We start from the raw sequence: 72,089 nt of genomic DNA, 5'->3' as shown, positions 1-72,089 counted from the left end.
GCGTGACGGTAGTCAGAACGATTTACAGGCTGCTTATGAACAAGTAACTCATTCTGAGGTGATGCACAGCATTCACAGTGAGGTTGCATTGTTTCTGATGTAGGGCAATATGCAACAATAAACATCTTTCAAATAAGTGTGGCGATTTCCTTTTATTTTTGAATTTGTTATGGTACAGAGATTGCAAGTTCCCTTCAAGAGCAGAGGGGGTTAACAACTAAGATAGTGATTTCTCTTATAACTGGGAAAAACTTGGTTAAAATATGCTGTTTCCTTGTAGATACCTGGAACTTCACGTCTAGAACTTGTTTCTGAGCTTATGCTCAGTAATAAACTGAAGTAACAAACTCGAAAATAGCTTCCATTTACAATATACGCTAACATTGTATGATACACTGCCATTCAAAATGTAACACTATGTGATAGTTCTAATACGTGCAGAACGTGCCATTACGCCAAAGCATTCGGTTTCATAAGAGCGATATTTACGTCGAAATTGTACACTTTAAAAGCTTGCTTAGGCTAAACTAGTGAATGACCATAAAAAATGGCAATATTGTTCTAACTGTGTGAATACTAACACTGCGATTAAGAGAAAACAATTTTCCAACCAGGTACTGTTGTTGTAACTCTAGAATACGCAAAAATAAATCACAACAATCAATCATTGCAAAATACTTTGTGCTTGATACTACCAAACTTCTGAAAGTTCTCAAAATTATACACTCAGACACGCAGATTTACACTGACATTACAGGGAATGAGTGTCTGAACGGCGATACCACTATAGCCAAAATTGTATGAAACAAGAATATACAATATTGGATGATAAATCAGATTACTCAGTCGTCAAAAGTACACAATATATCACGACACGCGTATTAGTTTTAAAACAAATATTAATCAATTATGGGAAAAAACATGAGAAGCACTTTTAAATCCTACGTAAATTGATAGAATCTAATTTTTCGAAGTGAATTTATCTGACTCGCGTGATCTCGATTGCACAGGAATCCGTTCTGTAATATAGTTTCCAGCAGAAAAAACATCAAAAAGTTTTTATCATACACCGTGAAATTTGTACAGCGTATGGACGGATTGTAATTAACTAAGGTGTCGTGCGTCAGCAGTGTTGTTTATTTAAGAGTATATGGATAAACATTCGTGATGACGTTTGTAGTGACCAACCCTTTATAGCTGCATCAATTCAAATTAGACAGTTTTGAACCGTCACGCTACAGCTCTGTTGTAGTTCGAGTTCCAATACTTTGACAAAGAATATCAAGATTCTGTCAAGGGCTGATTGCAGTCTCAGGAGTCATAATTTTAATAAGACAGTCCTTGGAAACTCATTGACAGACATGATTTATGTTTAAATCTGAGTGTAGATAAGTAACACAAATCTGTAATACCAAGATTTTTCTAATGAATATTTACTTTAATTATTTCAATATTTCATATATACCGTAACAGGGTTTCTTTCCCGGTTAGCCTTCACATATGCGTTCCCAGCACTATAGTATGCAACTTTAAGGGAACTTTCGAGTTACGACGCAGACAAAATACTGCTTTCATCGGGATTGTTGGAAAGGCCTAAATTTCGAAATATTTAAAATGACAACACTACCTCACTCCAAGCTCCTATTCGCAAGGAGTGAAAGAAGAATGAATAATGTGAACAAAGCTCTGATGTGAACGAATTTTTATTCACATTTGTGTAGTTGAACTCACAGTCCTACAGCAACAGTTATTAAAGTCTACATACTGTAAGAACTCCATTAGTAGACCCAGGAGAGCCTACTGCAACAGTGACTCTCTATGCAGGATATTTCGTATTAACTAACTTGGGCCGCTGAAGCCGATAGACTGGCAATGTATTCTGTCTTGCATGAAAAAAGAGGTTCTCTTCTTTCTTCTTTTTCTCTTGTCCTGATATTACAACTCCCTGTATGTCTTAGCTCTTCAACAAGTTTAGTCCACTCAGTCCTCTCGAACGCGGTTCTTGGTCTTCTCTAACTTTAAGATCTTTTGTATCTTTTGCCACATCTCTGCTTTTGTGGTTTTCCTATCTGTCTTCTTACAGATGACTTCCATTCATAAACCAATTTTGTCGTTCTTCCGGCATCCATCCCAAGAACATGCCCAAGCCAGGCCGTTCTACTTTGATTATTCAGTCTCAGGTACTTGTCAAGGTGGTCCAACACAGTACACCAGTTCTACATCTCATTTATCATTATGATTCTGTGCTATCCCATAGAATTTACGCAGCAAGTTACGTCCAAATATTCTGAGCTGCTACTCATCAGGCCGTGTTAATGTTTGACTCCTAGATGATGACTAGGTTCATCTTGCTGCAGACACACGGGGTAGCGACGTGGTCTCAGGCGTCTTGACACGGTTCGCGCGGCTCTCCCCATTGGAGTTTCGAGTCGTCCCTCGGGCGTGTGTGTGTGGGCGTGTGTGTGTGGGCGTGTGTGTGTGGGCGTGTGTGTGTGGGCGTGTGTGTGTGTGCGTGTGTGTGTGGGCGTGTGTGTGGGCGTGTGTGTGTGTGGGCGTGTGTGTGTGGGCGTGTGGGCGTGTGGGCGTGTGGGCGTGTGGGCGTGTGGGCGTGTGGGCGTGTGGGCGTGTGTGGGCGTGTGTGGGCGTGTGTGGGCGTGTGTGGGCGTGTGTGGACGTGTGTGGGCGTGTGTGGGCGTGTGTGGGCGTGTGGGCGTGTGGGCGTGTGGGCGTGTGGGCGTGTGGGCGTGTGGGCGTGTGGGCGTGTGGGCGTGTGGGCGTGTGTGTGGGTTGTCCTTGCCGTAAGTTGCTTTAAGTTAGATTAAGTAGTGTGTAAGCGTAGGGACCGATGACCTGAGCAGTTTGGTCCCATAGGAACTTACCACCACCATTTATCTTGCTGCACATTTGAATTTCATCTGTCAGTGTAATATCATGGACGCCTGTAGGTTGTCAGATTGTGATAGTATCTATTATCACTTCATACATATGGCTTTATTTAAGAGAATCTGTCCAATTAAAGTTCTGTACATGATCATAATTGAAGCTTTGTTGCTGCTGATTTATCCAAATAGTAAGAGGTAGTGATAAAATATGTGAGGTAATCTGATATATTCCGCAACTTAAGAAAAGTATTTGACAGCCTTAACCATAATACTGTGAGGCGACAAACGTCATGAGATACCTCCTAATACTACATCTGATCTTCTTCTGCCCGGCGTAGTGCAGCAATTCGACATGGCCTGGGGCCAAAAAGTCGTTGGAAGTCCCCTGCAGAAATACTGAACCATGCTCTTACTGTTGGCAGTCCATAAATGCGAATGTATTGCCGGTGCAACATTTTGTGCACGAACTAACTTCTCGATTATGTCCCATAAATGTTCGATGGTATTCATGTTGGGCAACCTGTGTAGTCACATCATTCGCCTGAACCGTCCGGGATATTCTTCAAATCAGTCGCGAACAATTTTGGAACTGCGACATGGTGCATTCGCATCCACAAAAATTCCATCGTTGTTTGGGAATATGAAGTTCATGAATGGCTGCAAATGGTTTCGTAGTAGTTAAACATAACCATTTCCAGTCAGCTGGACCTGAAAACATAGCCCACACCATATGGAGTCACCACTAGCTTGCACAGTGCCTTGTTCACAACTTGGGTCCAAGGCTTCGTGCGGTCTGACCGCACTCGAACCATGCCATCAGCTTTTACCAACTGAAATCGGCACTCATCTGATCACACCACGGTTTTCCATTCGTCTACTGTACAACTGATAGGGCCATGAGTCCAGAAGAGGCACTGCAGGCGATGTCATGCTGTTACCAAAGGCACTCGCGTCGATCGTCTGCTGCCATATCCCACGTTGATTTCAGCGGTTATTTCACCCAGTGCTGCTTGTCTGTTGGCAATGACAACTCCACACAAACGCCGCTGCTCTCGATCGTTAGGCGAAGGCCGTTGGCCACTTCATTGTCACTGGTGAGTGGTGATGCCTGACATTCGGTATTCTCGGAGCACTCTTGACACTGTAGATCTCGGAATATTGAATTCCCTAAACATTTCCGAATTGGACTGTCCTATGCATCTAGCTCCAACTACCGTTCCGCGTTCAAAGTCTGTCGTGCGGCCTTAATGACGTCGGAATCACATGGATCATCTGAGTACAAATGACACTTCCGTCAATGCACTACCGTTTTATATCACGCCATACTGCCGCCATCTGTATGTATGTACATAGCTATCCGATGGCTTTTGACGCCTCACTGTGTTTAACAAAATAAAGTAGTGTGGTATTAAGGGTAAGGGTTCAGAGGCTTCAGTACTGAAAGAGAGGAAAGAGGCAGAAAATTGATTTACACTTGCACAGAACAGGAAATGGGCTAGCGACCGTCTGAGTTATCGTAATGTGGGATACACCTCGTGTTTCCACAGTATTGAGATTTGTATCACGATATGCTCGTACGTTATTGACTTGCTCTCATCTGCAGCAGATAACTCTCAAGCTGTTCTGTTTACGTATGACATGAGCATATTTGTTACAGATTCATCTCAGGAACTGGAAACTATAGTAAAGCATGTACTAGAGAGAAGTAGCACTTGCTCGGAAGCTGATACGTTGGCTCTTAATCAATATAAAATACAGTACATCCATTTTCCTGTTGCAAACGATTATGACCGCGCTGATCTTTAATTTTCTACACTCACGATGCGGCTAGTGAAAGCAGAAGACACCAAATTTCTGGCACTGATTAGATATGATAAGCTCAAATTAATGACCTCATGTGTAAGCTAAATTAAACTACTTATCCGCTTAGAATCTTGTTCAGAATGAGTGCAAGCGATAAAGTGAAAACTTTTAGTCTTTAAAGTAATAAGGGGTAATGTTGTAAGGCAAGTCAGTTCAGGCATAAAGAATATTTCTAACCAAAAAACGAGTCATCCAGATTGCATGGATGTAATTAACAAGGCTCATCTAGGATACTATTCCACGAAATGGCAGCTGTTACACTTACATGGCAGTAGATTATCTCGATTGTTAGATATGTCGTTAACGATATGAACTTAGTCTAGAGCAAGGGTTCCCAACAAAATTTTCTCGAGGACCTCCTAATCGAACATGATTGGTACCTTGTCATATCACAGTATCAAGTACCTAAAAAATCCAAATTAAGAGTCTTTTTATACGTTTTCTATTTTTGTTACTCAGAATAAACATTGACATATTCATTATTGAAAAAATATTGACCTTCAATCTTTTTCAATTTATCCATCATTGTTATTGTTAAACTTTTGATTTTTGCTCAAAATCTTTGTCTTCAAATATGGGTGTTTAGCATAACAAACTTCTTAAAAAATAAAAATTGAGTATGACCTGAAAATGACAGGAAAAAATTAAAACTGAGTGTATTGGTCTTTCAGGTACTACACTTGAGAGTACACTGAGTAGACACAAGAAAAATACGAAAACACTAATTTCATACAAGGTATTATTTATTTGAAAAAATACAGTTACAACAGAGTACTCCATCAGTATACAGTTTTAATTTTCAGTTCTTGATGAGATGAGTTCAATCTGACCTTTGAGTCCATTATTTCTGAAATATTAGGTTCCAAACTTGAAACTTTCACTCTGAAATACGACCACATGTCGATTCGATTCCTATATTTGTTTCTCATGAAACACATGAAAGAAAATGCTTGCTCACAGCAATATGTGGTTTGCAAACGGAAGGATCTTTTTCATTGCCTTATCTCCAAGTTTCTTGCAGTTCTTGCGTGCTAATGCCCAGAAGTCTGTAATTTTATTACCGATGAAAATGTTTATCATCGTACCACAGCTGGACAGATCCACAAGTTGATTATGATCTTCTTCAGTGAGACCTTGGATTCTGTCTATTTCTTCACAGCTGAAGGGATTTCGAATCCATCTGTCGTCTGGGTCAGGTTCAGGGAAATACTCTCTAAAAGTGGTGGCTAGGCTGCGTAGATGCTCGGCTACATTGATCTTGATCTGATAGGACAATCTCTCCTCTGATTAGTCCAAGAATTGTTTTAAAGTAGAAAAGTTAGTTAGTGACGAGTTTTCTATCCTTGACACCCAGATCTGTAGCTTTTTGACCATAGCACTAATCTTATCCTCAACATTGAACATGTTTATATTTTTCCCTGTAAACTCAAGTTTAACACATTCAAGTGTTCAAACACATCAGCTAAGTACGCAACTGAGAAACTGATAAAATCCGCGTACTTAATGTCAAGAAGGAAGACACGAACCTCGTCTCTAAGTTCAAAAAATCTTGACAAGATCCTACCCAGAGAAAGCTCTCTTACTACCGTATAAATAAGAAGTTGCTGATGCTCACTGCCGATCTCTTGATACAACAAAGAAAATAATGTGGATTGCAGATGTCGAGTTTTAATGTAGCTGATGATTTGTACTACTGCGTTAAGTATTTTTTTGTGAAGGATCAGGCAATCTTTCGGCTACTAAGGCTTCACGATGGATACAACAGTGAATCCATTTCACCTCAGGGGCTACTGCTTTGATATGAGCGAGCAGCCCTTTTTTTTTATTTTTATTTTTTTGGGCAGCCCTTGACTTTGCTCCATCCGTCGACAAGCCTACACATTTTTTTCAGGTGACGTCGCTTTCATTGAGATAATTATTTAATGCAGTAAAAATATCGTCTGCTGTTGTTTGCAGTAGTTCGCATGAAAAAAGAAAATCTTCGAACTCTTGGTCCTCCCATAAGAATCGTGCGATAACCAACATTATAGCTTGTTTTGTTATATCTGTGCTTTCATCCAATTGTAGAGCTTACATGTCACTCATACAAAGACTAGCCAGCAATGTTTCTTCAGTGTTAACTGCCATATCAGTAATTCGTCTTTGAACAGTATTATTTGAGAGCGGGACAGTTCCTATTACCTTTCAGCAGAATCAGCTAACATCCTCTTGCAAAGTATTACTGCTGATGGCAGTATAAGTGCCTCAGCAGTTGTGTGGTTTTTCCCACATTTAGCAACAAGCTTAGCCACCTCGTAAGATGCAAGGGTGGCATTTTCAATTACATTTTCACCATAATGTTTGGTAATTGTTTTACGACATGTTTTCAACTCTCCTAATTTATTTTTGAAAAATCTAATGACTTACTTTTGTACTCTGGGCGCTTTGTTTCAATATGGCGCCGGAGTTTTGCTGATTTCATACAGCCATTCGAAAGGATTCCATAGCAAATTACACAATGAGGTTTAGGCTGTTGCTTAGGTCCAATGAACGTGAAAGCGATTTCCAAGTAATCAGAGTTACATTTCCTAATTTTTCTAGTAAACTTAACACTGATCTTAGAAGGGTTTGGTTCAAGGGACGCCGACGATTTATGTTCAATGGACACTGACAACTTCGGTTCTAGAGTCACTCACTTACTTGCTTGAACATCAAATGCATTATCTTCCTCTTCATCTGTAGGCTTGTCTCGTTTTAACGAACCACTTTTAGCAAACGGTCCATTTTTAACTGCGCGAACTGTAGCTTCCGCGAAAAACAACGCTTTACAAGCACTACTGTTTTAATACAAAATATAGAATATGTAAACAACACGGTCTGTGAAAGCACTGGCAATAAATTAACAATGACCGATTGTCGTCTGAAATGTGAGTTTCTGTGTAAAGTGACTGTCAGTCTAACGGCATACAGCAGAAAAATTTGCCTCTATCTAATTCTAGTTTTGCGCTAGTGTGTGCTAGTGTCAGTTGGCACTAGGAAGACGCTAGAAGTTAGCGTTCGCTAAAGCTCTGCTCATACATGAAGCGGCCAAAACAAAAACTCTGTTATCACACGAAATATATTTGATACATTTATTTTTTCTAATAGCATATTGCGGACACCTGGGGGTCCGTGGACCACCTGTTTGGAACTACTGCTCTAGAGGATCAGCAGCACAAACTGAGTGAAAATGAAGTTCAGTAAGTCGTGTTCTACACGACACACATGAAAATTAACATTCTGAAGTCTTTATCCCACTTGAATGCAGTTATACTTACAAATTATTAAGTTTATATAATTCTTATCGTTTGGTTATGGACAGATGACGATAATTTCATACTAGGGATTAAATTTTAAAAAATGGTTCAAATGGCTCTGAGCGCTATGGGACTTAACATCTGAGGTCATCAGTCCCCTAAAACTTAGAACTACTTAAACCTAACTAACCTAAGGACATCACACACATCCATTCCAGAGGCAGGATTCGAACCTGCGACCTTAGCGATCGCGCGGTTTCAGACTGAAGCGCCTAGAACCGCTTGGCCACACCGACCGGCCATCTTTTACAGTCAAGATACAATCGTAAATAGTGCCTCAAATGAAATAGCTGCTCAAACTGCAACTGATCAATATGAGTACCATTCGTCACACAGTATATGTCGAGTGAACAGGCGAGTTCTTCCCTTGATCAGTGTGTCTGGAGTAACTGTTCCAACAACTGTTGAATCCTGCTTCTTAAGTCGAATAAATCAACTGATAGTGGCGGTACATACACACCCAAGGGTAAATTCCTATGGCGTCAGATCGAGTGAACGTGGAGGCCGTGCAAAACAAGCTCTGTCATCCGGCGCCTTGCGAAAAATCCAACGGTCGAGTAAAACGTCATTTAAAAATCGCGTACTCAGTTATGCTAGTGTGGCGGCACACCATCTTGCTGCCAAATAACGATTTGTGGACCAGCTTCTTCTGGCTGAGGAAAGAGCCATAGTTCTAACACATCAACATAACGAACACTAGTTACACTTGCCTCACTGAAAAGGAGAACACATTAACTTTACGCTGGAATAGGGCGCAAAAACATTTGATTTAGGAGAGTCTCGTTGCAAGTATATCATATTGTGGGGATTTTCTGATCCCCAGAAGAGTACGTTTGTTTGTTCACATTTACACATATGTGGAGTGTCTACTCATCACTGAAGACGGCATGATACAGAAAATCTTCATCGTCATGCAGTAATATTTCGTTTGCAAAGTTGGCACTATCGAGTCGATGTGTGCCGTGTGGTGAATAGTGCTCACATTTAAGACTAGTAAGAAAAACTGTTTGAGCTGCTCCTTCATTCGATGCATTGTAAGTATTGTAGGTATTGTAAGTTGAACGTAATGAATGCTACAAGGCCATAAAACCCGGAAATTCATTTTGAAACACATTGTACACACATTTTAAAAAAATTTGGCAACACCCTGGTTCCCAGAACTCCTGAAGACAGAAGTTGACTATGGATATTGTATCACAGACATAGCTCCTTTGACAGTTCAGTGATGTCACTAAGCCCGTCCAAAGACGTAAATAACCGTGCATGAGCAGTGACAGTCGATCAGTTCCAGTCATTCCACCGGGAAAGAGGTACAATGCTCGTGTTGTGTGTAGTTCAACGATGCCTAGACGGTCAATACCGCGGTTCGATCGCGTCCGCATTGTTACTTTGTGCCAGGAAGGACTCTCAACAAGGGAAGTGTCCTGGCGTGTAGGAGTGAACCAAAGCGATGTTGTTCGGACGTGGAGGAAACACAGAGATCACATTCCTTCTCTTAGGCCACCCGAGGGCAACTACTGCAGTGGATGACCGCTACCTGTGGATTGTGGCTCGGAGGAACCCCGATAGCAGCCGGCCGTGGTGGGCGAGCGATTCTAGGCGCTTCAGTCCGGAACCGCGCGACTGCTACGGTCGCAGGTTTGAATCCTGCCTCGGGAGTGGATGTGTGTGGTGTCATTAGGTTAGTTTGGTTTAAGTAGTTCTAAGTTCTAGGGGACTGATGACCTAAGAAGTTAAGTCTCATAGTGCTCAGAGCCATTTTTGAGCCCCGACAGCAACGCCACCATGTTGAATAATACTTTTCGTGCAGCCACAGGACGTCGTGTTACGACTCAAACAGTGCGCAACAGGCTGATCCTAGTGCAACCATATCGGCAGCATATTGGCGAGGCATTCGTTTTCATGGACGACAATTCGCGCCCCCATCGTGCACATTTTGTAAATGACTGCTTTCAGGATAACGACATCGCTAGACTGGAGTGGCCAGCATGTTCTCCACTCATGAACCCTATCTAACAAGCCTGGTATAGATTGAAAACGGCTGTTTATGGACGACGTGACTCACCAATCACTCTGAGGGATCTACGCCAAATCGACGTTGAGGAATGGGGCAATCTGGACCAACACTGCCTTGATGAACTTATGGATAGTACGCCACGACGAATATAGGCATGCACCAATTCAAGAGGGGCGTGCTACTGGGTATTAGAAGTACCGGCGTATACAGCGTCTGGACCACCATCTCTGAAGTTCTTGTGTATGGTGGTTCAACATGCAATGTATGGTTTTCATGAGCAATAAAATGGGCGAAAATGATGTTCATGTTGATTTCTATTCCAATTTTCTGTATAGGTTCCGGAACTCTCGGGACCGAGGCGATGCAAAACTTTTTTTATATGTGTATTATTATTCGAGTATTTTTGGGCCGCGCATGATATACTTAATACTAATAATAATCTCCGAGAAAAAATGAGAAAGTAGCATCGTGTGGCAGGAGTTTCAAAGAGAAAATATTCAATTTATCATAACTACACATAAACGGATATTTTTTTCTAACATCTAGTGAAATATGCTCACTTCTTGGGCCGCATTTATACTTGTTTTGTGCCGCACGTGGCACGCTGGTTGGACACCATTAGTGTATAGTATGACGGCCATTGATGTATCTAACGTCACTTTAATTTTTCATACGGACATCACAACGCAGTGTGCCCAGAGAATGTTCAAGTGCAGTCGATCGCTATCTTTAGGGCTATGAAAAGGTCGAATCATTGGCATGAGGGACATTGGAGCCGACGTGATGGGTGACTTTAGTCCATTGGCAGCAGAACGAATGGAGACAGATGGGCTCAGAACTTCAGTGTGGCGAGCAGAGTAGACACAGGCCCTTCCAGAAGGATAGCACTATCAGAAGATCACAAGTTTGTTCCACTGACTCTGGCGAATAGACGGATAACAAGAACAAATATCCGAGCAAGGTCGAATCATTGGCATGGGGGACATTGGAGCCGACGTGACGGGTGACTTTAGTCCACTGGCAGCAGAACGAATGGAGACAGATGGGCTCAGAACTACAGTGTGGCGAGCAGAGTAGACACAGGTCCTTCCAGAAGGATAGCACTAACAGAAGATCACAAGTTTGTTCCACTGACTCTGGCGAATAGACGGATGACAAGAGCAGATATCAGAACAGATATTACAAGCGGAGTGTCGCACGGACAATAGAGAGCGGGCTACTTGAAGCTGGCTTGAGATTTCGAGTTGCCACTCGTCCTTTTCCACTGACGGTATACTAAAGACAACGAAGACTTACATGTGTAGTGCCAACGGCAACTGGGATATTGAGTGGCATTCTCTGGTGTTAAGTCACGAGTCTCCTTTCTGTTTGGTGGTGGTCAGACAAAGAATAACGTGTTAACGATCTGTTAAAGGTGACAGGAAACGGCGATTCTCGAGACCCGTATCTCTTCAATTCCTGGCAACAGGATGTAGGAAGTTATTGGGCTCCTGGAAACAGAATGTAGGAAGTTATTGGGCGTGTCAACAGGTCTGATAAGGTAATTGTGGAACGAAGATTGAATGTTGGCCAGTAAGCGGCAAGAAGTGGTAAACCCCGTTGTCATACCACATGGCGTATTCCAGCAGGATGATCCAACACGCAACACTTCAGTTAGAATACAGATGCCTTGAGGAATGTACCGATCCTCGACTGGCCCATCCAGTCACCTACTTCGTCACATGCATGCATGTCTGGCATGCGATGGAAAGAAGCACAGTATAATTCCAGCCTCTAGCCAACAATCGTCGTGAACTGACACAGATGGTGTTTCAGGCATCACAAGAAAGTTCTGTGTGTGACATACGAAGGCTTCTTGCCTCCTTGCCACAACGAATACGAGAGTTCACTCGTTCATGTGGGGTCATACTTCATATTGATGTTGATGAACATCAATTTCGAATGAAATTAAAGTTTAAACATTTAATGTCTGTTACATGATGAACATTTCCACCAGGTTAGATAAATGTCGGATCGGCGATTTATGGTGGAACTCTTTCAATTTCCGATAACGTATTAGTATGTTTTTGTGTCTAAATACTCGTTTTACTTCTTTTACTTTCGTTACACTCTCATGACTCAAAAATGAAAGAAACGAAATCCGTATAGCATACACACTAACATTCACAGAGATAGACTTTACATTCTAAAAACATAGTAATATCTTGTGCAGCGGTTGAAATCCAGGACCACTCATTCTAAGAGTAAAAATGGTTGTTACGGACACAGCGTTTTTATTTTCGTTACTTAATACGTGCCCTGGTCGTACTATGGTTCCTTGAATCGTAGCCAGTACTGCCGTTTTCAGTAACCCTATAAATGAGATACATTTCGTCGCATCTTCAGTGGTATTCGTTTATTATTTACCACTTCTGAGAACGTGAAAGAATTACGAAATACGTATTTCATATACACTCTGTCACTCTCCGTCCGAAAAGACCTCGTAAGGCCTGACGGTACCGAGCGACCGCCGTGTCATCCTCAGCCGATAGGGGTCACTGGATACAGGTACGGAGGGTCTCTCCCGGCCATGCTCAATTTTCGCGACCGCAGCCGCTACTTCTCAGTCAAGTAGCTCCTCATTTGTTCTCACAGGGGCTTATTGCACCCCTCTTGCCGGCATCGCTAGGCAGCCTAAGACGGTTACCCATCCAAGTGCCCAACAGCACTTAACTTCGCTGATCTGACGGGAACCGCTGTTACCACTGCGGCAAGACCATTGGCTCTAGTGACAGTAAAGTGATTCATTTTTTAAGATAAGTGTTCTACATCGTATTTTAAATGTTTTGAATGTACTCTTATTGGTTTCGTTTACCGTTTTGCATTCTTGTTTTAATTTTAAAAACTGAGAGAGTCAAATTTCTTTCATACAGGGTGGTCAGAAACCGTCTCAAAAGCTGGTGTTTGATGGTAGGTTGTGCTGAGAAATAACTGCTGCGCGGTTTCTGAATTGATTACTATTGAAGTTAGCCAATCAGCCCGTTGCCCACGCCAACTCAAAAGACCCCCAGATACGATTAGTGTCAGTTGTTGTCATTGCGTAGACGATAGCGCATGAGTTTACTCAGCGTTTGGCCCGCCTTAGACCCTTAATACCGTCATCGTCCGCAGCTCGTGGTCGTGCGGTAGCGTTCTCGCTTCCCACGCAAGGGCTCCCGGGTCGATTCCTGGCGGGGCCGGGGATTTTCTCTGCCTCGTGATGACTGGGTGTTGTGTGATGTCCTTAGGTTAGTTAGGTTTAAGTAGTTCTAAGTTCTAGGGGACTGACAACCACAGATGTTTAGTCCCATAGTGCTCAGAGCCATTTGAACCATTCTTAATACCGTCGAACGTTCAGTTTTTGTACCCCTCTCTTGTTCGGTTTTGCGAAACCATACGAAGAACCCCTTGGTGAAGCCGTCTCTGGCGGGCCACTTGATTCTCCCACGCAACAGCCTGATGCAATAATTCCAAGCTAATTAACTCTGAAATGACGCAACTTATCGAAATTGTTTCTTAACCATTATTTCTTACGACAACATACCCAGCAACGCCGTTATAAGCTGAAACGTCCCCTTAGAAAAATTTATACAAGACTGTGCTTAAACTGACACACAATATTTTTAGCGCAACGGAATCTGACTTTCAAAAATCCCTACGAAAGAATGGCCCTGACTAACAATAACCTATACGTTTCACTAATCACTTACCTCACAAAAATCTTCGTTACCCAAGCTACTGCAATACAGCGAGCGCCACTACTGCCAGCTAAATAAAAGATTCAAACTACTGAAGGCACTAACTACTGATAGGCATAGTTAGCAAATGAAAGATTTTAATACAGAACAAACAATGTATTTACCTTAATAGTCATAATATATATATATATCAGTTCGTGACACCAATTCTTACAAATTTCAAAACTCCGCCATCTCTCTCCCCACGTCCACCACTGCTGGCGGCTCACCTCCAACTGCGCAACGCTACGCGCTGTTAACATCCAGCTGCCGCTGCCCAACACTACAATAGCGAGTATTACAACAATGCCAACCAGCCACAGACTGCACACGGCACAGCCAGTGATTTTCATACAGAGCGCTACGTGGCGGCGGCGTTACCAATAAAAAAAACCTAAACAGCCTACTTACAAAGCTTTTCATACTGTTTCGGACCACCCTGTATAAACTTTCCCATTAATATCATTTTTTCGAATTTTTAAATTCTTTGATAAATATCTGACCTTTTAATGTAGTGTTTTATCGTTTTAATGTATTGCTACTTATTTGTTGTCATAATAGTGGGACGTTAATATCACTGACAGACCCCTCCACCTCCGTTCATAGTGGGCGGGGGGAAATGAAATAATAATAAGGGAAAACAAGTCAAACGTTGAGTGCTCCTGTGAACGGCACGCAGCTGCCGCGTACTTATGTGCGACAGCATTATCAGTACCTGACAGAGTTTGCAAGTGACCTTATTGTGGGTCTCCATTTGGCCGGCTGGTCGAATCGTGCAATAACCAGTTCTGTGGAGCATTTGAATGTGACGGAGGGTTACGCGCCCTCTGTAATAAAAAAAACTGAGTCAATCGATCAACAACGAACATAAATGGATGTCTTACGACGTCCGCCCCGAGCAGATGCAACGAACAACAGCGAACAAAATGAGATTAAAAAAAAGTGGTCAGCGTGACAGAATGTCAATTCTGAGGGCCCCGTTTCGATTCCCGGCTGGCTCGGAAATTTTCTCCGCTCAGGGACTGGGTGTTGTCCTAATCATCATCATTTTATCCCCATCGACGTGCAAGTCGCCGAAGTGGTGTCAAATCGAAAGACTTGCACCAGGCGAACGGTCTACCCGACGGGAGACCCTATTCACACGACGTTGTGGTACTTTCACTGATGACCATTGTCGGCGTCTAAAGTGGTGGGAAGCTCCTATGGGTCCCTAAGATTACACACTGCTTAATCTAAATTAAACTAACGTACGCTAAGGACAAGATACACACCCATGCCCGATGGAGGCCCCCAACCTCTGTGTGAATCGTGGCAAGGCGACTTGGACCGCGCTGCTATCCCGCGCGGCGTCGGTGATTATGGTGGCGACCTGGGGAGAGGCCCCATTCTTCCAGTATTTTGGAGGGGCACAGCAGTGATACTCCTGGCGTCGCGGTGTCGGTAGTCACCGGCTTTTGAGGGAAATCTGGCGGCACATCCTGCATCCTCCTTGTTATATCTCACGCGACAGTACTTTGGTGCCATTTTTCAACATGAAAAACCTCGTCACACATGGCACGTGTCTCTGTGCACTATCTGCGTGAAGCTTAGTTGCGCCTGTGTCTCGCAAAATTCCCAGATTTGTCACCTACAAAATATGGTAGGAGGAACTTGGACATCACTTCCGTTCAGGACAGGCAGAAAAAGTGAGGAAGATCAAAAGAAAAGGTGACGAGAGTGGACGAAATACGAAATACTACAAGAAGAAGAATAAAAAGGGAAATGATTCAAGGATTAGAAAGCACTAAAATGGGAAGGGGGAGGAGATGTATGAAAAGAACTCATTAGGAGATTCGGGTTGGACTGAGTGAGTAATAGTTCCATAGGACCTATCTCTGACTTGTAGAGAGAGGCTTGTTTCTCTGGTTTACGTAATGAATGGAGTCACTCTTATTATATCAAATGAGCCAATGCAACGAAATTAAGTGTGTTATTTAGGTTTGTTTTTCTATTTCTACTGCTTTTTATTAATCGTGAAAGAAACAATTAAGAGATATCAGGTTACTCTTGCAAGCAATGCGACTCTGAACTGTGTGTTATTCCATTGTTTCAATTGATCGCACAAAAAACAGTTGTTAATACGTGTTCTTTATATTAGTTACAACAGTTATGCACCAATTTGCCTCAGGAGAGGTTCTATGACAACTTTCTCAACCGAGTCAATGCATGCAATCCAGGCCAGGGGGCGTGCAACATTATACTGATGTACTGATAACCGAGCTCATACTGTCAAGTTACCGGCCAGAGTGGCCGAGCGGTTCTAGGCGCTTCAGTCTGGAACCGCCTGACCGCTACTGTCGCAGGTTCGAATCCTGCCTCGGGCATGGATGTGTGTGATGTCCTTAGGTTAGTTAGGTTTAAGTAGTTCTAAGTTCTAGGGGACTGATGACCTCAGATGTTAAGTCCCATAGTGCTCAGAGCCATTTTTGAACAGTCAAGTTCTTTGTAAATTTGACTCGAATTTAGGATCCCTGAAATAACATAACATTCCCTCCCATCCCGTGAAGTTTCATTTCTTTTCGTTGGCCCATGATGGATACTTCACGTTTTGGTCAGGCAGTCCATAACGTTCGAAGTTCCTGTGAAACAATGGAATATAGAACTATACAGTATACTATTGGTCGGTTTTGGTGAGATATATTTTATTAAGGGTGTAATCCTTTACTAAAACTGTGTAATCACAAACATACTGAAAATACACATTTTACAAGTAATCACAAGCAAAACTTAAGCAGAATTCCGCATTACTTTGAAAGCTCTGTCCAGTGTTTGGTGATGGTACCACAGTTAGAGAACCTGTGCGAGTCGACAGTATCATTTGTTGCGCAATGGAGATGATGCCCAGGGACGCTCTCCTTCCCAGTAGTTGCTGTCCTCTTCCGAAGAGTCTTCAGGCTCCATCTGGCCGGCCACCGGCTGGTACGCAGGAGTAGTACCAAACAGCCAGGCACGGAAGTACGGACCTTCCTCTACCATCGTAGAGAACAGTCCCGTCTGCAGAAGGCGCGTCCCGGCGCTCAGACACGCCTGAAAACACGGAAAAGGCTTGTTTCAAAGAGAACGTTGGTTTTAGCATTTTTCTCTTAGCGAGTTATACAAACGATGTACAGCGCTACAGCTCAGTGTTACGTCCCATCTCAATCGTACTTAGTGGGAGTACCACAACCGTCGCAAATCAGATAGTCGCAGAATACGAACTAACCTAGCCAGTACCCTGCAAAGTAACGTAACTAAGCCTATAGCAGCAGGTGCCTGGCGCCGTTTCCGTGGGGGCGACGTTTCGTGACAGGCACAGAAAGTGAGGAAGAGCAAAAGAAAAGGGGACGAGAGTGGACGAAATACGAAATACTAAAAGAAGAAGAAGAAAAATGGAAATTATTCAAGGATTAGAAAGCACTAAAATGGGAAGGAGGAGGAGATGTATGAAAGAAACTCGTTAGGTGATTCGGGTTGGATTGAGATGAGTAATACACTCCTGGAAATGAAAAAAAGAACACATTGACACCGGTCTGTCAGACCCACCATACTTGCTCCGGACACTGCGAGAGGGCTGTACAAGCAATGATCACACGCACGGCACAGCGGACACACCAGGAACAGCGGTGTTGGCCTTCGAATGGCGCTAGCTGCGCAGCATTTGTGCACCGCCGCCGTCAGTGTCAGCCAGTTTGCGGTGGCATACGGAGCTCCATCGCAATCTTTAACACTGGTAGCATGCCGCGACAGCGTGGACGTGAACCGTATGTGCAGTTGACGGACTCTGAGCGAGGGCGTATAGTGGGCATGCGGGAGGCCGGGTGGACGTACCGCCGAATTGCTCAACACGTGGGGCGTGAGGTCTCCACAGTACATCGATGTTGTCGCCAGTGGTCGGCGGAAGGTGCACGTGCTCGTCGACCTGGGACCGGACCGCAGCGACGCACGGATGCACGCCAAGACCGTAGGATCCGACGCAGTGCCGTAGGGGACCGCACCGCCACTTCCCAGCAAATTAGGGACACTGTTGCTCCTGGGGTATCGGCGAGGACCATTCGCAACCGTCTCCACGAAGCTGGGCTACGGTCCCGCACACCGTTGGGCCGTCTTCCGCTCACGCCCCAACATCGTGCAGCCCACCTCCAGTGGTGTCGCGACAGGCGTGAATGGAGGGACGAATGGAGACGTGTCGTCTTCAGCGATGAGAGTCGCTTCTGCCTTGGTGCCAATGATGGTCGTATGCGTGTTTGGCGCCGTGCAGATGAGCGCCACAATCAGGACTGCATACGACCGAGGCACACAGGGCCAACACCCGGCATCATGGTGTTGGGAGCGATCTCCTCACCTCTGGTGATCGTCGAGGGGACACTGAATAGTGCACGGTACATCCAAACCGTCATCGAACCCATCGTTCTACCATTCCTAGACCGGCAAGGGAACTTGCTGTTCCAACAGGACAATGCACGTCTGCATGTATCCCGTGCCACCCAACGTGCTCTAGAAGGTGTAAGTCAACTACCCTGGCCAGCAAGATCTCCGGATCTGTCCCCCATTGAGCATGTTTGGGACTGGATGAAGCGTCGTCTCACGCGGTCTGCACGTCCAGCACGAACGCTGGTCCAACTGTGGCGCCAGGTGGAAATGGCATGGCAAGCCGTTCCACAGGACTACATCCAGCATCTCTACGATCGTCTCCATGGGGGAATAGCAGCCTGCATTGCTGCGAAAGGTGGATATACACTGTACTAGTGCCGACATTGTGCATGCTCTGTTGCCTGTGTCTATGTGCCTGTGGTTCTGTCAGTGTGGTCATGTGATGTATCTGACCCCAGGAATGTGTCAATAAAGTTTCCCCTTCCTGGGACAATGAATTCACGGTGTTCTTATTTCAATTTCCAGGAGTGTAGTTCCATAGGACCTATCTCTGCCTTGTTTCTCTGGTTTACATAACAAATGGAGTCACTCTTATTATATCATGTGAGCCAATGCAATGAGATTATTAACAGTGTTTTTAGGTTTGTTGTTTCTTTTCTACTACTTTTTATTGATCGTGGAAGAAACAATAAAAAGATATCACGCTACTCTTCAAGCAATACGACTCTGAACGCACAAAATAAGAGTTGTTAATATGTGTACTTTATACTCCGTCATAAAAGTGTGTTGATTTTAACTAACAAATACATGAAGTAGCGATGAATATTTAAGAAAAATTTTGAGATGTCAGCAAGAGGGTTGATTCAAATGGCTCTAAGCACTATGGGACTTAACATCTGCGGCCAAGTCCCCTAGACTTAGAACTACTTCAACCTAACCAACCTAAGGACAAAAAACACATCCACGCCCGAGGCAGGATTCGAAACTGCGACCGTAGCAGCAGCGCGGTTTCGGACTGAAGCGCCTTGAACCGTTCAGTCACAAAGGCCGGCCATCAGGAGGGGCGTGGGGTGTCGGATAGTTGAAGTTTTCCGTGGCAGTTACCCCAGTTACGCCACTGATTGGCACATAAATGCATTTACAAATATTTTGGGGTAGATGTGTTACTTGTTTCTAATTAATGACTATGTCTACGGCTTTCCCAATGGAGGTCGTCAAAGCTGCACGAAAGTAAAGCAAAAATTAGTTACTACACACATTATCAGAAAAAAACATCATCTTGAAGGACATTCATATTTACAGGATATGTACATTAGAAAGTTCTGCAGAAATGATTAATACTTCCGTCACCTCGGTTCAGCAGGTGTCCCGTTGCCTAGGAGGCAAAGGGTCCGGCATGGGTCCTGATAACTCGTTCCGTAAGTGATTGCATCGATGCGTATAAGGCGCGAATGGCGTCCTGTTGTATAGTCATTCATGCTGCGGTCACCTGGTTCCAAAGTTCATCTGTGATGGCTGGCACTGGGTCACACCGGTGCACCCGCCGCTTAATCATATCCAACACATTTTCGATTGGTGACAAGTCTGGAGATGCGGCGGGCCAAGGCAAAAGACTGACATCCTGTGACAGCAAGAAAGCACGTGTTCGTGTAGAAACATGTGGTCGTGCATTGTCTTGCTGAAAAATCGCGTCTGGCTAGGTAGGTCGCACTGGTCACAGTGCCCTGGACACGCACCTACTGTGATTTGTGTAGTACCCACTAGCACCCCACACCATAAGGTATTGAGTTGGAGCTGTACGTCTTGTGCGAATTCAGTCACTGTAATGCTGCGAACCAAAATGTGGCCATCATTTTCAAACAAATGGAGCATGGATTCGTCCGAAAACACTATCTGATGCCATTTCTGTCCCCCGTGACGTCGTTCCATATACCACTGCCAACTGGCGTGTTTGGGCACATTCGTCAAAGGTAAGCGGAGAAGTGGACGGCGCTCACGTGACCCATGCTGTAGTAAACGGTGACGAACTTTCACCCCTGATAATGTATAATGTGTTACACTGTTACACTGTTGCGCTAGAGCCAGGGAGGACGCAGACCACTCGGATGAGGTGTCGATCTTCTCGGAGGGTGGTCTGGGTGGTGAGACCTGACCCATCTCTTCATGTTCTGCAGCCTTCCGTGAACCACTTTGCACACACCCGCTGCAGTGCCGAAACGCTTCGTCCTATACGAGCAGCAATTTCCCGGATGGATGCATAACATTCTCTCGTGCCGGTGATGCCCTTGTTTCAGAATCACTGATTAGACGGTGCGATTCACTCATACGTCTGCAAGACACCTGCACTTCTGCTCAAATCACATTGATCCATTTATAGCAACAACAGGTAAGTGGTGTTGCACCATGACACCGATGTCGACCTTTAGCCGACATAGTTCAAATGCTAATCATTTATACAGAACATGCTAATGTACATGTCCTGTGAATATGATCGTCCTGGCTCTACCCATTCAAGGCGTATTTTCCTGAACTTTACGACTGTGAAATAAGAGAACTCCTCAAAAATGGAAATATGGTCTAACCGTAGTACTTGACAAGAAAGCGTACAGCCAATACATTTGGAACTACCAGACCTCCCCCCCCCTCCCCTTTACACATTCACTAAAGTTATTAACAACCGCACAGAGAAAAGAATGAACGTAAATCAAAATAAAAGAAAGGTAGTGGAGAGTAGCAAACAAAGTCATGTGGTGGTGAGAGAGTTAGAGTAGGGAATGAAATGTTGATAAAAGTAGACATGTTTTGTTATTTGGTCACCAGATTAACTGACGAAAGCAGAGGCTAAGAGGATGTTAAGTACAGAACACTTGTAAGAAAACTTCTCTAAAGTTGAGAAATATATTAACAGCGAAATTTAAAAATTTTAAATGAAAGAGTTTTGAAACTTTCCTGAAAATGCTTCTCTGAACTGTAGCTTTCTGTGGAACCGAAACGTAGACAATAACCTTTAGAGAAGAGAACATATGCGTCTGACATGTGTTGGATAAGAACCCTCAAGGTTTGGTGGACAAATCAGAGGTCCTGATCCGAAACGAGAAGGAACGACCTTTATCACACAAATCGATTGAAAGAAAGGCTAGGTTGATAAGACATATTAGGAGACATCAAAGAATTTTTGGCTGTGTAATGGAGGGAAGTATTGGGGAAAATTATAGACCTAGACTTGCGTACAGTACGCACGTTCAAGTGGATAAAGGCAGTAGAGGCTATGCAGAGATTGCACAGGGCGGATTAGAGTGGCGAGTACTACAACACGAAAATACATTCAACTTTAATCAAAAGGTGAATATGTATCTTTAGAAGTGGATATAGCTCAAAGGGCCATTTGCAAGATGTGAATAAAATTGTAAACTGGAACAATTCACTATTTCTTCTGGTATCAATCGATATTCGAAAGCATCTGACTTAATTTCAAGAAGAAATGCACTAAAAACTTTTTTGCAGAGTCCATTACATTTGACCAGGACAGTGAGACACACAGAATTGAAAGATTAGTCAGAGAAGGAAGCCCTATATTACTAAAGCTACTCTCATCAATTTTAGAGTAATTTTTCAGATCTCTTAGCTGCGAGAAATCTAAGGATGGAATCTGAAACACCTTAGTTCTGCTGATGGCACTGCACGCTTTTCGTACAAATAAACTTCAACAACGCATGGAAGAACTTAATGGGACGAGATTTAAGTATGCCTCAAAATAATATACAACAATAACAAATCAGTTTTGTTGCTGTTGTGGCCTTCAGTTCGAAAACCGGTTTGATGCTGCTCTCCACGCTAGTCTGTCCTCTGCGAGTCTCCTCATCTCTGCATACTTACCGCAACCAGCACCACAATTTTAACTCCCAGCGTTTCCTTCTACAGGTTGATTCTTATTACCGTTTACAAAACCATTAAGTGACTTGGATGATACTGAGGTAAGTACTTTAATATAATACACATGGAGCCGCAAATGTCGGGAAACACCACAAAAGTGTATAACATATGTTGAATATGTGACGTCAACAGATGACATACTGTGCCCAACAATAAATACAAGCCTGAGTGCATGTCGGGGAGACGTCAGCAATGTAGTGTTCGAGATCAAAGCCATTTGGTAAAAATCTTTGACAGTGTCGTATGGAATCCTTCATCAATGATCTGTTATAAAAGCTAGAGGGGCGGCCGTTGTTTACACGTTCATTCGTTTGCTTTAGTTAATTTAAGCTAAAAAATGACGAAATATATTTGATGTGTGACTACTGCCAAAGTGACAATTGCAAAGCATCAAGAATACGAAATTCTCACAATACAAAGCACACTGACTACAAGAACTGCAAAAAGCTATTGGAATATTGCAAAGAAATAGCTTTATATTGATGGTTTACACATATATGACTTTTACATACATTTTATACGAGATACATAAGATTGACACTTGATGATGAGAGGTTGCTAAGATGTAGCCACATGCAAGGGAAGAGAAAACAGCAATAAATAGTTCAGAATGAATTCTGTATGGAAGAGAAAGGAAATAAGTTATGAAATATTTGAATAGATTGACATAATTTTGTTTCACTGACATGCATTTGCTTCAAAGGTTTTTTGTGAGATGGAGTAGGACCTCAAATATAGTTTTGCTACGAGAATAATAATGAAAAATTTATCTAAAGTTGGACTTAATTTGCCTATGTGGTGTCAGTTTTTGTCAAAAGCTGTCCGATTTGTCATTGGGTTACCAAATTTGCCCTAACGCTGTCAGATGTTGTCCTAATGCTGTCAGATTTTATCTGATTGGTGTCAAAGAGGAAGGGTGTTGATTATTCTGTGTTAGACTAAAAATAGGGTCTGTGCACAACTTACAGTGAAAGTCGTCGCTTTGATAACAAGTGGGCTGAAAATTAACTGAGACAGTACAAGTTGAAATTCTAATGAAACTTACTTGAACTTGTAAATGAATTTTTTGTCACCGTTTTGACCAAGACAAATATTACACAATAGCCCAATGAATACGACTGAGGCTCAGGAGTCAGGAGATGAGCAATACATGACAAAGAAATTATTCTTCTGAATATTGTAAAATAATTTCTTGAAATGTTAATCCAATTATGTAATTTCTCATTTTTATGACATTTGATCTTTTCTTATGTACATGTGTTTTCTTATGTATATGTATTTACATATCAATTTTCCTAGTAGATAGTGTTGGAAGTTCCATGCGGCTTTTCGCGGATGATGCTGCAGTATAGAGAGAAGTTGCAGCATTAGAAAATTGTACCGAAGTGCAGTAAGATCTGCAGGGCCTAGGCACTTAGACAAATGAAATGTATTGCAAATACATAGAAAGAAGGATGCTTTATTGTATGATTATATGATAAAGGAACAAACACTGGTAGCAGTTACTTCTGTAAAATATCTGGGAGTATGCGTGCGGAGCGATTTGAAGTGGAATGATCATATAAAATTAATTGATGGTAAGGCGGGTACCAGGTTGAGATTGATTGGGAGAGTCCTTAGAAAATGTAGTCCATCAACAAAGGGGGTGCTTACAAAACACTCGTTCGACCTGTACTTGAGTAATGCTCATCAATGTGGGATCCGTACCAGGTTGGGTTGACAGAGGAGATAGAGAAGATCCAAAGAAGAGCGGCGCGTTTCGTCACAGGGTTATTTGGTAACCGTGATAGCGTTACGGAGATGTTTAGCAAACTCAAGTGGCAGACTCTGCAAGAGAGGCGCTCTGCATCGCGGTGTAGCTTGCTCGCCAGGTTTCCAGAGGGTGCACTTCTGGTTGAGGTATCGAATATATTGCTTCCCCCTATTTATACCTCTCGAGGAGATCACAAATGTAAAATTAGAGAGATTCGAGGGCGCACGGAGGCTTTCAGACAGTCGTTCTTCCCGCGAACCATATGCAACTGGAACAGAAAAGGGAGGTAATGACAGTGGCACGTAAAGTGCCCTCCGCCACACACCGTTGGATGGCTTGCGGAGTATAAATGTAGATGTAGATGTAGATCAATATTTTGTGAGCAGATGCAGATTGGAACTTTCAGGTCAATTGTAAAGCAATGCCTGAAAAGTGATTGAAAGTCTCTTGCTTGAAATAAAGAGATAAGGAAAGTGAAATGCAAGAACCATAAAATGGGTGATGTGAAAGAACACATGGAAACCAATTTTATGAAGGCTGCACACGAGAATTAAAAACAGTCACTATAAAAAAATTTATGTATGTTAGTTTAAGGTGTATTCTTCATGAAGCATTTATGATTATTCTCCATTTGAAAGCAAACCCTTTTATTTCTAAAGAATAGCTTTAGCTCTCGCAGATACCCAAACCTCTTAAGGAGTTACTGAAATAACATGACCCCTTGTTTTACGTTCATTTTTGAAACCCTAATGAAATACTATCCAAAGAGGCAATTCACTGAAATTTCGTAATTCCATTAGTATCTAATAAGTGGTTTTGTTTAATACATTAAACTTCATAAAATTTATTACTTGTATGTCATGTTCGTCCAACATATGCTAGTATTATTTTGCATTCACTAATTAAGCCATAATTAAGAAAAATTAGGTTGACATTGGTTGTTTCCCACTATTTTGTGTAATGTGATGTATATCTCATGCAAAAATCTTTTATACTATATATGCCAGTTTGGGCATAAAATACGAAAGGTGTGTATAGTTATTCATAATAACTTCGACCTTTTAATTGTTAACTTTTTAAATGTGTGCTCTAGTTCTGTTAACTTCATTGTTACGAACATATAAATAGGGGGACCAGTAGACTCAGAAAATGCTCAGATGGAGATTTCACTGACACGACCAGTGTGTTGCACGTCAGTGTAATAATGTAATTGTTGTACTATGATTTTGTGATTTTGTAGCCTGTTATGTGGAGTGGGCTCCCACCAAGAAGATGTAGTGCAGCTTGTGATTAATAAACCACTATAAAAGCACTTGTTACTTGGATTATTTTATGGAACTCACGTAACTAGATCCTCCAGTTTGCAGATGAAATGGACTGGGGCGACGACTTCAGAGCAGCGGCAGGAAGCAGGTTACTCCGAGTTACACCAAACTAAGATATGAATAAGCAATGAACTAAACTTTATATGTCACTGCAGAACTAATTACTAAAGTGTGTGGGTTTTAAGTGACATTGAACCGTAATAACAAACTTTTAGGATCGAAACGGCATTTATTTCGTCAATTAATCGAGCGAATACAGAAAGATGGCTGTCGAACATGGCGCCAGGACACTAAGACAAAGCGGAACGCCAAAGAGCATAGTCAAAGAACAGTCGCTTTGAGTCAGAGATGCCCAAGTGTAATGTTTGGACACCGTTCTAGCACTAAACATATGCATTTGTCTCATAGTTATCTTTGAGTGGTGGAGGCCAGAGTGATCTATATACAGGGTGAGTCACTAACTATTGCCACCTAGAATAACTCTGAAAGTATGATGGTAGCTGAAATGTTGGTGGGACAAATGTTGAATGGGACAACGGGGGCCATAACACGACCATGAAGTTGGTTTTTTTGTTGCTAGGTGGGGTCGCATCAGAGATATGAAGGTCAACTCTTTTTTTTATGGGATGCTATAATTTGGTGCTTATTTTCTGATAGCGGCTATCGAGTCGAGTCTAATGCTGTGTAACAGTAGGGTCTTTGAAGGTCAGCGAAGGTCACAAAAGTTGCATGAACGTCCATTTACAGGAGGTGTTCAAAGTGATGACCGTTTGTATCAATGCAGTGCTGCAATCGTCTTATCATGGATTGAGTGGTATTCCTTATTACATCGGCACTTATCGAAGCACATGCTCTGACAATTCTCTCTCGTATATCGTGCAAATACTTAGTATCCGCCGAATACGGTATATCCATCTAACGTGCCATTGACAGGTAAACACCATTCGACGGTTTCGCAATACAACACTATCGTCGAATCAAGCGAATGTGAATGATGTATTTCTTCGAAAAACAAGTGGACATGCTTCTCATTTACAGAGAATGCCAACGAACTTCACTGAGAGCTAGAGACTTATACACTGAAAGATATCCTCAACGTACTCACAGTACACGTCATACATTCAAATATGATTATGATGCATTGAGAACAACTGGATCTTTAACACATTGGAAACATATCCCACAAAGGAAATTTAATAACGAGGAAACGGAAATTCGAGATCCTTGTGTTAGTTCGCGTCAAATCGCAAGGGAATCTGGCATGAGCGAGAGTAGTGTTGTTCGTGTTCTGCATCGCCATAAATATCATGCTTACCACAACAGTCTCCACCAAGAATTAACTGGTACGGATTGTATGCATCGCATTGAATTCTGCTGACGGACTCAACTTCAGATTCAGAGGGATGACACATTTGATTCTTTTTACTGACGAGGCTACATTCACGAACCATGAAACTGTAAATTTGCATAACATGTCTTATTGGGCAACTGAAAATCCATGTTGGCTGCGGCAACTGTGGTCGGTGAAGCTATGGTGTGGGATTCTAGAGGACAGAATTGTAGGCCCTTATTTCATTGAAGCCCGTCTAATGAAGGGGGGGAGGGGGGAGGCGCAATCTAAATAAAGTCAAACATACGTTCTGCCAATCTCAAAATTACATTTAGGATAGAATCTGACATTGAGCAGATCATATTTATACAATTTTTGCACTCTATGTATTTTTTGAGAATGAATCATTTACGGTATCTATATTGTGATTCATTTTAGTAGGCTGCATAGGAATAACTGTTTTGTTTTGCCAATCATAAGCAAAGCAAATTCCTAGGTACAGGTTATTAATCGTAGGATCATTTTAATCATTTGTAGGCATTAGAATTCCATCGCAGAAGCAACGTTACGCAACCGCACATAGACATGCTGTATGTTACAAACACCACTGGGATTTATATAAGACCGTGTCATTCATCTCTCCAGTTCTATCTTTCGCTGTGCAATGCAAGCCCAATATAAAACTGTGAGAAGCAGCTGTCCAAGTGACGCCCTTGATCGTAGCCACCCTTCCAGCAAACAGTTTCTGGCGATCCTACCAGACAAACTACTGGTCATAATACATAATGCCTTCACTCTGTGCAAGGTATGACTATCTGATGTGCCTGTTTGCGTATGAATCTGTAGGCCGCTGAAATCGTAGGACGAATGGCAAGTGTCGCTTCCTTACACTAATGGCGACAACAGTGATATCAGATGTTACGTCATGTCCAACATGGTAAGAAATCTCAGTTTTTGCTGTAAGTGGTTCACCACCATACTAACGTCTAAAATTGCGTTGCACTGTTATAATTACTCAGTTTTCACAAGCCAAATAACACACTGCACTTCCTGTTGCTGAGCTGCTCTGCATTGCACTGCACTGCACGCCCGCGTGGACTGAACTGAGGGAACAGAGGAAAAAAACGGCGCTGGTGCCATCTCAAGGTCAAGCAGACCTGCCAACTGCAGGGCACCAAACTTGGCGGGTTGATGAATCAAACACCACAAACTAGAATAGTGTATGTCACTTTGTACAGAATCTAGGAGACATTAAAACTAGGGAGTTCTTTTTCAATCACCCTGAACAGTTATTGCAATGTGAACTTCCTCGCACTGAGTACATGGTGCATTTTCCACTGTTCAGTTTTCATTTTCTCTTCTCGTAGACTGCACACGCAAGAGTTGTGAATGCTCGTAAATGATTTCAGTGATAAACAAGATCACGGATTACTCTTATTAGAGGCTGCATAACCTGTAGGATAAAGAAGCAAATCAGCAAGGCGGCGGCACTTCGCATGAGGTGACGGTCGGCGCGCTGTATCGCCTTGCGGCAGCCAGACTTCCAGAGCGACATGCCCAGCCTCTGCGGGTCGTACCTGCAATCAGCAACGCATTTCGCACCAGTCTCACATACTTCACTTCACTCACTCACGATACATAAAGCGATTGTGAGTTTCCTTGGAAGATACTCGGTCTCATTGCTTATGAACCTTCTACAGTACCATAACTACCTATACTGTCAACAATATTTGTTTTAATTGTTAATTCATGGAGATGACGGTGATGTACTACTTTCTTCATCTTTGCCCACGTTTACATATCTCTCTCTCTCTCTCACACACACACACACACACACACACACACACACACACGTGAACAGGGCTATTCAGAAGACAAATGTGCGAAGACTATGACGATGGTGCACAAGTTCGTAGTCCTTTTGTTTTGGATGTTAGTATTCCGTTTGCTATGGATTTATATATCAATAGTCATTTTTTATTTAAAGTTCACTGTTGCTATTTGAGCTTACATATTCTCATTTTGTTATTTGGAAGTGATGAGTGGAATTATGGACACTAGAAGATGGAATGGCAGGTGGAGAAATCGGGACATTTTCGACATATTCTTCTATTTGAGTTCAGTAGAGGTGACAGCAGCGGAGGCAGCCAGAAACTTTTACGCCGGGTATGCTATGGACAGACACGACAAGAAAGTTGTTTTCTCGTTTTAAGGAGGACCGTTTTGACATTAGTGACTCTCCAAGTTTAGGAAGAGCTTTGGGCTTTGATGAAGATCATAGAAACATATTAATTCACAATGATTCACATTAGTGTACTCGATAAATGAAATCATTCCACCATTATGAAAACATTTGCATGCAATGGGGAAGGTTCAAAAAACAGGTGTTCGGGTACTGCATGCTCTAAGTCAAAATTACAAAAATCAACGGTTGCATGTCTGATTACTCATCAAATGGGTCGTGAACAACACCAACCATTCCTCTCCTGTCTCATTATGGGTGACGATAAATGGTCACTTCATGTTAATATAAGGAAAAGAAAGGAACGGTTGATCCCAGACAACGCAGCAACTCGCTGTACAAAAACCTGCTAGCAGCCATGGAAGATAATTCTATGCATCTGATGAAACGGTGACTGTCTGGTGTACTATAAACTGCTTCTCCGAGGTGTAACCATCCCTGCTGAGATTTGTCACCAACTGAGACGTCTTGCAGACGCAGTCCGAGAACAACCATGAAGACCGTGTGAAGCGCTCCTACCCCACGATAACGCCTATTCACATTTTGCTGGATCAGCGGTTTCCAATCTTTTTCCAAGCGGAAACATCTTCTTCAACGACCTGAGTTGGGTGAACTACTGACTTTTAAATATACATACAGTAGACGTGTACAAACTTTAATTCTAAGCAAAAGGTCTTAATAGATCAAATTCTTGTCGGGTCTTCGGCTAGATCAAATTGTCATCTACCCACAATATTACCGCGGTCCACTGCAATGCACTGATCCTGCTGAAGACCCAACAAGAACTTGATCTGCTATTAGGTAGGGAAAGTCTACATAGTCACAAAAGGTTTAATAACTTTAAATTAACTCAACCATTAACAGTTAAAACCTAAAATTACTCTAGTTCTAGCTTAAAAGCGACACAACACTTAGGCCTAGTTGCAATAATAAATAAAAGTTTTGATTGTAATTACTTACCTCTTCCTCGGAATTCAGTGAGAAGATTGCGCGTGCTTTCTATCCCACAGGGCTTTGAACTCAGAAACCCTAAAGTTAAACAAAGTGTCAAATCAGCCCGCCTGACTAGCCGCGCGGTCTGAGGCACTGCTTCATGAGCGGGAAAGCGTGCCGGTCCCCAACACGAATCCGTCCGGCGGATATTTGTCGAGGTCCGGTGTGCCGGCCAGCCTGTGGCCGGTTTTTAAGGCGGTTTTCAACTGCCTCGGCGAATGCAAGCTGGTTCCCCGTATTCCGCCTCAGTTACACTATGTCGGCGATTGCTGCGCAAACACTGTCTTCGCGTAGGCGTACTCCGTAGTTACTCTACCACGCAAACATTTGGGGTTACACTTGTCTGGAATGAGACGTTCCCGGGGGCTCCATTGTGGGCCGAACCGCACAATAACCCTAGGTTCGGTGTGGGACGGAGGTGGGGTGAGTGGACTGCTGTAGCCTGTGGTGGGGATGTGTACCACTGAGGGCTACGGCAGGGATGGAGCCTCTCCGTCGTTTCTAGATCCCCAGTTCAATACATACATACATAAAAACATGCATACAAGTCTCAAATCACTAACAGCACGAAGTCTGTTTCTGCATTTATTTTTTGAATAGGTATATGAAGAAAGCTACTTTTCCACAAATATGTGGATGAAAAGGGTAATGAAGCTTTTATCTCTTTATTCTATAACACTGGGAACTCCTTTAAACTTAACCAATAAGCAGTTAATGAGAAAGATTTATAACGTTTCTACACTCCTGGAAACTGAAATAAGAACACCGTGAATTCATTGTCCCAAGAAGGGGAAACTTTATTGACACATTTCTGGGGTCAGATACATCACATGATCACACTGACAGAACCACAGGCACATAGACACAGGCAACAGAGCATGCACAATGTCGGCACTAGTACAGTGTATATCCACCTTTCGCAGCAATGCAGGCTGCTATTCTGCCATGGAGACGATCGTAGAGATGCTGGATGTAGTCCTGTGGAACGGCTTGCCATGCCATTTCCACCTGGCGCCTCAGTTGGACCAGCGTTCGTGCTGGACGTGCAGACCGCGTGAGACGACGCTTCATCCAGTCCCAAACATGCTCAATGGGGGACAGATCCGGAGATCTTGCTGGCCAGGGTAGTTGACTTAAACCTTCTAGAGCACGTTGGGTGGCACGGGATACATGCGGACGTGCATTGTCCTGATGGAACAGCAAGTTCCCTTGCCGGTTTAGGAATGGTAGAACGATGGGTTCGATGACGGTTTGGATGTACCGTGCACTATTCAGTGTCCCCTCGACGATCACCAGAGGTGTACGGCCAGTGTAGGAGATCGCTACCCACACCATGATGCCGGGTGTTGGCGCTGTGTGCCTCGGTCGTATGCAGTCCTGATTGTGGCGCTCATCTGCACGGCGCCAAACACGCATACGACCATCATTGGCACCAAGGCAGAAGCGACTCTCATCGCTGAAGACGACACGTCTCCATTCGTCCCTCCATTCACGCCTGTCGCGACACCACTCGAGGTGGGCTGCACGATCTTGGGGCGTGAGCGGAAGACGGCCTAACGTTGTGCGGGACCGTAGCCCAGCTTCATGGAGACGGTTGCGAATGGTCCTCGCCGATACCCCAGGAGCAACAGTGTCCCTAATTTGCTGGGAAGTGGCGGTGCGGTCCCCTACGGCACTGCGTAGGATCCTACGGTCTTGGCGTGCATCCGTGCGTAGCTGCGGTCCGGTCCCAGGTTGACAGGCACGTGCACCTTCTGCCGACCACTGGCGACAACATCGATGTACTGTGGAGACCTCACGCCCCACGTGTTGAGCAATTCGGCGGTACGTCCACCCGGCCTCCCGCATGCCCACTATACGCCCTCGCTAAAAGTCCGTCAACTGCACATACGGTTCACGTCCACGCTGTCGCGGCATGCTACCAGTGTTAAAGACTGCGATGGAGCTCCGTATGCCACGGCAACCTGGCTGACACTGACGGCGACGGTGCACAAATGCTGCGCAGCTAGCGCCATTCGACGGCCAACACCGCGGTTCCTGGTGTGTCCGCTGTGCCGTGCGTGTGATCATTGCTTGTACAGCCCTCTCGCAGTGTCCGGAGCAAGTATGGTGGGTCTGACACACCGGTGTCAATGTGTTCTTTTTTCCATTTCCAGGAGTGTATAACTGAAAATCAGTGGAAATTTCAATTAGCAGCTCTTTTTCAGTAGTTATTATCGGACATATTACGGCAATATTGTCTCAAGCTTCTCCAAGTCTCTTGAAATATTCTTTAACCATGATCTTGCTATTTTCGTCCAAAGAAAGACGATTATCCACAAATAAGTCGTGAGGGGCATCAAAGCACTCGGTTTGATTCCTATTGAAACACGTTTCCCAAAAATTAAGTTTTTAATTAATGTTTCTATACTATCTTGCACGCCATAAACGTTTATAGTTGACCCTTTAGAAGTAAGTTTAAACTGTCAATTTTTGAGAACATGTCTGACAGAACAGCTAAAGTCTGAAATCAGATTTTACAATGTGTCCAAGAATCGTTAGGCGCTACCGATTGCACTTCGTCAACAAACCTAGCAGCACACTCTGTTATGGCTTTCACGCCATCTGAACAAATGCCTACACAGCGACTCGAGTCTGTCGAATTTTCACGTTAATATTCGTCGGTTAACTTAAAAATATCTCCTACCGTAGTTCTGTCTTTTATAGGTTTGCTGAATAGTAGCACCTATTCTACAGACCTGCCGTTACTATAACGGACAAAGAGGTAACAAAACGGCTAAATTGGCAACATCAGTCATACCATCAAGTTGAGTCGTAAAAGACGGACTGGCACAAACTCTTCCCAAAATTTCATTTTACACATATGACATGTCTTTAATACAGCGGCTGATGGTATTGTCTGACAATTGTACCATATTAATTTTTATGTTAAAGAATGTTCGAGCATGAACTACATCATTTATACATGGTCGCACTAAAGCTTCAGCTATTGAATAAGGTTTTGCAGCTTTAGCAGTTTTGTAACTAACGTGATAAGACGCTTCAAAAGAATTCTCAGTGTCAGTGTTTGCAGCTATATAAAATTAGTTAAATCATATTTTGACTCGTTAGCTATTCGTATAAAAAAAGTCAGCTGAGAAGGTTTCAGTCTACTGTTAGCAAGAACATCTGCACAAACAACACACTGCGATCTTGGGCAGTTCTTGTCGCGGTACTTTCTTTTCTTTATACACGGTTCACTTTTCTCGGATTGACACACACTAGAGGCTGAACGACATGTTCACACAACACAAGCTTGCGTTGTTAAACCTTGTCTCCCTTTCAAATTTCCACATCTCAACCAATTACCCATTTTAATGTGAACGGGAATGTTTCTGTTCCACAATGACAACTTACTACATTTGCCATTAGGAAAAAAGAAGCAGGCTACCGTTGAAAATAAAAGGCCTGACTGCCATGTAACGGTTCCTCAGTGGCGTCGCGGTAGTGTTGTTCGTATTGTTACAAAACAGATAAGCTGGCAGACTAAATTAATATTATAGCGAAATCAAATGCATGCCTAACGTTGTTACATAACCGTAACTCGCATATATAACACGAGTTAATTTAATTTTAAAATAATAATAATATTATTATTATCATGTGCCAAACTGACAAATAACACTACACAGGTTATTGAGAACTCATTCTGCACCCGCCTTATTCACCAGATGTTGCACCCTCAGATTTTCAGTTATCGCTCTCTAACGAACTACCTCCAAGAAAGTTTCTTTCCGGATGAAAATGCGCTCCGAACAGTCTCGACGAGTACTTCGCGTCAAAACCACGTGATTTCTATAGTCGGGCGATCGAAAAGTTAACCAAGCATTGACAGACTGTTATACATAGCTAATGAGAATATGTTATGGATGACCGAATTCTCTATCATGTGTATCTGTTAAGTTTATTAAACTTTATGGAAAAATCCTACGAATTTATGCATCAACCTAATACAAGACATACGGAAGAATGACCCATGTCGGTCGATAAAGCATTTCTTCAACTTTCGATTCGCAATGTGCATTATGACGTACTTGCAATATCAGAGAGGTATGTCAGAACATGTAGACATCACATCGACTCTGTATTGTCGCATCGATTTAGATCAAGCCTGCAGATTTGCATCTCAATGAACAGATTTCCATAGCAGACTGCCGTGGCGCCTTCACAAGCAGTTCACGTCCACATCATTAATGAACTGCAAGCACGTTGTGACAGTTGCCACGGCACACACGATGCTCAAATTGAGCACCTGCATTATAAGTTAAAAACATATAGAGATCGTTTATGCGCTGATATGTGTCAATTTTCAATATAGTTATTGCGCAATCATCTTCTGAAATCCTGTAACACTTATGAATAACGCTGAATATTCAACTTGTAAAGGGTATAATTGCAGATATTTTGTGGTACCTTCATATCTATAGGTATCAGTGTGTTGTTTGTTTTTCCTGGGCATCAAAGAGTCTTCCCACTACCGCATCAAATAGTTTATTACCTGATGTTCTATGGACGGTAGTAACTGCAGCACTCACTGAACTGTGTCGGCAGTACAGACTAAACGTTTTGCGACCACTCATCCACACTTCAACACTTGGCGTACTGCCCAAAGGAAAAATGACTTCCTCCTGCCGCAAGCCGCGTGAGGTAGCCGCGTGGTCTCAGGCGCCTTGCCACGGTTCGCGCGGCTCCCTCTGTCGGAGGTTCAAGTCCTCCCTCGGGCATGGGTGTGTGTTGTCCTTAATGTAAGTTAGTTTAAGTTAGGTTAAGTAATGTGTAAGCCAAGGGACGATGACCTCCGCAGTTTGGCCCCATAGGAAATTACCACCACCAGAACCTGCCGCATGTACTTGAAAGTACTAACCAACAAAAAAAAAAAAAGCTGTTCCTAATTGCTATAATTGTTAGTTTGCAAATGAATAAATACTAATGTGATGTTGTTCAGTACACTGTACTGTGTCACCAGCAAAAATGTCTCCACTTATACCCATTACACGCTGTAAAACATATATTTGTATAAGCATTTCATTTGTTAATGATGTTATTAATTTACACATATAGCGCCGTTACCGGATTACAACCGACAGGTTCATCTTTACACGGGTGTTCACGTCCAGCTGCACATTTATTGAAGTTTACATTTGTTTTCGGCTTTTTATTTCCCCTTGTGGTGTAAGACCTGTGGGACAGTTGCGCCCTGCACTAAAAAGTGATGTTATAGCCAATGATCTTATTCAACGCAACTCTCCCTAATTACAATTAAGCACAATGTAAACAAATCTTCAAAGCTGACTTATAGTTCACTAACGTCGGGAATCCCTCGTCGTCTGGTTATAATGTTGTTTGCTTGTCTTCACGAAATAGTTAAGGCTACATGAAGCTCTTGATCTGATTCATATACGCCTACACAGCGTAAAGGACACACAAACACACACACGCGCGCGAGCGCGCACTAAAAAATTTTTGCCACACGGAAAAATATATACAAAGATGACGATATCGCAACTAAAACAAGGCTACAGATTTTCTCACAGCTGAATAAACGTGTTAACAGTTATTGCGTTTAGTTTTGAAATTATTGAACAGAATTATTGAACAGATGGTAAAGCACTTGCCCGCGAAAGGCAAAGGTCCCGAGTTCGAGTCTCGGTCGGGCACACAGTTTTAATCTGCCAGGAAGTTTCAATTATTGAACAGTTTACATTTTTTTCATCTGTCACGTTTTCATTTGCCCCCTTACATATATGATACTGGTTCAAAACATGACAGACCAATAGCCCTGCTGAACCCATGGGACTGCATGCCTCAGACGTGGCTTGGTACTTGCCAACTTGCCTCAACCACACTCTTCAACGGCAATCATTACATATCAGATAAAATATGAACTTGTCGGTGAAGGGACCCGACGTGCAGGGGGAAGTGGCTTGTACTACTACTGTTCGGAATGGACTCCCAGGGATCAAATTACTCCTGTGTGGACAGCTGCGTACTTTCTGCATCTCGACGCAGCACTCCTATAGTTGCCTCGAAAACAGCGCTGCCCAATTCGGTTGCCTTCAGCGTGGGATACCTACGAGCCATAATTTGTAGTTAGCGACCATCAGGTTATATTGATGAGGCCGGCAATCAATACAAGGCATATCAATCGCTCATGTGATGCTCGAATGACGTCTTTGTCGTGCATCCCACTTTGGTTGCAACCTTCCTATTCTGAATAACCATCTTCCAGCAAAAATACAGTGCGCTCACGATCTAAGCCTGAAATGATACTGTGGTCGATCTGACAGATTGAAAGAGCCGCATTGTCCCATACATGATCGGAGACACAGCCCGGTCCACAGAAATTAATTGACAATGCAGGTTTACTTTTATTTCCATTACACGTATGACAGTAAGGAGCGGTTTTCTGTGATCAAAAGTGTGTTAAGAAAGAAGCTTACGACAAAAAACTGTTTTAGTGATGGGGATAGTTCAGAACATTTTGTCAGTTTATTATGATAAGAAGCAGGGTACCCTCTTGTAGTGATGCGTAGAGTATAGGTATAGATACATACATAGAGTGCAGGGAGAGGTATAGTGAAAACGGAAGTATAGAAAATGCAGGCTGCTAATATACTGAGGCAATAAATACTGTAAAACGTCTCCACTTCTTCAGTGCATAAAACTAGGGAAAATCCAACAAATGATGAGCATCACGAGAACACACTTTGAGTGATTTGCAGGAAGTGCTGCCTGAAGTGCTCATGTTCTTTAAAATCCCGCACGAGCTTCGAAATACTGATTAGGTGACTTCTTTTTGGGAATCATCAGATTCCGACTGGTTCTATATGGCCCGCCACGCATTCCTCTCCAACGCCAATCTCTTCATCTCAGCATAGCACTTGCGCCGTACGTCCTCACTTATTTGTTGGATATGTTCCAATCTCTGCCTTTCCCTTCAATTCTTACCTTCAATTCTTACCCTCTAAAGCTCCCTCTAGCACCATGGCAGCTAGTTCCTTATGTCGTAACACACGTCCTCTCATCCTGTCTTTTCTTCTTCTCAGTGTTATCCATATGTTCCTTTCTTCGCCGATTCTGCGGAGTACCTCCTCATTCATTACCAGACCACCTAATTTTCAAAAACTTGCTATAGCACCACATTTCAAACGCTTCGATTGTCTTCTTTTCTATTTTTTTTTATTTATTGGAAACGCACACATGCCGTTGTAAGGTGTCAGTCAAATGCAACACCTTCCATGAAAACCCTGACATGATAAGCAAATCCAATAGTATGTCACATAGCTCCGAATAAATCGCGACATTAAATTAACCAAAGTAATACGAGTAACGAGTGAGCAAATGGAATACCACAGACTAACACAAGAATGCCTAAATGCATGTCATACCTTCCCACTGTGAGACAGACGCAGTTCCGAGGGGATAAACGAGGACAGAAGCCGAGAGCAGAACCGTGTTAAGCTAGAAGGCCCCGCGATAAGGCACGGACTGGACACCCACGTCGCCAGCTAACCACTAGGGCCACACCACCCGCAAGTTTTAGCGTGAGACTTTCTCGCATCTCTGTTACGTCAAGGACCACCCCCTCCCCCAGACCATGTTAAAAGCTAGAGCCTTCCAGAAAAACAGTATAGATCTTACGATAACACTAAAAGGGCCACTATCACCCGCAAGTTTAAGCATGAGACTTTTTCGCGTCTCTGTTACGTTGCAAACTTTAAAAACATTGCCCCACCACGAAAAGTATAACGTTCTCATTGGATAGACAGAATTTTTGTAGGCGGAGCTTAAGGTTAACATTGAGACCCTGATTGGTCAGATGAAAACACAGCCAGATAGTTTTTTTTAACCAACTTCGGTAAATTGCAGTAAGGAGAAGTTAGGAGAAGAGTTGCGAGACGGCGAGGTGAGCGGAGCTGCGCCGGCCGCCGCCCCCTGACGAACACCGACAAGGTAATGAACGCACGCGATGCCGCATTTTTGAGCGCATAAGGCTTCCCTCAGAACTGCAAAAGTCTCATGTGTTACATCCCCTTTTTACGCAATACTAGTGTCGATCGTCAATTAAATCTCATGGTGTTCACATTTGCCACTTGAAGTAAAAATCTGGAACGCGATGATTTTTCGGTTATATAGTTATTGAGAAGCCACATCAACCACTGGAATTTACGACAAATTAAATAAGTAATTAAAGATAATTGAGGGTCACTGTAGATCATTTTGATAGTTTTTCTCTCTTGTGAAACTTAATTTAAACCTAGATTATAGATGTGATATGGCATAGGTCATCCTTCGATCCATTGTAGAACTTGGAAACCCATTCAGGGTATATTCGTTCACATTTTTGTTGAACGCAGTTGGTTTTTACCATCCTGTATTAAAACATTTCCTTTTATCAATAGTGCAATTTATAAACAATGTTTTGTGAGTAGAATAAAATTTCCAATGGTAAACTTAACTGATTTTTCGACGTATTTTACCAGCTAACTAAAAATAGGAAAGCCTTGAACCCCTTCCACTAAATTTAGTTAGTATTAAGATTCTTTTACAGGGAGTGCAGTGGAGCTGACGCTGAAATCATTAAGTATTTAGTTACATCATCGCTAGTCTCACTGAAGTCTTCTGAATTCTACATGTCATGTGTGGTCTGGCCTCTCCTTACCAGCAACAGGTCCCAGGTTCAAACTAGTCAATTCCCTAAAAAACACGCTCAGAGCGTCGTTGCGCGAAAGTGGTAGGGAGACACGATATAGAACAAACGGACACCACGCAGAATGTAAGACCGTGCAAAGGATTACATTCACATTACATAACTTGCCTTTGCTTTAAGCTATGATGGATGTAAGCTATGGCATTGGTCACAAAATTCCAAGCACAACTCTCACACACACTTTGCATCTGGTTCGTGAAATAATTTGTTGCAACACACCTTGTGGTGAGAACCATGAGCTGCCAGTCTCGTCGTCGCGTGTCGCATTTCATGGTTAGCTTCCATACAGATCCTCTCTGGCATAGCAGACGTTGTGCAAAAGTCCTCTGGTATGTTGTTTTTCTTCTCCTGTACACGCTATTTGAAGTCGGCACTAGCTGGGAGTATGAGCTCGCATCTTAAATCCTCTATCCGTAAGGTCTCCCTGGTGAGCTTGTACATTAGCCTCGATCTTCTCTGCGGGACTCCTAAAATTCTCTTCAGGTATCTAGCCTTTACTCACTCCAATTCTTCCAGTTTTTCTAATTTTCCCACTGTCGTAATTCACTGCCCAGAACTGCTATGCTCCAAATTTCTTCCTCAGATTAAGGTCAACGTTTGGTACTGGCAGACATCTGTTGGCCAAGAATGCCCTCTGTGCCCATACGAATCTGCTTTTTACATCCTCTTTGCTTCCTCTGTCATGCGTAATTTTGTTTCCAAGGTTTCAGAATTCCTTAACTTCGTCTACGTTGTGATCCCCAGTTGCGATGTTAAATTTATTACTACTCACATTTCTGCTACTCCTCGTTGCTTTCGTCTTTTCTTCGGTTTACTTTCAATTAATTCACTGCACTCATTAGGCTGCCCAACCAATTCTTAATCTCACTGACGATAGCAAGGTCATCACGAGTCTCGCCATTGATATCATTTCACCCTGTATTTTAATCCAAATCTTAAAATTTTCCTTTATACCGTCATTGCTTCTTCGATGCTACATCCCTCTCTTATACCATTTTTAAATTCGAGCACTTCTTTCTCGGTTTTTCAATCTTATTATACCCTATTTGTTTCAGTATATATTGTATGTTATCCATTTTTCTCTATACCTTAATCCATTTATCACAGGATTTCAAACATCTTGAACAATCCTACAAAGTCGAACGGCTTTTCTAAGTCGACAAGTTATATGAAAGTGTCTTGATATTTCTTAAGTCTTAACTTTGTCCATCGCAACATCAGAACTCCTTTAACGAAGGCCAAATATATCGACACCTAACAGCTCTTCAATTTTATTTTCCATTTTTCTGTTATTATTCTTGCTACCAAGCCTGATACATGAGCCACTAAGATGACTGTGCGATAGTTATCGCACTTATTTGCTCTTCCAATACACGGGACTGTGTAGATCCAAATATAAATGATGAGAATTAAGTGACCTGTCAGCGGGACAACAGCTTCACAAGTATTTGTAGTATTTGTCAAATGCAAGTTTCAAGTTCGTAACTACTTACAATATATCTATGAAGACGAAAACTATGCTCACTGTACTATTGGATTAAACTTTACAGTGATTCTTGGACAATATTTATAGTTCTTTTTCTGTCGCTTACTTCAGACAATGCATATAAAGAAAGAGATCAGGAATTCTATAAAATACTATTCGAAACTGGTTGCTAGACTCAAATACTGCTCACTGTTCGACAGATTCAAAAGGTCCAGAAAAAAATAATTCTGGCAGTGATGGCATAGAAAGGAATCTCAGGCTTCGGACAGTCAACAGTTGTATTTGCAAATACTAAATGTTTGACGGTGTCAGAAGTATATTATAATATCCAACGATTAGTTTTCACGTTAAATAGATCCACACTTATTTTTTCTCTGTTCCCTTTAATTTTTTTAAAAAAATGATGAAATAATGTCCCAAGCTGTAGAAAGGTTTAAGCATTTTACTTTTACTCTGATCACAGTGTAGAGAGTGCAAGTTGGCAGCATTCCCTTCTTTTCCTCGCTGAAGATGACCTTCAGCACATGTAGCGAAATTTCTACAAGCGCTTAAGGTCATACGAGGTCGTTTCCACGCAAGTGGAGTATCCTAAGGGCATGAGCGGTCTCACGAATAACCGTGAGGACTCCGTTACTAAGGAGATCGTTTTCTTTGTGTTTCTCGCTACGAAGCAGAGAAGAGCTCCAGGGCAGCGGCGGTATTTCTGCCTCGCCTGTCTCCTTTTCCCTTTTGCATCCACCGCTATAATCCGAAACACGACCCTTCTCCTCCCGCGCACACGTTCATTTAAAGTCTTAGTATTAGGCAATGCTATAGATTTTTGTCATGTTCTCAAAAAAGTTGAACAGTTTCTGTCCAACGAAGCGTTATACAGTAATCGTCTAACGCACTCGTAATAACAGAAAATCAGGAACTGATTGAGATAACTGGACTACCAGCAAGAGTGAAACTCTCTAGGTTTCCTCAAAAATTAAATTTACCACTGGTGTAGCGGAACAGTGGGAAGAGTGGTTTTATTTCGTCACAAAGTAAAATCAGCCTGTGGTGATTGTATACTCTTGGGGTGTCGATCAGGTAATCGGCAGATGTAGAAGTCTATGAGTCACTGTGTGCAGAATCAACCCAGGGTTTCACGGCGTCGAGAAATATAGATTACAATAACCGTAAACTTCCAGTATAAGGGAACTTGAAACGCTGTTGTCTTCAACCTGAACTCCATCCCATTTTGTTGGCACTATTACAACGTCAGTGAGATATGGTCTTCTGGCAGAAAAATGCCAGTTAACGCACTTCTGGGACACTCTTCCGTACGTTCAGCTGCGTTGACCTGCCCAGTATCCATATATTAGTCCCATTAGACACGCCTGGGACATGGAGTGACATCCTTCCCGGCCGCCATTGTCAGCAACACCTTGTGGCTAGTTGTGACGACGGGTGGCACTGGCATCGAACACTGTCTCCCAAGACGTGTCCGGTGCCTCCCTGATCGCCACTATGCACAACTGCAGGATTGTGTTGAAGCTAGGAGGCTGTGCAAGATGTTCAGATTATTGTCTAAGACAATTTCTCTACTTCGACAACTGTATTCCGCAAGCCAGGCAAGCGGAGCAAGGTAGAGGGTATTGTCGCTTCCCCCTCTCCCCTTTTCCTCCTCCAGTTACGAATTGTTCGTGGGAGGAACTGTGGTGTCACCGCCAGACACCACACTTGTTAGGTGGTAGCCTTTAAATCGGCCGCGGTCCGTTAGTATACGTCGGACCCACGTGTCGCCACTATCAGTGATTACAGACCGCGCGCCGCCCCATGGCAGGTCTAGTATAGAGAGACTTACTCCCTAGCACTCGCCCCAGTTTTACAGCCGACTTTGCTAGCGATGGTTCATTGTTTACATACGCTCTCATTCGCCGAGACGATAGTTTAGCATAGCCTTCAGCTACGTCATTTGCTACGACCTAGCAAGGCGCCATATTCAGTAATTGCACTCCTGGAAATTGAAATAAGAACACCGTGAATTCATTGTCCCAGGAAGGGGAAACTATATTGACACATTCCTGGGGTCAGATACATCACATGATCACACTGACAGAACCACAGGCACATAGACACAGGCAACAGAGCATGCACAATGTCGGCACTAGTACAGTGTATATCCACCTTTCGCAGCAATGCAGGCTGCTATTCTGCCGTGGAGACGATCGTAGAGATGCTGGATGTAGTCCTGTGGAACGGCTTGCCATGCCATTTCCACCTGGCGCCTCAGTTGGACCAGCGTTCGTGCTGGACGTGCAGACCGCGTGAGACGACTCTTCATCCAGTCCCAAACATGCTCAATGGGGGACAGATCCGGAGATCTTGCTGGCCAGGGTAGTTGACTTAAACCTTCTAGAGCACGTTGGGTGGCACGGGATATATGCGGACGTGCATTGTCCTGATGGAACAGCAAGTTCCCTTGCCGGTTTAGGAATGGTCGTTGCGGATGTTACATGACATCCAGTCAAGTTCCTTTGTTGATCCTTGGACTCAGTTGTTTTTTTTTTTTTACAGAGGCCAAACAGCTCTCTGACCGAACTCGCTGAGTTACCGTGCCGGCTAACGCCTAAATGAAACCACTTTACCAGACAAGGATGCTACTCATTACGCTAAATCAACATTAGGCTCCTCAGGCGTGAACTTACTGTATTAACCTTTGCTAAAAACGTTAATCGTAGATAATTATGTTACTAATTGAAATTTAATTCTAACAAATTGTACGAAGAACAATGCGTTTTGCGTGGATCTTCAGTGTGTCGCTGCCATCAAATAGCCTACTCTCATAATACGCAATTTAGAATAATTCTTTTGCCACGAATATGATGTGTCTCATTATTTTATTGGAATGAATCACACAAGTAACAACGAGCTTTCCAGTGATTCTCAGTTTGCTGGTGTTCGGAAACGGCATATATGTACATATAGGCTTGAAATGAATGCCAATGTGCCGGCCGCGGTGGTCTAGCGGTTCTAGGCGCGCAGTCCGGAACCGCACGACTGCTACGGTCGCAGGTTCGAATCCTGCCTCGGGCATGGATGTGTGTGATGTCCTTAGGTTAGTTAGGTTTAAGTAGTTCTAAGTTCTAGGGGACTGATGGCCACAGATGTTGAGTCCCATAGTGCTCAGAGCCATTTGAACCTTTTTTTTTTTTTTAATGCCAATATGGTGCCTCACAACTCTGTGCTGAAGGGAGACGGCGTGCGTGTGACGTAGGTGGCGTTTGGCCACCTCATTGATCAACGCTCAGACGCACGCTCAGAATATCTGACATGCCCGATATTGCTCTGCACGTACGGAAAGACTCCCGACCGTGCTATTCCACGCTATGACGTCAGACAATCGGCACGCTCAACGCTCAACGTTCGGATGCACGGTCCGTGTTCCGACGGATTTTAAGGCAGTGGGGGATGGAAATTATGTGGAGAAATGAAAATATTGTCCCTAAAGGATGTATCTCCACACTGTAAAACTTTCAAACATGTAGAATAAAAGATGGATTTAAAAAAAAATAGTGTGTATTTCTTTTGGAGTGACCCTCGTATATAGCGGCCGACGACCAATCATTGACAGTGAGTATACGGTGAACATCGTTGTGTCGCAAGAAGATGATCAGCAAGTCACCTGTAGATGGGACTGCGGGAGAGCACTCCGTGGTGCACACAGGGCCGGAGCTGGTCGCTGGAGCAGCAGCTGAAGGGCGCATCGTCGCTGACGAACTGCGGCATGTCCTCGCCCACCTCGGCCACCTCGGACTCGTTGCCGCTCTCGTACGTCGACCACCTGAAGCACATCGGCGAAGTCTTATCATCTACCTACAATCACTCGAAGTAGCTGACTCTAAACCTTTATGCAGATTATTCGTATTTCAAGTACTGATTTCGTGAATCGAACAGTTCATTCGAGGAATATACAGGGTGTTACAAAAAAGTACGGCCAAACTTTCAGGAAACAATCCTCACATACAAAGAAAGAAAAGATGTTATGTGGACATGTGTCCGGAAACGCTTACTTTCCATGTTAGAGCTCATTTTATTACTTCTCTTCAAATCACATTAATCATAGAACGGAAAGACACAGCAACAGAACGTACCAACGTGACTTCAAACACCTTGTTACAGGAAATGTTCAAAATGTCCTCTGCCAGCGAGGAGACATGCACCCACCCTCCGTCGCATGGAATCCCTGATGCCCTGATGCAGCCCTGGAGAATGGTGTATTGTATCACAGCCGTCCACAATACGAGCACGAAGAGTCTCTACATTTGGTACCGGGGTTGCGTAGACAAGAGCTTTCAAATGCCCCCATAAATGAAAGTCAACGGGGATGAGGTCAGGAGAGCGTGGAGGCCATGGAATTGGTCCGCCTCTACCAATCCATCGGTCACCGAATCTGTTGTTGAGAAGCGTACGAACACTTCGACTGAAATCTGCAGGAGCTCCATCGAACCACATGTTGTGTCGTACTTGTAAAGGCACATGTTCTAACAGCACAGGTAGAGTATCCCGTATGAAATCATGATAACGTGCTCCATTGAGCGTAGGTGGACGAACATGGGGCCCAATCAAGACGTCACCAACAATGACTGCCCAAACGTTCACAGAAAATCTGTGTTGATGACGTGATTGCACAATTGCGTGCGGATTCTCGTCAGCCCACACATGTTGATTGTGAAAATTTACAATTTGATCACGTTGGAATGAAGCCTCATCCGTAAAATGAACATTTACACTGAAATGAGGATTGACACATTGTTGGATGAACCATTGGCAGAAGTGTACCCGTGGAGGCCAATCAGCTGCTGATAGCGCCTGCACACGCTGTACATGGTACGGAAACAACTGGTTCTCTCGTAGCACTCTCCATACAGTGACGTGGTCAAGGTTACCTTGTACAACAGCAACTTCTCTGATGCTGACATTAGGGTTATCGTCAACTGCACGAAGAATTGCCTCGTCCATTGCAGGTGTCCTCGTCGTTCTAGGTCTTCCCCAGTCGCGAGTCATAGGCTGGAATGCTCCGTGCTCCCTAAGACGCCGATCAATTGCTTCGAACGTCTTCCTGTCTGGACACCTTCGTTCTGGAAATCTGTCACGATACAAACGTACCGCGCCGCGGCTATTGCCCCGTGCTAATCCATACATCAAATGGGCATCTGCCAACTCTGCCAACTCCGCATTTGTAAACATTGCAGTGACTGCAAAACCACGTTTGTGATGAACACTAACCTGCTGATGCTACGTTCTGATGTGCTTGATGCTAGTACTGTAGGGCAATGAGTCGCATGTCAACACAAGCACCGAAGTCAACATTACCTTCCTTCAATTGGGCCAACTGGCGGTGAATCGAGGAAGTTCAGTACATACTGACGGAACTAAAATGAGCTCTAACATGGAAATTAAGCGTTTCCGGACACATGTCCACATAACATGTTTTCTTTATTTGTGTGTGAGGAATGTTTCCTGAAAGTTTGGCCCTACCTTTTTGTAACACCCTGTATGTCTTATTTCCGCTATACAGAGAAGCCGTAGTTAACGTGTCCAATTCCTGAAACTAGCACCAGCGGTACATTCTTAACAAATTATTTGTATTACACACTTTTGGACTCACAAAATTTTGTCTTGATATGTTACACCGAAGTATGATCCCATACGACATTATGGAATAAATGTTACCACAGTATGCCACTTTTTCTTAATTTCTAAATCGCGTATTCTGAAGACACTCGCAAACAAAAATATGATAGGCATATGCTTCTGCCAACTGAATTTACTATCAAATTTAATATTGGCAACTTTTATTTGTGGACCATCACATTTTATACTTATGATCGTTGGATGCCTCTCACAAGGTTTGTTTTTCATATAACGTATCTTTGTGAAGTGTAGTAACAGAGAATTGGTTGGAAGTTATATATTAATGACCATGAAAATTTCATTAGCAGCTCATACTGCCACTTTGCTTATTTTGTTATTTATCACAATGTTTGTATCATCTCATACAAAATAAACTTAGCTTTTGGAAAAGTCACTGATCAAAGATCATTAATAAACCCAATAAAATGTAAGGATCATCGAATGGAACCTTCTGGGGAACCACACATAATTAGTCCCAGTTGGATGATCACTGACAGCTTAATACAAGGCTCTTCCTCTGAAAGATACAAATAAAGAAATGAAATATGGTTTAACATAATTTTATTGAATGAGAAACTCGTTGTTTATGATGTAAAAGATCTTCAGTCTACTAGTCTTCAGTTAATATTGGAACAGTGGTTTTCTATAATACAGTGAAACTTCATGAACTGGAAGTTTTGTATGAATGAGTTTCTACAGTAAAAATATGAAGAAAAGATTTGAATTCCAAAATAAACAGCTTCCTAATAAAGAATTAAGGGGATTGGATAAAACATAAATATTATTGTGTATTTGTACTGAGAGAAATTTAATTGAAGGAAATGCATAGACGAAATACATCCAAAATAACCATATTATAAAAAAATTATCCAAAAAATCCGATACAGATGCATTTAATAAAATTAGCAACAGTGTTAGAAACAGAGATATACTACATCCTTAGTCAAAAATACTTAGTAAAATTAATAAGAATTGTGAATTAAATACGGATGAAATGCTATCATGTAATTCAGCAAAAATGAGAGGTTTCCACATTAAAAGTGATTCCTAAAGATTACAAAATTAGAGGCTTTTCTTACGTAAATGGAAGTACCAGCATTTTTTAAAACTCTTCTAAAATCTTAACAAAAATACAGTTGCAAGAATGCAGCAACATAAAGCTAACAATTGTAAACACAGATATTGACTTTGTTATAGAACATATAATAGACCATTCTTCACAATACAAAAAAATTAGAGGTAACCCTGTTAAATAAAAGCCTTAGAAACACACATTATAGAAAAATATAATAAAACTCTATTAAGACTCAAAATGAGGCCCAAAAATTTTGGTTAGAATTAGGAAATTATATTAAATACTGTAAACAAACTTTAAACTTCACATAAAAACTGACCATGTTATAGTAAGCAGTAGAATTGAAAGAATATAGAAATGTGACAGCATTAAATGTAACATCAATAAATGTAAATGTTAAACATTAATGTTAACATTCAACACTAAACATAACAGTAAACGTTTTGCTTGTAGTGTATACATTCTCAACAACTATGATATTTGTACAAAATTTAGTGTTACATGTCAGTAAGTAGGATCAGTACAATGTAAGCATCTGAAATGGTTACTGAGTGTTAGGCCAAGGGTCGAAAGTCCTCTAACAAGGAGTAAATCACACGAGAATCTCAATATACGTTAGTAATTAATTATAAAGGGAAAGGTCCCATTGTATACCTGAATACCTTAGGTGCATAATCTCATTGTGAAGAAAAGAAAAATGGATGTACTCATGTTCTTACATACTTACAGTACCTATAACACGCCCTGAAGAAGGAATGACCCCCACCTGGACTTAAGGGTAGAGATTCTAATAGTATCTTTGAGTGGAGAAAGTAGGAAAGATGTTGAAACATTGAGATTCACACATGTTGTGTCTGGGTATATTAGCCTGTATGACCAGTGCTCCAAGAAGGCAAGACTCTGTATCTGAATCATATTTCCACACATTGTTTATATCTGTCAGAAAGTTTCATCATAAGCACCTGCAAAGTGTCTTTGGTCGGAATAAATTCTGTTATACATATAACGCATTTACAAATTGCATCCTACATACGAGTAGTATGGGTTTTTGTGCAGTGGCTAAATCAGGACAGAGAAAACAGATCCCCGCTTGAAACTAGTTGTTGTTGTCATGGTCTCCATTCTGAATACTAGTTTGATGCATCTTTTCACATACTTCATCCTATGGAGGCCAATTCTTCCCCCCCCCCCCCCCCCCCCCCCCAGTCCCACTCACCTACTCACCACACAAGTCTATGAGCTAACTGGCTATTCCTTGATGCCTCAGAATGTGTCCCATTAACCAGTCCCCTTGTTTAGTCAAGTTGTGCCATAAATTTCTTTTGCCCTCAGTGTATTTCAGTACCTCCTCATTAGTTACCTATCAGTCTAATCTTTAGCATCCTTCTGTAGCAGTACATTTGAAAAACTTCTATTCTCTTCTTGTCTGAACTGCTTAATGTCTATGTTATACTTCTGTACAAGGCTACACTCCAGAAAAATACTTTCAGAACAGGCACCCTAAAACATTCACATTAATTATTAAAAAATTCCTCTGCTCCAGAAATACTTATCACCTGTAGCCAGTGTGCATTTTATACCCTCTCTACTTCGGCCATTTTCACTTATTTACTTCGAGACAATAAATGCTTCTACAAAGTAGTAGTAGCTATTTTATCACTCTCAGTCTTAAATTAGATAACAGCCACTGAAATTAAAGAAATCTGGGAAAAAATAACCAAAGTGTTGGGGGGGGGGAGGGGGAGGGGGGGGGAGGAAGTCTATGTGTTTGATGTAGGTAGATGATTATGACGATTGTATAAAGAGTGGAGTGCTATGACTGGGTTGTTGATCAACATGGGAGTCTTCCAAATCCAGTGCCCACAGGTAGCCTCCGTGTTTCAAATAACACGAAAGGTCTGCTGATTTTGATGTCATCAGTAACTGTCAACATACAGCAATCACTCCTTAGTGTTTATCACCGTGACGTAATCAGGAATAATGACGGACGTTGCCCCGTGTAGCCTGGAAGGTAACACACTAGGTATTCGAAACAATCTTTCTTTTAGAAAAACTTTTGTTTCGATCAGAATCTCTAAATTTTTGTAATTCTCTTTCATATGCACATGCACGTGCGCAAGTGTGTGTGTGTGTGTGTGTGTGTGTGTGTGTGTGTGTGTGTGTGTGTTGTAATGTGGCTGTTCTTCTCTGATACAGTCCACTAACATATTTCAGAGGATGATTTGCAGTTTTCCTTGGTCAGGTAGTCGTTTGGTAATTGCAGGTATGGGTTAACTTCACCAGTGGCTGTTTTCATTTTGCTGTTTGTTTTTCTACTTTTCCTATATAGCTGGTGAATGTTTGGTGGATGCTTCGAAGACCTGAGAGCTTAAATCTGACATAAGAGTCCTTTTAAGAGGAATTTACCGCTGTAAAACTATTGAGCTCTGAGCTGGGGCTCGGCCACAGGTACCCAGACTGGCTTTCTCGCCCATTCTCGTACCTCCAGTTCACTCTCCAGGAGGACTACGGCTCGCACTACTGCCATTAAAATTGCTACACCACGAAGATGGCGTGCTACAGAAACTAAATTTAACCGACAGGAAGAAGATGCTGTGATACGCATATGATTAGCTTTTCAGAGCATTCACACAAGGCTGGCGCCGGTGGCGGCGTGCTGACATGATGAAAGTTTCCAACCGATTCCTCATACACAAACAGCAGTTGACCGGCGTTGCCTGGTGAAACGTTTTTGTGATGACTCGTGTAAGGAGGAGAAATGCGTACCATCACGTTTTCGACTTTGATAAAGGTCGGATTGTAACCTATCACGAGTGCAGTTCATCGTATCGCGACATTGCTGCTCGCGTTGGTTGAGATCCGATGACTGTTAGCAGAATATGGAATCGGTGGGTTCAGGAGGGTAAAATGGAATGCCGTGCTGGATCCCAACGGCCTCGTATCACTAGCAGTCCAGATGACAGGCATCTTATCCGCAGGGCTGTAACGGATCGTGCAGCCACGTCTCGGTCCCTGAGTCAACAGATAGGGACGTTTGCAAGACACAAACATCTGCACGAACAGTTCGACGACGTTTTGCAGTAGCATGGACTATCAGCTCAGAGACCATGGCGGCGGTTACCCTCGACGCTGCGTCACGGACAGGATCGCCTGCGATGGTGTACTCAACGACGAACCTGGGTACACGAATGGCAACACCTCAGTTTTTTCCGATGAATCCACGTTCTGTTTACAGCATCATGATAGTCGCATCCGTGTTTGGCGACACCGCTGTGAACGCACATTGGAAGCGTGTATTCGTCATTGCCATACTGGCGTATCACCCGGCGTGAGGGCATGGGGTGCCATTGGTTACACGTCTCGGTCACCTCTTGTTCGCATTGACGGCACTTTGAACAGTGGACGTTACATTTCAGATGTGTTACAACCCGTGGCTCTACCCTTCATTCGATCCCTGCAAAACCCTACATTTGAGAAGGATAATGCACGACCGCATTTTGCTGGTCCTGTACGGGCCTCTCTGGATACAGAAAATGTTCGACTACTGCCCTGGCCAGCACATTCTCCAGATCTCTCACCAACTGAAAATGTCTGGTCAATTGCATGGGCAGTTGTACATGTGCACGCCATCCAAGCTCTGTTTGACTCAATGCCCAGGCGTATTACGGCCGTTATTACGGCCAGAGGTGGTTGTTTGGGTACTGATTTCTCAGGATCTATGCCCCAAATTGCGTGAAAATGTAATCACATGTCAGTTCTAGTATAATATATTTGTCCAATGAATACCCGTTTATCATATGCATTTATTCTTGATGTAGCAATTTTAATGGCCAGTAGTGTAGATAGGAGATCTCTAAGCAGGTGTGGTTTCCCTCAGGGTATGTGAATGCTTGTTACGATGCCTCGGAGAAAATTTAGTTTGAACTCTTAGAATAAGCCTTCTCATAGGGTCGGACCGTCATTTTTGAGAGAGCGCGCTATTTTCGCTGTGCCTATGTGCACAACATCCGATAGGCCCTTTTCAGCATTGTGCCAAGCAGTGGGAGAAGTTTTCTGGATTTTTTTCTGATGGTTCTAATGACTCTGAGAACTATGGAACTTAACTTCAGAGGCCATCAGTCCCCTAGCACTTAGAACTACTTAAACCTAACTAACCTAAGGACATCACACACATCCACGCCCGAGGCAGGATTCGAACCTTCGACAGTGAGGCAGGATTCGAACCTTCGACAGTAACGGTCGCACGGTTCCAGACTGTAGCGCCTAGAACCGCTCTGGCAATCCGTCCGGCGATTGTTTTCTGCCTTCCTTCACACCCAAGAGAACTATTGGTTCAAAAATAGAAAATGTATGATAGCGGGAGATTGTTAACATATTCTTTTGAACTTTACTGGTCCGCATTTGGAACCTTTGCCAACATTGGCCAGTGAGTTCCTGCTCTGACGAGAAATAGTTAAGTTCCAGAGCAGTCAGAAAGAGAATACATCTCATTAGGCTTTTGTGGAGTAAAGACTTATGTTTAGGACAGGAGGATGACTAATGAGCTTGCTGCCACTTCATGGATGTCTGTATGGAAGCACTAAGTTCAAAGAGAGGGCTGAAATCATATCATCCAATCATCCAGCCACTGTGCTGCCGGCTTCCTTGACCACACTCCATGTGTTTCGTAAGCTACGCGATCACTGCACGTGCAGCCGTCATTCAGAAACGAAATAAATTCACTCCCTTCATGAACCAAATATGCGACCTTAAAAGTCACGCATCCAGCTCGTTACTCGCACTGTGGAATTTGTAGCTCTTTCGGTGTTCGCTCCTGTCTTTCCGTGTACTTAATACTATTAACTAGAGTTCACTCAGGACATGGTGGGCGATGTGTAGTGAACAATTTTCGTCCAAAACGCTGGGCGAATTCATTCCTTTGTTCGGACTGGAAACCGACACCATCAGCTACCTTTCAGCGATCGAGGCGCGTGCTCTGCATCTCTCTCAAACGATTTTATACAAAGTATTCGGTAAAAATAAAACTTCATTTTTGCTTTACTTGTAGCTTTATATGCGAGCTTCACTATGATATGCACATCATTTCGTTAATGGTCGTAGTAATTGTGATACTTATGTGGAAGTAAGACACTGCGTGAAATTCGAAAAACTTTGTCATGAAAAAATAGGGGTTGCTATGATTTTGCATTTGGCACATATTACATAATATGTTGTTGCTTATGGCATTTAGCTAACATACTGAATTTTTCTTTAGAATTGTGCGATGGCTTCTATCTGTCACCAGTCTCGAGAAAATTAATTTGACGTAGGACATTCATATGCGACTGTGCCGCGCCAGCAATAAAGGCAGAATGAAATGTCCACAACATTCCTCACAATTCATGAACGGTTTTAGATATTGGCAAATGATAGCATACAAAGAGGGTAGTATTTTGCCGTATGATTATTATGCAGAACGTAATTATCTACCTTGTTATTCCATAGACTTTTTCGATGAAAGAATGTAATTTTTAAGGGCCAACCATCGATGACTGGTGAAATGAGAAATGCTGTAGGTTTTGGAACAACATAAGTTAAGATATTACACGTATTTTGTACTGACGATGAGCTTCTTCTTAAGATGCTGAACTTACTTTTCCTGAGTGCCTCACGTAATAAATTTAATAATCCACTGTTTCAGAATTTTCTTGCAATTGCCTCTGCACAACATATTAGTGTGGTGACACTGTGTAAACTTCGCTGAGTTTTGGTAAAAGAAGGACAATTTTAACATGGCAACAGAAGAAATGTGTAGGTTTTAATCAAAATTCGCCACTCGCGGCACTTATCTGAATGTCATAAGTGGTTAACAAGCCATGTGAAAATAAATCGTAGCATTTTCGTCGGAATTCCTTTTAGATACCAACCAAAGCAGAGGTGATTGATCTTCTTGAATGATCACCATACAAATGTGGGCTTGGAAGGCCCTCTTAATATATATAAAAAAAAATGTAAGTGTAGGTTTCAGTTCTGAACGGCATTTCCCCGCCAGCTCATGGCATTTCCCCTACAGCGACTGCCCCCAGCCCCCATCACTGCTACTCTCCCCAAGAGTGCCCTACCAGCCACAGAATACTGCGCGCACTCTTAACAATTTATGCAGTCATTGGTTGTGCCGTAAATTATTAACGTAATTCTGTTTCACCCTCGCCAAACACCTGTGCCTGGGTTATTCTTTAGAGCTAAAACCCCTCACCGTTTTTCAGTGGCAATTCTCCTGTTTAAAGACAGTAGCTCTAATTGTTACCGTGACCATTTGTTTCCATTTATAGTTACATGTTCGCTCCTCCAGTTAATATGTCTATGTGAGTGATGTGCTACACATTTGTTACATGATAAATTGGGCCACCACTACTAATATCTGTTTAAATAAGACGTTTTTCTCTGCATGCCAGTATTCTTTCATTAAAATTAATTTGCATGGTCACTTTGGGTGGTTCCTCACTCCTTTGATCACGAGAGTTTGGTCCTGTGCGTCATAGGGGCAGTGGTATGCTCCAACCACAATCTACACCCCACATTGTGTATGTGCGTGTGAGAGAATGTTAGAGTTTATCTCTAGACGCAAATGCAAAAGGAATGTCTACAGTCTACAGAACTTAAGAAGAATATTTTTCATGTGATATATTCTCTGTAGTCAATTTCCTTTGCGGTAGAGGTAATAATGATCCGTTTCAGTCAGATGTCTCTAATGGCTCCAGTTAAATCTAACCTTCTTTCATTGCCTAAAAATCATCCTTTCGAAATAAAGCTGGACTTCAGTAGACGATTGACATGTGGATAACTGTGAAATTAACAGACTTTCGTTTTAGGCTTTTTAAAAATCAGGATAAAATTTACGTAGCGCTTCTGAGTGTTAAACAAATATGCTGTTAGGGCGGTGCTGTCGATCGTTAGTTTTCCCTTCAACGTATTTTTAAAACAATCATTAATCGTTAAATTGTGACAAAGTTTTATTTTTTGCAAGTGTGTGAAAATATGTGAATACCGTTTAACGTGATTTGTCCATAAATTCGGATAGGGCTCACGCCTTCTCCAGGGGGTGTTGTAGGTACTGCACGTATCCTTTCTTTTCTTCACAATAAGATTATGTAGCTAAAGTATTCAGGAAAACAATGGGAACTTTCCGTTCATATTAATTAATAATCGAGATTATTGTGCGATTTACTCCTTGTTAAAGGGCTTTTGACCCTTCGTCTAACATTCGGCAAGCATTTCAGATACCCGTTGCACTGATTCTACTCATAGACATCTAAAACAAAGTAAACTTGATGTCAAACTGCAGCTACCTGCCCGTGCTACCCAAAACTCCACTTGTTCGGAGAATGTTATGTTACAGTGGAACCAGAAATGCTACTGTAAACAGCCAAGATCGCTATCGTGCAGTATTTATTGAGATGACAGGTTTCAGCACACTATGTTGTTATCATCAGATCTTATTAGTTTGCTGAAAACTATCATCTCAATAAATGCTGTACAATAGCAGTGTTAGCTGTCTGAAATTGTATTTCTGTTTCTACATTAATCTACATCGCCCCCTAACTTGACAATTTCAAGCATATATGATATGTCACAATTGGACAAGAGAAGTAGTTCCACTAAAATGCAATATATATACTTTCCAATTCTGTGTTACGTGAATTGAATCTACTACACGGGATGTCCCAGATTTACGGAGAACAATGAAATGGACTTTTCTTTTCATGATGAGTGCAAAAAACAGTGTCGCTATATCACTTCAAAACTGGAAAGTCATCTGGACTTTGACTCATTGATCAATTTCACTTATACTTTATTTATTATCCCACAGTCTTACAACACAACAACGCGAAGTGCAAAGGATAATAAATTAGCTACTCTTTTTACCAAACTTTCAAACACGTATGCTTCGTAAAATCAAGTACCCCAAACAATCCAAACGCCTCCTCAACAAAGTAATCATCATTTGCACAGACACTCCATTACCAATGTAAATAAAAGCGACAGAACTGTGCAAGATTAAGTATAAAATGATATTAATATGTACAAACGTGTCTACTTCTCAGTTTAAAGTGAAATACATTTTTAACATACTGGTTGTCTGGAGTTGTATGTTGTCAATTTGTGGCTTTTGCGAGGCGAAGCAGATTTCAAGTATATATCGGTCTGCCTCGAGCTTTCATTACGGAACGAGGAAGTGTGACAATGCATGCTGTAAGTAGGCTGAATAGGTTTTTTTTTTTATTGGTAACGCCACATAGCGCTCTGTATGAAAAATCACTGGCTGTGCTGTGTGCAGTCAGTGGCTGGTTGGCATTGTAGTAATACTCGCCATTGTAGTGTTGGGCAGCTGGATGTTAACAGCGCGTAGCGGTGCGCAGTTGGAGGCGAGCCGCCAGCAGTGGTGGATGTGAGGAGAGAAATGGCGGAGTTTTGTAATTTGTAAGACTGGATGTCATGAACTACCATATATATTTTGACTATTAAGGTAAATACACTGTTTGTTCTCTATTAAAATCTTTCATTTGCTAACTATGCCTGTCAGTAGTTAGTGCCTTCAGTAGTTTGAATCTTTTATTTAGCTGGCAGTAGTGGTGCTCGCTGTATTGCAGTAGCTTGAGTAACGAAGATTTTTGTGAGGTAAGTGATTTGTGAAACGTATAGGTTAATGTTAGTCAGGGCCATTCTTTCGTAGGGATTTTTGGAAGTCAGATTGCGTTGCGCTAAAAACTATTGTGTCAGTTTAAGCACAGTCTTGTATAATTTTTCTAAGGGGACGTTTCAATGTTTGCCCATCAAAATACAGGGTTACTTTCTTCTGGGTGGACCCCACAGCCTCAACAACTTTGAGAAATAAAGTGATTCCACTAAGCTGTGTTTTAAATTACTTTGTCTGCTCTAGTACTTTCTTTTTCAAGTGCATCTATAGTAACAGACGTGACCACAATTTTGTCAGTTCGTTAAAAAAGGTCGCGTGCCATGTATATTTCTGCACAGTACGGTCGTTAACGGTCATCTTCTACAATACACGTTGCATGACATGCAAAGTGCTTTCGAGAATGATAACATTACTGCGAGTAGCACCAGGGAAGCATACCTTATAATGTTTACCACAAATCACGCTGCATGCATTTTTTGGCATGACTATCACATGTGCACGAATCTTCTTTATGTTTTTTTTTTTAATACTGTGTGCTTCAAAAAAATTCATCCGATCACAAACCGCGAGATTGATCAACCTCGGGAGCAAATGGCACTGTGCAAGATTCGTGTGCTCCTTACGCTCGATAGATCGTTCGAGGCGGCCGGTCGGAGTGGCCGTGCGGTTCTAGGCGCTACAGTCTGGAACCGCGCGACCGCTACGTTCTCAAATTCGAATCCTGCCTCGGGCATGGATGTGTGTGATGTCCTTAAGTTAGTTAGGTTTAATTAGTTCTAAGTTCTAGGCGACTGATGACCTCAGAAGTTAAGTCAAAAATGGCTCTGAGCACTATAGGACTCAACTGCTGTGGTCATCAGTCCCCTAGAACTTAGAACTACTTAAACCTAATTAACCTAAGGACATCAAACACATCCATGCCCGAGGCAGGATTCGAACCTGCGACCGTAGCAGTCGCACGGTTCCGGACTGCGCGCCTAGAACCGAGAGACCACCGCGGCCTGCAGAAGTTAAGTCGCATAGTGCTCAGAGTCATTTGAACCATTTAATTTGATTGTTTGAGGCGGCTTACTGGTGATGATACTGGATTTTACATGCAAACTTTGCACCCCGTTCTGTTGATAAATGAAATCTTCGGTGTGTTCTTGCAATTGCAGAGCTCCATATCTTCAACATACTCCGCTGCACATCTTTTCCGCAAAAAAAGAGCGGATTACAAAGCTTTTCAACAAAAAAATAGCGCAAAACACGTGATGCCTTGGAGACTCTCTGTCAGGCTTGCCTGTGGTTTGTGGCTTCTATATTCCCTATGTTCTTACATAGATTTTACCTACATCACTGAACTTTAAACGTAAATGGAAAGTGTTATCTTTCATTTCCAATCCTAGAAAGAGCTCACTAAATGCTACGGTTTGTTCTTCATCACCATCATGGAGATCTAAACACCAACGTCTTGAAACTACTTGTGCCGTCGTCGAATGCTTTGAGCTGTAGGAATTAAGTGATGTACTCTCGACGAAGATCATGCTGCACAGTTGTAAACGAAATACATACAAAACGCCTTCTGTCACTGTTTAACCGCCATCTAAGCACGATACTCGTTGGGTAATGAACGAGCTGTACAAGGTGGACCAATGCTGGTAATCACACGAACCGGCAGCTTACAACTGCTGCCAAGGTAAACTTTTAATTTCAATGACTAAGTTAAAAACTACCCCGAGTATCTGTCTTCATTCGTGTAGAAAATATAGACTCTTGAAAACGGATGACTTTTTTCTCAAACACTCGATCATCTGCCGTGGTGCACAGTTTCAGTTATGTGGAAGACCAGATGAATATTGCTGTGTCCCAAACACCATGACCTGCTAGCATTTCACTTAAAGATATTAGAATTCCAACTTTTGTATGATCCACCATCGACCTTTTCAATCAGGCATAAAAAATAGCAAGTGTGCAACTGTCGGAGCCACACAGCTAACAATGCACAATAATATTTGAACAAGAATTACCGCTGCAGATCCAGCACGACCATGGGAGATGCTCGCGGTTCTAGGCGCGCAGTCCGGAACTGCGCGACTGCTACGGTCGCAGGTTCGAATCCTGCCTCGGGCATGGATATGTGTGATGTCCTTAGGTTAGTTAGGTTTAAGTAGTTCTAAGTTCTAGGGGACTGATGATCACAGCTGTTAATTCCCATAGTTCTCAGAGCCATTTGAACCATGTGAGATGTCAACAGGAGGAAATCCAGAGGACGGGGGACAGAGTCAGGCAGACTGCAGGAAGCTATATCCACCAGCGTAGGACTTCTGCAACCTGCACATCTGTCGCTGATAAAGCCATCATGATGATAACATGAATACCTGTCAGTGCAACGTTTCATCCAAACGAACACATAGTGAACTTGAATGAGGTTTAATGCCAGAGGCCCGCTTTTGTGTTTGTTAAATGGGAAGACAAATATATACAGACTACAACTGATACCGTCTGAATAACTATTGTACTAACAAGCAGCAGATAGGATGAGCGTAAATGTTACGAATATATTCCCCAGTCGACGTATAAGGTACTAATGTACTAAACTCCGGAAAGCCAGTCAGTTACCTAGTCGACCACCAACTTATGTTAAATTACCATCTAAAGACATAAACCAAACATATGGCACTTAAGCGAGGTATTTGAAATGTGCCAATTGAACTATGATAACAAGAAAAGTTAAGAGCCATAAGAAGTGAAGTTAAAGTCTCCTCAGTCAAAATATTTTTTAGAAAGATGTACTCCCCTTCTTATATATGTTCATATGCCTTCAAATCACAGAGAAGAAAAGATAATGTTTATATTCACGGAGTTCGCTGGCCTATAAAGTCGTGTAACAGTGCATTCCTGCAGTGTTTCAGCCGCTAACGTCTGGACACAACGGTAAACAGTAAGCAGTGCCGCAGTCAACAGAGGTGTGCCCGCATGACATCAGGGAGTGCAACGGGACCACACCCTCACTACCCCTGAGCGCATACATCAATCGTAGATGCACTGAACACATTCGACAGGCAGAAATTAAAAGAAAGATGGCGTACGAAGGTGTTTCATATAAGCAGGATGCTGACAAATGTGGTAAATGACCATACGTTAGTGTGGCGTTGGGATCCGCTGTTAAAATCTATCAAAATGCGATAATGTTCCTATCAGGTAAGCAACAGTGTGTACTTACACGTAGTGGAAGTCTCGGATAGAAGCATTATCATCCCCAGCTATATGCACACAACTTGAGGAATAATAATTTCAGCCACGACAAACGCACCAAAAAAGGAAGAAAATATTGCTATTGTTCCACTCGGAGAGTTACGACCAGAGTACATTTCTCCTGCTACAAATTGTTCACATCAGAAGTTATGGCTTCTCATCAAACATAGTCTGCCCCAGGCCGCTACAATCCACGCAGTCCGATAGACAAGGAAACAATGCCCTAAGTACAGAAGAAGACAGCCGGCCGGTGTGGCCGAGCGGTTCTAGGCGCTTCAGTTTGGAACCGCGCGACCGCCACGGTCGCAGGTTCGAATCCTGCCTCGGGCATGGATGTGTGTGATGTCCTTAGGTTAGTTAGGTTTAAGTACTTCTAAGTTCTAGGGGACTGATGACCTCTGATGTTAAGTCCCTTAGTGCTCAGAGCCATTTGAACCATTTTTTGAACAGAAGAATTCATCAGCAATATTTGTAAAACAGTATTAGAAGTGTCGGAAGAGGCAAGTCCTGACGTCTAGTTAGGATCACAGACACACTGCAGCTTCGTCAAGGACTTAGTTGAGAGTCTCTTTGTAGCATCTGACAACTTTAGTGGAGAATTACACCAAAGGTATCATGCAGCGAAATCCATGCTCTATAAAGACAAATAATGACAGTGTCCTGATGCTGATAAAGTGGACCAGTATATCTCCATTGCTTAAACCAGAAGATTGCTTATTTTTTATGGCTACGACGTCGTTCAGAGCTACCAAATAGATGGGTGCAAAAGTCGTACTAAGTTCATTAAACGTGGCATAAAATGCAAACCTCTCTCTCTTTCCTAGCGTTCAGTTTCAGTTTATTTTAATAGATAACTTTTTTGTGACTGGATTCCTATGTCATTCCTGTCACCACAATCGTCAGTTAATCACAGGAAGGGAAGTTGTGCGCCAATTCTCTGTGAATTGTGCAAAATTTTTTCTGTGTATTAACTCATTGTAACTGTTTGCGTATCGTGCGTTCTGAGGCGGAGATAGGAACCAGCCAAGCATTTACCTAAAGGAGCATGGGAATAAACGTAAAATCCACATTGCACGGCGTACCAGGCCAACGGTCACTTATTCGGATCGTGAATTCGATCTGCGTCTGGTTCACTTACGTGCCTCGCAAGCTAATGCGCTGCCTGTTAAATTATATGAGTAAGTCTACAGACTACAAACATAGTACTAATAATAGGTACAAGGCGTGTTAAAAAAACGAGAATTTTGCTATATGGAGTGTTGTATTAATCTGACTAGAGCAGTTTTGTAGTTGTCGCGTTGAAAAACATATTTGAAAAGTATCAGAATAGAGTTAGTCTTATCGGATGTTCACTCGGGTGTGAGATGTCAGGTTAAATGTGTCCTAGTAGTATCGGAGATTATTTAATTTTTTATAAAAATGAATCAGGGAACGTTTATCAAATATCACTAGATCAACGAAATGTAGTGCAGCAAAGTTTTAGAAATGTTATATATTGCTTCCAGCGGATCTGCTATGAGTAAGACAAGGGTTTAAGTTTCGAAGAGGGTCATGAAGACGACGAAGAAAAGCAACAGCCCTGGACGGCCCAGCACATCATTAAACGATGAAATCGTGGAAACTGGAAAATGATTAGGAACAATCGCCGAAACACCATCAGCAAAATCGCTGAAGAATCTGCTGTATCAACTGGCTCGTGGGATGAAATGTTTTTGAATGTTTTGGTTACAACACTTCTGACCGCAAAATCTTTTCCGAAATTGTTGAGTTACGAACCAGAATAGGGGCGAGTGTACTTGCTCAAGAGTCGCTAGATTCTGTCAACAATGATGCAGAACTAATGAGATGTGTGATAATAGATGATAAATATGGGTGTACAGATGTGATGAAACTAAGGCTCAATGGCCCCAGTGGAAAAGCAATCTGAACCATCAACAATGAAAGCTCGGCAAGTAAGTACAGTCAAAATCGAAGATTATGCATACTGTGTTCTTCGGTGTTAAAAGCGTAGTGCACCATGAGAGCTTGCCACAAGGTCGAACGATCAATGAGTAGTATTACTTACAAGTTCAAAGCGCTGTAACACCCATATTTGTGGCGTAAGAAGCCAGGGCTTTTGAATCACAACAATAAACCTGCTTAAATCAACATTTCCAGGCTTGGACGCATTTTACTTTTTTCTGTTAGCAGAAATAGAGAAAACCTTTTTATAAGCATAGATGAGATTAAAACCACTTTGCAGAGAAAGCTAAGAGCTATCTCAAAATCGATTTCCAGAAGTGTTGCGGGAATTAGAAAAAGCTGGCATAAGTGTATAACATCTAGTGAGGAACATTATGAAGGGGATAACTCGTATGTAGAGGAATATTTTATTTCCAAAATATAAATATCCCCTTTATTTTCTGAACACACCTCGTACACCTACACCACAGATGTTACTGGCGAGTCCTTTAGGATGTGGGATCTTCTCTCCGTTGAGTGCCAGACTGAAACAGCACCGGTCATCAACCAAAAGAATGATTTAATTCAACAGAACACCAAACAGTTAACGTTGGGTATGTTAATACCCATTACTCGTTCTGGGACCTACTCCATAACGACAGACTATTGTATTAAAATGAGGGGACTGTTTGGTTGTCTTAAACAACAGGACTTCATAAAGAGCAGCAAAACATAACCAACGTGACAGCAACGTAAATTTCGGCTTCTCCACAGCCAATATCACTCATTACCTCAGTTGAGAAGTATTCCAAGGATCGCTGACACCTAATCACCTACCTATATCAGATGTCAAGTACTTCAGTCGTAAGCAATATAGTCTGCCTTTGTCGTAAATGGAGTATTTGAATAGTTGGCTAGGCTGAGTGCCATGAATAGACAACGGAATGTTTAAAGGAAAGTTGGCAGACGAAGACAGATTATACCAACTTTATCAAGTGCATCACAACAGCATTTTAATGTAACATTCCACAAAACAGTGCATTTCAACCATTCAGTAAGTTATTAACACACTGGTTGGACAGAGAATACGAGGAAGTAATTAACGAGGGAAAAAAATCGTTAGGAGATACAAGCTACAAGTAACCTTGTCATCTTGAAGTCAGAGCCATTGTCAAACGCTCAAGTAAGATACGAAGAGGAGATTTCTATGGCAACCTATCTGTCAAAACTAGAAATCATAATGGATAGAAGAAATCTTATGTCTCATCGTAGAAATTCCTAGAAAATATAGCGTACAGCATCACACCTGACACCGTGGAGCTTATAATCACCAAAGTCAACAGCGACAAAATATCAGCCTTTCAGAAATCACCTTGTCAATATCACTTGGAAAAAGCGCAAGGAAAGCCAGAACGTCCTGCCTAAGGGTAAAATAGTTTTGAGGAAAGAACATAGCACAAAAGTTAGTTTATTTGCAGGTAGTCAACGATATTCATTTCGCTCTAACAGGCAATAATTACATTCTGGTGGGGTACGCAGGCATCTCCAGTGCCTATGAAAATGTGTTGATTCCTCTATTAGAAACGAAACTTCAAAATCTTATAATCTCGACTACAGTCTTTTCAACCGTTGTCCGTTACTAACAGGAGACTCATCGACAAGGATAAGAGAAAATGTATATGATCAAGAGAAACAATTGTAGGACTACTGCAGGTCTCAGTTATCTATCCTTTGCTATTGAATGTATTCGCTGCTGATTTACATAATCCTGTCCAATGGGAGATTCAGGTATTACTACAGTAAATGTGAAACATATGAAAGAGTGCCAACATAAAATGGGTGACGCTATGAGAAATATCTGGGAGTGGCTAAATGCAAATGGTTTGGCAGTATCGCCGACCAAATAAATCATCCCTGCATGAACACACTCGGCGTTGGTAAAATGTGCGGAGTACTAACAGACTTTATCCATATAAGTTCAGCATTAAAACAATAGTGAAAAAATTATATTGATTAGAGGCAGACCTGATCACCCCATCTGGCACGCACAATTAGGAAATGTGAAATTCCTCCTGTAACGCTTCAGTTTTACAAGATGAACTCGCAGTCCACTGCCTCAGCTTTGGGAACTTTCCTCCTCTAGCAGGCCTTTAATTCTCAACTCTGCCTCTACGTCATCGACTTACTCCTCACCCATTGTAGATTACAGCAAATTTCCGTCCTTAAGCACAAGGGTCGTCCCAGCGTCGTAACCCTCTGCCAGTCTGCTAATACGGCATGAGTAACAGCGTAACGTATTCCATACCCACTTGGACGACAGAAAAGGTAGTCTATACCAGTACATCGAAACTACTTCAATGAAGAAGGTAAACAGGCAGCGCTTTTCTAGACGACACTAAGAAGTAAGGGATTGTGTTTAAATTGCCATCAGAAGCAACAGCCCTTACCGTGGAACTCAGTGCCATCTTACAGACCCTAAGTTAATCAAAAGGGCTCGAGGAAAAAACAGATTTCACGATTGGCCTCGAAGCTGATAAAATACCAGTACATAGACACCACAAATAATTATATCATGCACGGCATCCTCTGTGTAATACAAAAGTTACGCAACAGAAAAAAAATCACTGTTTTTATATTGGGCAATAGAGAAAGCATTGTGTACAGTAACAGAGGACTTCAATAAAATACCAACTGTTGATGTCCTTTTAATAACATCAAAATAAAAATAAGGAAGCAAATGAACAAAAGATGCAAAATTCTCATTCGTAACTAATGGGAAATCTATACCAATATTGTACCATCGCTTCCAGCAAAACCATGCAGTAAAAAATGTATATAATGTAGACTTTCTATGGCTGCCATTACTCACCTAAGATTTAATCATGAGCTGTGCCATGAACACACCTATCTAATCCGCGTTGTTGCCATCAGTCTCTGGAAATAATGCGTTGAAGGCCGCCTTTTTCTTGGTTGCTCAAGGAGATATCAAGAGGCAACTTGGCTAAAAAAAAATAACTCTACACGCCTACATCGTCTCCAAAGCGAAAATCTTAGTAAAAACAAAAGACCTCTCAATGAATATTCTTTTGTATTAATTTATAATAAAGGGCGAAATTAAGTGTGAGTCACATAATTGTAATTAACCAATGTTGAACCAGAAATCATTTGTCTTATTTTGCATAACACGCTGCACTGTGCTATTAAACATTTATACAACTATGAAACTATTCAGATGTTATTCGTCACATATTGTTCCTGTCAAGTGATGTAGAATGTACCAAATATTATAATTAAAAAAAAAATTATTTCGCTCTGTGATCCGAGTTCTCAGTCCAAGTGGTAGAGAGATCGTTGATTCAAAGAAATACTACGTTTACACAGGGCTCCCAAAACAGAATCTACACCAAAAAGCAGGATATACCAATAACAGAGTAAGTATGGGACAAACCACTCCACGTAGAACACTTAAGAAAACACAATGACAAACTAACTCTGGAGAAGAAAATACAAAAATAAAAAAAATTAACAATAAAAAACGCCTCCTAGCCCTGCAAGAAAATTACCACATACAGAAGACCAAAGTAGGAAAGAAAACCCTGTTGAATAATCACGCGCACATGCCAAGTAACTCATTGTTCACACTAGCACATATGACAGTAGAGTAGCACTCCGACAGAGGATTATTGTCATAATAATAATAATAATACCACCCAATGTCTTCCCACTCACTTGTCCATGAACCCCTCCACAAAATAGTTTATACCAAAGCTCAATACAGTTGAACATCAAAACTTTCAACCACTCTCTTGTCAGCTATTACGATCATATTCAACATTCTACAACTCGCACTGAATAACCACCAATACACCCACCCTACCACCACTCCCCCTCTCCACACACACACACACACACACACACACACACACACACACACACACATGTACCCAATCATTCACTACACACACACTCACACACACACACATAAATAAAATAACAGACATCGTTAGGTGGGCAACATGTTACGTAAACAAACCAAACAGGATCAGATATATCGTGAATTCAAAGTGGTTACATTTTTTAATAACAGCTTTCGATCAAACATCTACAGCTAGTGACAGAAGACTAACGTGCAACAACAATAAGGGAAAACAATATGGAAATTGTAAAGAAAAAATTTCGTAACATGAAAACGTGCTTGTGTTTCGAAAAAGAAGGTACAGCGCGAGCTCTAACATGAGAGGAACGTAGATGCCAACTAAAAACGTAAAGTACTGTAAGCAATCACTTATTTACACAAAAAACGAGAACTATTTTATAATCTACAAAGAACATACATCAAAATAAAAACTGTATCATTTTAGATCACACTGAGGATGCTTTAAAGTAAAACGGGCGAAACGTGGATAGGAAATTGAAATTCATTGCCGCAAGAAAAGGTGGTTTTTAATTTACAAAACAAATACTCCCAACAAAGGGTCCCGTTAACCGATTTTGCTATCACCGCTTGATACTGATCGTACAAACACTAACATCGATGCACGAAATGTGACCCCAAATGTCGGACTTCATTTTTTACAATCGACTTTCGAACCCGTGTAGACACTCCACCGTTTTTGTGACAGTGATGTTTGATGATTGACGTTTGTCCAGTGAAGGTGATGAAGAAATATCACACTGAGGAAGAAGTCATCTCCTACACTGAATTGGACAGCAATCATGCTGACTATATCCCGACCACAACAACAGAGTTACCATAGCCACAAACAACTAGATAACGAGCTTAGTTGCTGCCTCTTTTTTTTCTTCATTATGCTATCGCTTTACAGAATGTAATAAACTATGGTCAATAACGTAACATTTGTGAATCGTTTTCGTCACATGCTTTGTTTCTTTGTGCTGTTCCTTTTACAACATGCAAAAGAATTATTGTAGCCAAAAAGAGAAAGAAAAGGACAAAGGTGGGCCCTTAATTCCTGTTGTCCAGGTTGTGAAGAGAACTGCAGCAGCATTGAAAATAAGTAAGAACACTGTTGTAAAGAAAGGGAAAGAACAGTATAGTGTAGATTGTGACGAGAGTGGCACAACAAAGCTGCACACACCAGGAAAGAAGCGACCAAGAAATAAGCAGATGACAGCTTTGGACGATTTTCAGAAAGACGCTAGTCGTCGTCATATATACAGCTATTAGAAGAGAAGGGAACATCCCACTCTATCTAAATTACTGGTGTCGCTTCAGAAAGACGATCTTTTTAAAGGGAGCAAATTTTCATTGCGTACAGTGTTGAAAGACAGGCTTCAGCTATTCACTGTTTAACGGACGCGAAATATTAATGGAAAGGACAGATGTAGTTGCATGACGGTGCAGATTTATGTGCAGGATCATGGGTGTGGAATTCGAAAGTATAGTGTGGTTAGATGAAACTTGGGTCAATGCCAGCCATTCTTCACGTAGAGGCTGGAATGATGGAACGCCCGAGGGGACAATGGCAGTGCCTGTTGGCAAAGGAGGGCGTATTATTGTCTTACATGCAGGAACATCGAAAGGTTTTGTGCCAAACTGCTTGAAAATGTTTCGGTCAAAAAAGACGGGAGATTACCATGAAGAAATGAACAGTGTAGTATTTCAAGAATGGTTCGAGACATCGCTTATGAGGAATCTGACAAGTCCATCAGTGATTGTTATGGACAATGCGCCTTATCATTCCGATGTTCACGATAAGGCACCAACCTTGGCAACAAAAAAAGACCATATCATTCAGTGGTTGAAACGGCGAAAAGTACATTTCAGAGAAGATTTAAGGAAGGCGGAACTGCTTGAAATTGTGGCACAAAAGAAACCCCAATTTCCAACATATGTAATTGACGATATTGCTAAAAGGCACGGGCATGAAATCGTTCGGCTTCCTCCATACCACTGTCACTACAATGCAATTGAAGGAGTGTGGGCGCAGATAAAAAATTACATTGCTGCAAATAATAAAAAATTCACGATCTGTGAAGTGGAAACTCTCCTTCCAGCAGCTATCAATAAAGTGACAAGCGAGACGTGGGCTAAAATTGTAAACAGCACTGCAAGTGCCATCAAAGAGGTGGCCAAAACCGAAGGGGTTGTGGAAGAATGCATCGAAAATTTAATTATACATCTAGGAGAGAGCAGTGATAGTTCGAGTAGTGCTGAGGAAGACAATGTCAAATCAGATTCTGACAGTGATGTGAGTGGTGTTTTTCCATTACAGTAACTACAACGTATTCAGGAATGTAAGGAGGGAGTTTGCTATCGATCTACAAGCAGATCATCATATTGTGAGTACTTTGCTCTTAATACACTGACCAATTATTTTGTAGCTTGTAGTAGAACAAATTAATAATGCTAATACTTAACAATGGAAACCAAAACTGCTAATGTTCAACAACTTGCGAAAATAGTTTTCATTTCAGTTGTGAAGTTTAACAAATAACTTTATTATGCTTCAGCATCTTAGATACTTGTACTAAATAGCTCTTATCAGTTTTCAAGTTAATATATTTCAAGCATCAACTTTAAATAAATTCACGCGTACCAGCACGACTTGTATTTTTTTCTCGCTTTTATTTCTGCTGCTAGAGAATGCGTGTAGCAGACAGGGCGCCGCGTGCTGTGAGCCACGTTCGGCAACAGCGCCGTCTGCCCGCCGGAACTGTCAGTACCAACCACTCGTCCCACGGACTATAAGCCGGTGTTGTCGGTGTTCCACCACAGCCGCTCTAGGCGTGGGTAACGGCGAACCGACAATATCGCCCCATTCGGTGTCTGTCAACCACCTTGTTATTTTAACCCGCCTGTTGTTGTGGTCATCAGTCCAGAGACTGGTTTGATGCAGCTTTCCATGCTACTCTATCCTCCGCAAGCTTCTTCATCTCCCAGTACGTACTGCAACCTACATCCTTCTGAATCTGCTTAGTGTATTCATCTCTTGGTCTTCCTCTACTATTTTTGCCCTCCACGTTGCCCTCCAATACTAAATTGGTGACCGCTTGATGCCTAGGAACATGTCCTACAAACCGATCCCTTCTTCTAGTCAAGTTGTGCCACAAATTTCTCTTCTCCCCAATTCTAGTCAATAACTCCTCATTAGTTATGTCATCTACCAATCTAATCTTCAGTAATCTTCTGTAGCACCACATTTCGAAAGCTACTATTCTCTTCTTGTCCAAACTGTTTATCATACCTGTTTCACTTCCATACATGGCTACACTCCATACAAATACTTTCAGAAACGACTTCCTGACACTTAAATCTATACTCGATGTTAACAAATTTCTCTTCTTTAGAAACGCTTTCCTTGCAATTGGCAGTCTACATTTCATAACCTCTCTACTTCGACCGTCATCAGCCATTTTTCTCCCCAAATAGCAAAACTTCTTTACTACTTTAAATATCTCATTTCCTAATCTAATTCCCTCAGCATTGCCCGACTTAATTCGACTACATTCAATTATCCTCATTTTGCTTTTTTTGATGTTCATCTTATATCCTCCTTTCAAGACACTGTCCATTCCATTCAACTGCTCTTCCAAGTCCTTTGCTGTCTCTGACAGAATTACAATGTCATCGGCGAACCTCAAAGTTTTTATTTCTTCTCCATGGATTTTAATACCTACTCCGAATTTTTCTTTTGTTTCCTTTACTGCTTGCTAAATATACGGATTGGATAACATCGAGGATAGGCTACAACCCTGTCTCCCTCCCTTCCCAACCACTTTCATGGCCTTCTACTCTTATATCTGCCTTGTGGTTTCTGTATAACACACCGAGCCAGGTGGCGCAGTGGTTGACACACTGGACTCGCATTCGGGAGGACGACGGTTCAATCCCGTCTCCGGCCATCCTGATTTAGGTTTTCCGTGATTTCCCTAAATCGCTTCAGGCAAATGCCGGGATGGTTCCTTTGAAAGGGCACGGCTGATTTCCTTCCCCAGCCTTCCCTCACCCGAGCTTGCGCTCCACCTCTAATGACCTCGTTGTCAACGGGACGTTAAACAGTAATGTCCTCCTCCTTCTGTACAACAGCAGGTTGTGTAACAAAATGTTGGTAGCAATCACCACGATTTCCCTGTAAACATGTGAACCGACGGTACACATCCACTATACCAGCTTTCCCTTGCTTACTTCGAACTTTTTATTACATCTATAAGTCGGAAAAGAAGATTTCGAGAGTTCATTCGTATAAAACAATTGACGATCGGAAAACCAATATCTGGTATTTTCGCTTGTGTGGAAAAGCGACAGCGAAAACCTGTTTTCGTATTGCGGAAGTTTGTCTCATGAAAACGCAGCACGTCAGGAAGAGACTCTCAGAACCTGCCGTTGGGAGGTGCAACTTAGAAAATGAGGTCTCGTAGTTCAACTACAAAAATCATTAGACTTTTTCTAAGAAAATTCGCACCAACAGTTATATAACAAAAGCTTTGTTGACAAAACAGATGCCTTCTCATCTCCTATCAAGATTACGCAACTGAATATCTATGGAGAAGAACAAAGAAAATTTTAATTACCTCCAAATTAGTCATATTTAGAATATGTGCATTACTCGAGATGGGAAATCGTCTGTTTACTGAAAACATCTGGCCATTTACTGCTCGCATTATTATTTAGGCACCATAAAGTAAACAGCAGGTTGTGTAACAAAATGTTGGTAGCAATCACCACGTTTTCCCTGTAGACTAACGATACACGTCGTCTACACCAGCTTTCCGTTGCTTACTTAGAACTTTTTATTACATCTATACACTTTTTGGTGACGTAGCCCGAGACTTAGTTTAGTGAGTAATAAATCCCAACAATGATGATATCTACTGAACAAGTCTACATTTAGTAATTTAAAATTGTACTTTTGGACTTACTTCTCTAGTTCAACGCCGCCCAGCTGAGGATCAAACCACGAAACGTAGAACCATTCTTTGTACGACTTACTCCCACAACATTTGAACGTAATCTGGAGAATGTCGATCGATGATTTCATCTGCGCATTTGTAGCGTACTCTTTCATAGCCTTTAAAAGAGCGTGATGAACACTTTTGTTGTCATAAATAGAATGAAACACGCATATAAGCGTTACAATCAGTATCGCTAGAGAAATCACTGCAGCCGTGACAGCATACCAAAACAGCCACTTGTTTATTCGCATGTCTGCTTTCCTAGGTCTCGCCCAGCGGCTCATTATTAGTCCCGCGAAGCTCGGCGGCAAACATACCGTCCCTATTCCCGACAGTAGGACGGGAAGCATGTACCCGTCGCTGATAGATATCATGCTCAGATACGACCCAACTTTCACCCAGATGTGAATGCCGGTTGCTATTACTCCGATAGAACATATCAAAGAGACCAAGTTAAGAAAAAGCAAAATATACGTCGCAGCATGAAGAGTTTGCTGTGACAGGGTAGTCTCTATTAGAACCATGGAAATAGTCTCTTAACGACACAGAAGAAGGCTGATCGCCGAACAAATAGGGCACTATCGAGAGTCGCATCCCACAAGCTGCATCTGTGGACTGCACAGATAAAATTAGTAATGAATACAGATGTCTTTGTTATCATTAGCAAGGACAAGACTGTTCTCCGTTACATAGAGTAGGAATATCTATGGAGGGAGCATTCAAATACATGTAACGAATTTTTTGTCACCAACTTCTCCAAGTCACGCAATTATGATAGGGCATACAATTTGTCCATAAGTGTCGTATAAATTTGGAATGAAATTAAGGTAATATTCAAGAATAATTGCCTCTCGAAATCGCAGCGTCCAAATGATACATATCGAACGTGCGATTGTAAATCGGTCATGCGATTCTAGTGGCGTGCGTTATGTTTACGGTCGTCACTACAGCAACGACAAAAGAAGAGCGTTACGAAAGTACTTGATATTACAAAGGAGACGACTTACCTTACTCGTCATCGGTGTTGTCGTCATGTGAAATTCCATTACGATGATGTGGATGGATAATTTGGAAGAGTAGAACCATGTATTCCTGCTACTCTTTCGTTTTCCGCACTGTCCGCAATGAAATTGTAATGGTATTTCAGCATAGAAACTGTCCTTACGAAGTTTTACACACTTCGCACCACTAAAGTCTACACAGTCTCTTTTTTCCTCGTCCGGTAGTACTCCATATTTGCGACAAAAAGTCGAACAATTTTCTACGGTGGAAAAACATGGAATTAGATTTTTCCATTTGAGGGAATCCGCCGAACACACGTCAAGAACACCAGACATCCCGCTCACTAACGACATAAATCGTCTGGGTTTCCTTAGCAACTCATAAATAATTCGCGTAGGTATCTAATTTAGAGCAACTAAGGGCACGACAGAAAACAGATAAAAGTGACGATCACAAATAACTGATCAAAACGCCCGCCACCGGAGTCGATTGATCGATTTGCGATCGCACGTTCGATATGTATCGTTTACACCCAGCAACTTCGATAGGCAATCATCCTCGGAAATTAATATGAAGCCTATAGACAGATCTCTCTCAAATGTTTCATGTATTTTTGCACGTGTTACATATGTATCTTAATAAATTTGATTCGATATCAGGAATGGACTTGGATTAAAAGCTGTTAAATACTAGTGCATTTCTTTTCTTTGCAAGAAATGTTTCTTCTCAGATGTCGGTTTCTTTCGGTGTAGTGAAAAAGGCGTGGTCACAGCTATTTTTAGATTTTTTACTACGTATTAGGCTACTGGTGCGCCACGGCTTTTCTAAATTATGCTGTGGCGGTATTGCCAAATCGCTTGTATTTCGCTAAAGAGAAAATGGCCCAACAAACATCGAGTCTAATGTTATGACCTTCAGCATTCTCTTACGATTTTACTTCCTTTAAGTTTTTTTTCTGTTTAATTTTCTTTCACTGTTATGCAAACTAAAATTTTAATCGTACTTGTTCACGCAGTATGGCAGCTGCACTGTTAGTCCGGCTGAGTAGGCGAATACTCAGTGGTCAGCATGAGTGAGTGCAATACGAGGATCTCAGGTACGATACCCGGACTGGTCGAAAATTTTATCCGTTGTAGGATTAGGTGTTGTATTATCATCATCGACGCACATGTCGCCTTAGTGGCATCAGTAGAAATGCTTGCACTAGCAGCAAACATGTGATACAACCATTTGGTTTCATATGTACTAGTACTACAGTTCCCTATTGTGACTAACTCTAAAGTAATCACAGTGGTTTGGCGGTCTCTATAATACAGAGGTAATGACTAACTGTCATATACAAATTTCATCTTCATATAAAATTGCTCGAAAGAGTATACATTCATGATATAATTCATCATATAACAGCTGGGTCGGTCAAGCGAAATCTGTTCCATATACTGATCGCCAGCTTTGATTCAAATGGATTTTTTTCCTCTTTGGGAACATTTAAAATTTTTGATGTATTCGTCTCTCATACCTAATG

The 72,089-nt window shown here is 42.1% G+C and overlaps 1 protein-coding gene across 1 annotated transcript; it reads right to left on the bottom strand.

Annotated features, from left to right (window-relative positions):
• Positions 1-16,705: 16,705 nt before the first annotated feature.
• Positions 16,706-69,675, bottom strand: LOC126342131 (peripherin-2-like). The gene is made up of 4 exons (XM_050001832.1): positions 69,530-69,675; positions 43,705-43,863; positions 28,015-28,159; positions 16,706-16,918 (listed from the first exon to the last, which is right to left on the bottom strand). Exons 1-4 carry the CDS (start codon positions 69,673-69,675, stop codon positions 16,706-16,708), a joined length of 663 nt encoding a protein of 220 aa, XP_049857789.1.
• Between the last annotated feature and the right edge of the window lie 2,414 nt (positions 69,676-72,089).

The sequence above is a fragment of the Schistocerca gregaria genome, chromosome 1 (genome assembly GCF_023897955.1).
Source record: "Schistocerca gregaria isolate iqSchGreg1 chromosome 1, iqSchGreg1.2, whole genome shotgun sequence".
Classification (NCBI taxonomy): domain Eukaryota; kingdom Metazoa; phylum Arthropoda; class Insecta; order Orthoptera; family Acrididae; genus Schistocerca; species Schistocerca gregaria.
This window is presented reverse-complemented; position numbering and strand designations above follow the sequence as displayed.

What these genes read in the sequence shown, in the direction of transcription:
- LOC126342131 (XM_050001832.1), bottom strand. Translation starts at nt 69,675, where the DNA reads ATGAAAGAGTACGCTACAAATGCGCAGATGAAATCATCGATCGACATT. An exon ending in GGCGGCGTTGAACTAGAGAA is followed by an intron (nt 43,864 to 69,529) that starts GTAAGTCCAAAA and finishes GATGTGCTTCAG; the next exon opens with GTGGTCGACGTACGAGAGCG. An exon ending in TTATGCAGCCTCTAATAAGA is followed by an intron (nt 16,919 to 28,014) that starts GTAATCCGTGAT and finishes CCGTGTTTTCAG; the next exon opens with GCGTGTCTGAGCGCCGGGAC.